The sequence below is a fragment of the Sarcophilus harrisii genome, chromosome 6 (assembly GCF_902635505.1).
Source record: "Sarcophilus harrisii chromosome 6, mSarHar1.11, whole genome shotgun sequence".
Taxonomy (NCBI): domain Eukaryota; kingdom Metazoa; phylum Chordata; class Mammalia; order Dasyuromorphia; family Dasyuridae; genus Sarcophilus; species Sarcophilus harrisii.
The window spans coordinates 171,503,417-171,575,505 of NC_045431.1; the positions used below are offsets into that span (position 1 = coordinate 171,503,417).

Sequence of the window (72,089 nt, forward strand, 5' to 3'; positions counted from 1 at the left end):
CAGTAAGTGCTTAATAGATGCTTGCCAAATAAAGGGGGGACATAGAAATATAGCCTTTCACCTTTAATACATTAAGCAATCACCCACTCACGGCAGACTATTTCATTGGGCACTAATTCTCTCAAATCATTTCAGTGTTTCCATCACAATTTATTATCCAGAAAATAGCTTAACCTTTTTAAATGACCCAAAATAATGTGATTCTTCTTTTCTCCACAGACATAATGAGAGCTGAGCAGTTGTGCTTGGAAAGCAGAAGGGCCCCTGTTTCTCATTACCCTATGCATGCAGATTTGGGATTTTACAGTAAAGCAATTTGTCTTTGATCTGGTTTTATGATATAATCAGAGTTGTCACATTGAAGTAAATACTAACACATTGTCCTTTTCCCTACCCTCTGAACACAATGTTTAAAAGCAAAGATGTGCCTTAGTCTACATTTATCCAATTGTATCCAGTGCATTTATTATATTGGCTATTATCATGGTAAGAATTTGATAACACCACTAGCAGAGCTGGTAGCTGAAAATAATGGTAGCATCTATCAAGAGAAGTCCTTAGTCAATTAAATTTCATGGGAAAAATATTTCAAATAGAAGACCAATCTAAAAAACCTTCCAACAGGTTTAAATAGATGGGGAATTCAATAAGGATTTATTAAGATCTTAACTGTGCCAGGCATACTGTTTGGTATATACAAAGAAAAATTTAAAACAATTCCTGCTCTTGAGGAACTTACATTATGCTTGGGAGAAGTCTGGAGAGACAGAGAGAAAGAGAAAGAAACAGAGAAGTATGTCAAAGTAATTTGATGTAACTCATGAAATATTTACTGTTTGCATAACTGTCAATTCACAAAATAACTTTTCAAAGTTATTGAAACAAAGTTAATGAAAAGTATATTAAAAATATAAAAGAAAATCGAGACCTGGGGATAAAAAAGACAGTCCTTGTCTTCAAGGAGAGAAGTCACTGAAACATGATTCTATCTAGTCTCTTGTCTCTAGGAAAGCTGACACTGGAAACCATCTCAGAATAATTTATGTCATCCCTATTTCTTAATAATCTATGGAGGATAGGCAATAGACAATCATTTTAATAAACATTCCTTTCCCTAAGCCAGTAATATATATATATATATATATTTGCCAGTGAAGAAAAGTAGAAATAATTTACCCCAAATATAGGGATTTATTCCTTTATTTTTTCCTCAACTTTTATGTTCAGGAAAGGATCATCACAGCTTAAGCTTTTATAGTTCACCTAAATCATTTCTCTCTGCAGGACATATTCTGGGCTTTTTGGTTAACATCAAGTTATGGGGAGATTGCTTAGATTGTGTAAACATGTTTGAAATTTAAAAAAAAAATGTGAATTTGGAATCAATACTTCAATGGTCTCAAATTTTTTTAAACACTAAACCTCTAAAAGATCTACACAAAATCACAATTTCTTTTTCCAGGTCTTGATAGATTGGCAGAAGTATGACATCTGAAATGATTGATTTTTTTTTCTTTTGGAAGCCAGAATTGTTAAATTGTTAAAGTGTTAAATAATTGACTAAATCCATTTACTCTATTTCCACTAAAATGGTAGATTTAATTTTGTTAAACTGGCAATTTTTCTTTCCTTCCCTGGATTCCAGTATAAATAGTTAGTAGTTGGTCCAGATTAACTAAATTTCATTCAGCAAATTAAGAGCCTATTGGATGTAGTCACTATGCTAAGATTGAACAATTTAAAAATCAAAGAAAAAAATTTTGCTCTTAAGAAGTGCATTCCACTTGAGGGTCTGCTTGTGTGAAAAAAAAAATAGTTAGATTAAGTAGTGAATGTGTATGTAAGCTTAAGTATAACCTTAGCTATGGGAAATTACCAAAGAATATCTTTTACCAAATTATTACCAAAATTACCAAAGAATATCTTTTGGCTAAAAAGGTTTCTGTCTTTTGTAGATAGGAAGAAAGGAAGGAAGGAAGGAAGGAAGGAAGGAAGGAAGGAAGGAAGGAAGGAAGGAAGGAAGGAAGGAAGGAAGGAAGGAAGGAAAGTATACCCTTAAGGAAGCTAAATTTATTAGCATATGAAACTGAACCAAGAATGACTCAATTATTCTTTTTTGATCCAGTAAAGTTGGGATGTGAGTATCACCCGGATCTTGTTCCCCAGAGCCAACTAAATCACAGAATTCTGGCTTTATCTCTTTTCTCTACTTCTATTCAAGTTAACCTACATGTGTTAAGCACCTATGAAATCCATGTCACCAGGGAAATAAAGATGAAAAACAAGACAGTTCCTGTTCTTAAAGAATTTTTAAAGTGTTGATAGTACCACTAAGTTGTTGACTAGTCTTTTCCAGTCCTGTCCAACTCTTTATGACCCCATTTTGGCTTTCTTTGGCAAAGATCCTAGAGTGTTTTATCATTTCCTTCTTCAACTCATTTTACAGATGAGTAAACTGAGGAAAACAGGACCAAGTGATTTTCAGGTGCATACAGCCTTTAAGTGTCAGAGGCCATATTTAAACTCAGGTCAAGTGTGACTCTAGGCCCTGTGCTCTGGCCTCAGCACCACTTAGCTGCAAAGTACTTGATAGAGGATGATCATAGATATTGATTATAGAATATCAGAGACAAAATGAGCCCTGAAAATCATCCCATTCATTTAAAAGATGAGACTCTTGAGACTTAGAGAGGTTTTGATTTGACTAACACTAATATATATAGTTAGCAAGAGGCTGACACCCAGGTGTTCTCAATCTTTATCCCATGCTCTTTCTATTAAGTCATGCTACACATGCTCCTCTTATAATTCATTGCAAAATGTGTATATGTAGTGTAAATATTTACTTAGATGCAACTACTGGGTTTAAAGATCTTACTAATTCCTTTATCTTTGAGGAGAATATAAATAGAAGACCATTCAAATTCTGGGAGGCTCTAATTTATAAGGTAGAAAAAATATTTGATTTTGAAAAGTATACACCTCAAGATTCCCTTAGAATCTGACCAATGGGTATAGTTCTAGATCTGATTTTAAAAAACCAAACCTTTCTATGTTGCTTTGTATTTGCTTCTAGCCTTGGAAATAGAAGACTTGGGTTGGCATTGCTCCAGACTAACTGGTATGATTTTCTAAACCTCAGCTTTTCTCATCCATCAAACAGAGGGATAAATCTCAGCTGCATCACTTATCTCGCATAGAAATTAAAGGGATTGAAGAAGAACAGAAGGAACTTTATAGATTATGAAATTATAAGAACATAGATTTAGAGCTGAAAGAGACTTTTAAAGATCAGCTAGGCCAACATTCTCTTCATAAATGAGGAATACAGTCTCCAGGGTCACACTCAAGGATAAAAGCTAAGAACAAACGCCAGATTTCCTCATTCTCAATCCAGTGCTCCTTTCAATATATCAAAACAGTTCTTGGTGGTCCTTATCAATTCTAGAAATTCTGTGACCCTTACAAATACTTGACAAATACAAATGTAGTGACTACATGGTTTGAGGTACACGTGTGGTCCCAGATTGGCACTAGAATAGAAAGCTGTCTGGAGGCCCCACATTGGCATTCCTCCCTTGACAAGGCATGAGGTCAGAAAAAGCATGCTGATGAGATAGTAGAGATAAATTGGGATTTTTTTGTCTCCTTTACTTTCAACATTTCATTTTCAATGTTGAAAAGCTCTATGTTAACACACATCCTAAATTATGCATAGAAGGGAATCTTACTGCCTGGCTAATGCAGAGATAGAGGTGATTAGATGATACATTGGGTAGACTGCTAAGACTTTTATACATTCAGGAAGACCTGAGTTCAAATTTCATCTCAGACACTTACTAGTTGTCTGACTCTCAGCAACTCAACCTCTGCCTCCATTTCTTCATCTCTACAATCAGAATCACTACTTTGAAGAGTTGTGACGATCCAGTAATATTCATAAAACATTTAGCTTAGTACCTAGCACATAGCAGGTAGTATATAAATGCTTAAACCCTCCCTCCGCCTCCCTCAGTTCCCCCTATCCCAGCCTCCTTATCTTATCTGTTGTTAGTCCTGTTTGGCTCAAGGTGATGCTTTTTCATTTTTAGAACAATTAACTTTTGATTGAATCCTCCTTTCTGTCTCTGGCTCCCTGTGTTTCTTTCTGTCTCCCTGTTTTTGTATTGCTGCATTTCTCCCTCTCCATTTCTGTGTCTATCTATTGATCGCTCCACTTGTCTTTTCTATTCCAGTTTATCTCCTTTTCAGTGTTTGTCTTTCTCATTCTGAACTTTGAAGTGAATGAAAAGTGTTTTAGGGTACTCACCCATTCTCCCCACTGCTGAATCAACTAAGGAGAGGATTCACTCATACTCATTCTCTCTCTCTCTCTCTCTCTCTCTCTCTCTCTCTCTCTCTCTCTCTCTCTCTCTCTCTCTCTCTCCTCTCCCTCTCCTTTAGTTGTCTTTCTCATTCATTTTTGGCTGTCTTAAATAAAGAATTTAGAGCTAAAGAAGATTTCTTCTTAAGCTCTTCCTGGATATCCTGGAAACAACATCACAGAACCAGAGGTTTGGATGATCCTGTATTGTTGTTCTAAGAGAGACAGGGGAAAAGGGAAGAGACATTGAAAGACAATCAGAAACAGAAAAAGAGATAAAAGAAAAAGAAGAAGGAGAGAGGTGGGGAAGAGGAGGAGGAAGAGAAGGAGGAGGAGGAGGAAGAAGAGGAAGAAGAAGAAGAAGAAGAAGAAGAAGAAGAAGAAGAAGAAGAAGAAGAAGAAGAAGAAGAAGAAGAAGAAGGGAAGGAAGGAAGGAAGGAAGGAAGGAAGGAAGGAAGGAAGGAAGGAAGAAAGAAAGAAAGAAAGAAAGAAAGAAAGAAAGAAAGAAAGAAAGAAAGAAAGAAAGAAAGAAAGAAAGAAAGAAAGAAAGAAAGAAAGAAAGAAAGAAGGACGAGGAGGGAGAGGGAATCAGAGAGAGAGAGAGAGTGCGCGCGCGCTCTCGGCCAGCAGGAGGGACATTGGGGGGAGGGGGAAAGGGGAGAAGGGGGAGGCGGCCCAGGCAGGGGAGAGGGAGGGAGGGCGTCTCTGAGCTTCACTAGTGAGTGACACTCGGAGCGCACACACTCTCGCTCCTCGCTGAGTCGCCCTGGGGAAGAGGAAAGGAGAGAAGAGGAAAGGGAGCACCCAGTCCCACAGCTTCGGGTGCACCAGGATATCAGACAGTCGGGGAGCCTAGCTGGCCCCAGCACTTGTATTCTGTGGGGGCCGCGGCCGTCCTTGTTTGTGAGTGTGCACAGTCCGGTCACAAGCATCGGAAGGGAGGCGCGGGAGCCCAAGCTGCCGCCGCTACCCCTGCTGCCTCTACTGTTTCTGGCGCTGCCTTTGCTGCCCTGGGCTCCACTCATCCAGCCTCTATCCGCGGGTTGCGCAGCCTCACTCTGACTGGCTCGCTCCTAGCTCTCTTGAGCCCTAGGTACCCGGGTCGGGTCAGTAGCGTCCGCCGCAAACAGCAGCCCGTTGCCGCTTGCCTCTGCAGCCTCAGTTCCAGCTCTAGCTCCATCCAGCTTAGAGGCTCAGGCTCGACGCTCTGCTCGGGCTCCGGGTGGCCCGGGGTGCCCTCGAGACATGTAAAGGGCCCCGCATCTGTCCAGGACCTTCGTCTGGGAAGCCAGTAGCAGCAGCCGCGGCTGCAGGAACCGTGCCCTTCCTCCTGGGGCCATCCAGGAGCCCCGACCCAGAAGCAGTGGAAGTTTACGTCGTCCTCAGCAAAGTTGGGACGCTGCTTCTGGGGCTGCTGCTGCTGTTAGTACCAGAGCCGCAACGGGACTCTGGGAGGGTCGATCTGGGCACTGGAGTTTGTCATCTCGAACGCACCTAAGTAACCTGCATTATTTCACAAAGAAGCACCTTACTTGGAGAAAAATTTCTTTCCTGCTGTCTCAGGGCAGGAAAACAAAACAAAACAAAACAAAACAAAACAGACCCTAGACACTGAGAGGTAAGTACGAACCAAAGGGAAGCCTGCGCATCCATACCATACGGACGTTCGTAAAAACACTACTGACGGACTGATCAGATAAGACGCACACTCTTTGCTTTCCTCGGGGCGCATCCCCTCGACAGTGTGGGGCAAAAAGCGCCTTTAGAGCCATTCGGGTCCCATGGATGCTGGGGTCCGAAAAGTGAAGTACTAGAGTGGGATTAATGCTTGAGCGGCCCACATCCCTCCCTTGAATGGGCCCCAAAAGAAGCTGAGAAAAGGAAGGGAGTGATTTGGGAATTCAAGGTGCAGTAGAGGGCAGAAGATAGCATCTTTGTAGGTGGGGGTCATGGAGATAAACTGGGTGGGCAGGGGGTCTGGGTTTGTTCGCTGGGAGGCGAAATTCCAGAGGATGAACTGGGGAAGACTGAATGGTGAACCCAGTTCGGAGAGAAGAACTCCCTTCTGGTACTTTAAGGACAGGGAGGGTGATGGTGCCTGCTGCAAAGGGCAAAGGGTGGAGTAACTCAGGAAGGCGAACTGTCACTTTCCTCCCTCTGTTTAGACTGGTTACTCTTGCCATTCACTAAAAGAAACAACTCACATTGATTAAAGGTATACTGCATGGAAGAAGCAGTTCTCAGCTTCGAGGCTGTAAAGACACCATCATACCGTCCCTTTACTCTAGGAACTTGCCCCCTTCTTTCCTCACCAAGTGATGGACAAGTTGGTGGGTCAGGTTCAGATCTGCCTTGAGTTGAGGTAGGGAAAGGTCACAGATTTAAAGCTTCAAGGAACTTTAGATTTTAACGCGTCCAACTTCTTAATTGTAAATGCAAGGAAACTGAGGCTCAGAAACTGCCTTCTTCATCCAATTAGGTCACACAATTAGGAGTATCTGCGGTAGAAGTTTGGGATTAGTCCCTGGTGATGCTTCACAAGATGAGGAATAAACTTCCCAGGGGTTCTTCTATGGTTCAAGGCACATTAAGGAGAAGCAGAGAGGGAATATCTCTGAAGTCATCTCCCCTTTCTGCTCACGATCCTTCCTCCTGCGACCTGCCTATGCAGGACAGGTACGTTAGCAGGAACTGCAGGAAGACGGGGTCAAGAGCAAGGGGGCAAAATAAGACTACCTGTCTTGTCTAGACTTCTCCTTTACACATTGCTTGAGCATACAAGGGCAGAGCAACAGGGCAAGGCAGCAAAGTCGTACCTGACGCAAGACTCCGTTACCCCATTACAGTTCACTGCTGGGAAAGATCCACCAGCTCGGTTAGTAGGGTAGTTAGCTGGAGAGATTCTTAGTCCTGCCCCTTCCTTTGCTCCATTGGCCCCCGCTCTGTCTCTCATTGCCCCTTATGTTTTCGGGTACCTAGAGATCCCGCCTCCTGTTATCCAGCACTTTTAGATCATAGTTAAACTCAGCAAAGACACGCTGGGATAAAAGCGGCAATTTTTGTCGCCCCAAATTATAAAAGTGTGTCCCGTAGTCTCCGCTTTCTCCTCTTCCTCCAAGAGAAGGAGGAGGAAGAAGAGGATGATGAGAAAAGAGGAGGAAAAGGAAGAGCAGGAGGAGGAGGAGAAGTAGGATGCTAACGAGATACCAGGGAATTAGACAGCCTCCTGCCTCCCTTACCACTCCCACCACTCCTATTGAAGGGCAGCTGCCCCGACGTTTTCCTCCAACTCCTCCTCTGCCAGTCATGGGCGCCCAGGGGGCGCCCAGTCACCATCCGGGGAGTAGACCTCCGGGGGTAGCTAGTTGCTTAGTCTGCATTTCTTTTTTCAGTACTCTCAGACAACTTCGTAGGGCTACTGGATGCCTTTACATTTATTCCGCTTGCCGGAGGTCACAGAAAAGGCTCTTTCTTCCTTCCCGCTTCTTCTGGCGTTTTCCTTCCCATACACAGCACCACTTTTGAGTCGTCTTCCTCAGCCTTTTCCTCTTTCTCTTCCTCTCTTCTCTCCTCCCAATCTCTTGACCTCCGCTTCTCCTTCTCCCAGTTCGCGTCTCAGAGAAAGTCGGATAGGTTTCTGTGAGAAAAAACTCCTCTCCCCACACTCTTCTTAGTCTGGTAGAGATGGAGAAAAGGGAAGCTGATCCCAGGTGTGCTTAATGAGAATGGAATTTAAGAGAAAGAAAGCTAGAAGTATGGGAGAGAGGAGAGACAAGGACAAAGACAGAGTCAGAAATCAGAGACTTTTGAGAAAGAGACTCTGAGAAATTCTGTATGTAAAGACACCTAACATTTATTACTGATTATTATTTATTAAAAATTATAATGGGATTGTAATCTTAAAAGGACGTCTGCATTTCATATTCACTCAATCGGTTTGTTGCAAAGTTTTCTGAGAGTGATTTCTGTGAAAATATCAGAAAGGTATTACTTTCTGACACCTATCTTTCATATGGGATTAATCAATCTCTAGGAAAAGTATTATCATTAAAGTGAAAAATCCACACAATTTTGAATGGCGGGCTATACTTGCAGTTTTATAAACTGCCTTCCTTTACCTCAGTATCTCTCCTCAAAATTAAAAAAAAAAAAAAACTGGGAAACATAATTAATTGGGGTCCCAATTCCCATTTTTAATCTAAATATATTTAGAATTATGTTAAAATGTCCCTTGACTTAACCTCCAAAAGTGTTTTCTCCTAGCTTTTAGGGGGCAAAAGGGTGTAGTCATTAACTAAAAGTGACTAGACAGCTAGAGAAAAGAGAAAAGCTTTTTCAAGAAATACTTTCTATATCCATAGAAGGGGGTGGGGGGAGAAGCTCATATAAGTTGCTGGCTTTCACCCTCTTCTGAGCCTAACTTCAATGCATGTCCTTAATCTGTACCACACTCTCTAAACATAACAACTTGCATATAGCTTGGTCTAGGATTTTGTTTTCATTTTTATGTCAGATCTTTTTATTCACTAAATCTATATGTCAAAGCATAAAGCTAATCATTGCAATATCACTCTGTTTTAATTTGTAACTATCATTTTAAAAAAAAAGAAAAAGAAAAAGAAGAAGCTAGACTGCTGTAATGGGCCCAAATTGCTTAGAATTGTGTGTGGTTTAAATTATGCCTTTTTTTTTTTTTCAACAGAAATAAGGCTATGAATATAAAACATCTTTTAATCACTTGCAGATACAGCTTTTATCTCTTAAGACAGTAACAAAATATATAATTGAAGAATCTCTTTTGGTCTTAAAACATGGGGGGGGATCCCCCAGTTTATTTGTCCTGGACCTATTTAACATTCATGTGGGAAAGTATGGTGCTTTCCCAAAGCTGGGTAGTTTATTGTTATAGGCAAATTTAACTTCTAGCTACAGTGGGTCAGTCATTCCAAGGCTAGCAATGGAACTTCATCAACTGATTGAGGAACCTGGAGATTCAGTTTTCCACTCCTTTCCTGACCAGATTCCTTTTGTGTTTTGGGGAGGGAGTGGAAGGAGTAAAGGGGAGAATAATGGAGGAGGGCAGGGGAATAGTGCTATTTTTAAAACTTTAATCAAATAATGTTGGAAGGGGGGTTATAGAGTAGATTTCTCTTCTTCCATATGTTCAGAGATTTATTTCATTAACAGTTTCATGTCTAGAGAACTCAATTGAACTTTAAACAAAATCTCTCTCTCTCTCTCTCTCTCTCTCTCTCTCTCTCTCTCTCTCTCTCCATCTCTTCCTCTCTCCCTCTTTCCCTCTCTCCCTTTCTTCATCTCTTCCTCTCTCTCTCTCCCTTTTTCCCTCTCTTACTTTTTCCCTCTCTCCCTCTTTTCCTCTCTCCCTCTTTCCCTCTCTCCCTCTCTTCTTCTCTCCTTCTTTCCCTCTCTCAATCTCTCCCTCTCTTCCTCTTTCCGTCTCTCCCTTTCTTTCTTCCTCTCTCCCTCTCTCCCTCCTCCCACTCCTCTCATGCTGGGTATAATTGATCCCCAGTGTCTATAGAAAGAGGACTCAGAATAGATGAGAAGAAAACTCTTGCTACAATGTATTTGTATGCAAATCCACAATTTTCAGAGGGGTACCAGGATTCTATCCTACTCCCCAATTCTAGAAACATAGAAGAATTTGAGGTTAACTTTTTTAGTAGTTTTCCGTGAGAACTCACTAGAAGGTATCAGAGGACAAGATGTGGGCCTTGCACCATTAGGAGTTCCAACATCTTCCCTTCCCCCTTATCAAGTTTTCTTGTAAGCAGCAGGCACCCTCCCTGGCAGCAGGTGAAAGTGTGAACTTTGCCAGAAGTGGATTGCCATCTGCTAGCTGCTAGGAAGGAGAGAAGAGTGAATGTTATTGGCCAATACTATGTCAGAATTGATATATATTATCACCCCAACCATTTATACTATACGGACTTGGGGCAGGGACTGGAATACTCATTTTAGAATGTAATGGGTTTGTTTTTTCCTTGATCTTACTTTTTTTCTTCATCTCATATTTTTTTAGAAGAAGAGGTCACCAAAAATTATAGTTAAAAGAAATATTTGTAGACTCTACCAAAAAAAATCTTTCCTTTGAAAACTAATATTCAATATTCTGTCTTCCCTCCATTAACTAACCATTGCTTTTGAGAATAGATTTTTTTTTTCAAATAGATTTTGTATTCTACCGGTTTTTCAAAGTGAGTTCTACTTTATCACTAAGCAGTATTATCAAACACAGAATAATTGCCAGGATTTCTTATATTAATTGTCAATAAAAGGAAAACACCTAATCCCTCCAACCTTTTTTCTTTTAAAAGTAATGGATCCATCTCATTCTGTGATTCCCAGGAGTGCACAACTGTTCTTATAATTTTGGAGTGGCCGCAGCAGTTTGTGGGATAAGATCCATGAATTCAGTTCCATTTCAAGTTAAGAAAGAATGCCCTGGGTACATTTAGACCTCCAAGAGTATACCTAGCATCTGCTGCAATACAATCCAGGCAGTTCAGAGCCAAGAGCAGCCAAAGCATCCATTGGGCCTTAGTTCCCAAATGTACAGCCCAAAGAAGATACGACTGCCATTTTTCTTTCCTTCGTCTTAGTGTGAACAAAATAATTTACCGGAGTTCTATTCTAGAAATCACAGAGGAATTTGTTCCAGATGACATCTGCAAAACATGATGGAGAGAGTATATGTTTTAATTTTGCCAAACAAAACCCACAGCTTGTTTTAACATCTTAAAATATTAGAAGCAAAACCCCTGAAGATGGGATAAAAGACAGCTAGCATAATGTTTTAGTAGGGGAGTGTGTGCACACACTTTGTTGATGAAAAGGCAGTTTTAAGCAAAAAACACTTGGGCAACTTTTTTAATAATTCTGTAAATAAAGATTGGATTTTAATTACAGCAAATATTCTTGTGGTCAGTCCTAGGTATAATAGTGATTCCATGATGCATTTTTTCAAATCTTTATCTTCATTTCCAGAATTAACACTTCCTTAAAGCAAGAAAATGGCTAGCAGAATACTTATAGATAAGCAACTGAAGTCCTTGGAAATCTTCTTTTGAAAAACAAATAATTTTCTGCCTTTAGACTGTATTTATACTTTGTGTGTTTGCAAACAGGAGGACAATCAGAAAGACTTTTTTTACTGAGAAGGTATCATGGCATTTGAGAGAAACCTTAGCAAAAGACAACTTACAAGCTGACATGTCATAACTTAATTTTTCAGGAGACTTTCCTTTTAAATTAGAAGAGAATATCATTACAAAATGGGGATAAAGTTCACACCCACAAACTGTATTGTTATAGGATTCAAATATTTTTTTCCTAGTGTTTATATCAGCAAAAGTGAGATCTGAGGACAAGAGAGCTGAAAGAATAGTGCAAGTTTTTCTCCTTGGTTTTGTTCTTTTTGCTTAAGAGGAAATAGAGTCTAGTGTTCATTCATTCACCTCTGCCAGCTGTTGCCAAAGAACACATCTGCCATAATCTTTTGCTCTCTGAAGAGGTCATAAAAGAAAGGGAGTCAATACAAATGTGGTTTTCATAATTACTTCAAATAAATGTCTTCTTAAGCAATTTTTATGCTTCTGAGAAAAAAAAAAGTATAAAAAGACACACTCTGAGGAGTCAAATTGGCCCCTGGCATTAGAAAGCCAGGGAGGAAATACTCTGGTCTTTGAAAATTGCCACCACATGAATCAGTGGGAGATTTGGAGACTTTTTTTGCCCATGTTGATGAATGACCTGGGATTAAAAATTAACAGACCCAATGAACAGAAATAATGCATCTTTGGTAGAAGATAATGTGGGTGGAGGAATCTAGTCTTGACTCAGAAGTATCTCTACAAGAGCAAGGAAGTGAATGGAAAGTACAAGAGATCTGCTGGGTTTAGGACCTCTCCACTATAGACAGATAATGCTAGTGTTATCTTCAAGCTCATAAAGAACAAGTTGAAAACATGAGATTACAGTGATGGCATGGTTGGAGTTGGCCCTGTTAGGTGCTACTACCACATTATGGTGGTATTCTGCTATCAAAATTATTTTACAATTAAACAGAGAGCATTATAGAATTCTATACCCCCCTCACTTATACAAAATTGGGAATATAATTTATTTAACTCGATTTTAATAATTTTATTGGATACTCTCTTAAAGACAAAAATCACACTGCTATTTTGAGACATGGATATGCATGTGTTCATAGCTTGAACTACTTGAAAGAGTGATTGAATGGAATCTGAGGACTTCAGTTGAAGTCCCAGCTCTGACATTTTCTATCTGTGTGGCCTTGGGTATGTCTGTTCTATGCCTCCATTTCTTCAGCTATAAAATGGGGGGTTAGACCAGATGACTTTTTAGGTCCCTTTCAATTTTAGATCTATGATCTATATCATATGTTACATATGTCCTAAGTCATTCTTATGGTCCACAATATATATAATATATATATATATATATATATATATATATATATATACACACACACACATATATATATATATATGATTGCATTATAAAACAAAATATGTATGTATATATATAATGCATGCATATACATGTACATGTATGTTACATCTCTATGTTGTACATATGTCAGTAAGGCTTTTTAATCTTCTACATTAATGCTCTTTAGTATTTATAGCAGTGGACATTATATAGTGCTTCAAGATTTGCATAACTTTTCATATACTGTCATTTTGTGCTCGGATTTTTTTTTCAGATTGAATTATTTGAAATATAAATAGATCTGATAGTTGGGGAGATAACTGTTTTCAGATGTACTGACTGACCAAGGTCAGACTGAGGCAGCAGGGAAAAAATACCCTTGGTAATGGGAGAAAGGGGAAGTAATGATTTAGTTCATTTAGCATAGTGTTTGGCACATAGTAGGAATTTAATTAATACTCATTTTCCTTTTTCTCAGATCTTTCCTCCTACCTGAATCTTGTCCCAAAAGAGAATATTAGTTGTATAGGTGACCTTCAAAATCTGTTCAAGAGACATGCCATTGAAATATAACATGCTAATCATAAATAATAATTTTAGCTAGAGTAAAAACTTTTATTATATAATTATCATTTTTAAGACAAGATTTTATTGAGGATACATTGACTTTGGGAGGAAAGAATGATCTAGGAGCTTAGATAGAAAAAAATTAGATTTTTTATCAAAATAATTGATTTCCTTTGCAATTGTATGTATTTTATTTTATTTTGCATTTAAAATTACTCTGAGAAGTGCATAGATTTCACCAAATTGTCAGAGGCCCATCTCTCTGTCTCTGAGTCTGTCTTATCTTTGTCTTTGTTTCTCTGTGTCTCTGTCTCTCTCTCTCACACACACAGCTGATCCAGGAGGCTCCCTCAAATTCTCTTCTCCCACTTCTCCCATTGATGCTTGAAATGCATTCCATTTCCCACCCCTTTAGAATTTCATTCTATTGGGTTGATAAAGTTTTTCAGATCTTAGAAGTTTACTTTGGAAAATGTAAATGGCAGGGAAGACTAGTTGGTAGTTAACTGAGAGTATGGCCCTGCTTATAAAAAAATCCAGGATGAAGAATAGAATGGGATAAAATAATAAAGGAGATACTTCTCTTTGGTACCTCTAGACTCCCCTCTGAGGAGGCTTTCTCCACCTTCCACTGAGGTATCAAATTCCCACCCACCCCCTTCATAGGCTATATGCTCCCTCTTCTTTTATCAAAACCAGCTCTCTGCCCTTTATAACCTCATGTCAGCTATTTCTTAATGTGCATCTGAGTCCTTGTGTTAGTTCTCCCAGGGGTATCTCCATTTTATGCCTTATCTCTAATTGTGGAGCAAAAGGCTTATCCCTTGTAAAGGAATGTCTGGCCTCCTTAATTAACACTGCATAAGCAAGCCCTCCTTGGGACTTGCATTGAAGTGGCCTGGGGCACCCAGCAGGGCCAGAAGGGCAATGAAAAGGGATCTCCAGGACAAATTTTACCTATTGTGTAACTTATACAAGGGTCTTGTCTAGTTATTGGTATAAAACAACACAAAGAGTGACAGCTTGATGTGTTTAAAAAAAAAAAGCTCTTGACTTAATGTCAATACACCTAGTTTTAATCTCCTCTCAGCATGATACTCCGTCTGTAAAAGAGACCCAGCGTTATCTGTAATCTCTATCTCAATTCTTCAACCATCATTTTTTTCTATGTCATCACTGTGCCAGGCAAGCATTTCAAAAAGGTGATAGTTCTCACCCTCAAGGAGCTTTCATTCTGTGGTCAACTCCAAACAGTGTGAAGAATATTTTTAAACATTCTTAGGATCTGTGGAAAGCCTCATGGGAGGTTTTTACAAATGTAGATGAAGGTTTTTTCAGAAATTCAATTTTTAAAACTACAGCTGATTTACATTTCCTTGCATCTGTATTCTGAAAAATTCAATCCAAAAGTGTTATTTTTTCAATGACTATAGCATGTCCATAGAGTCTCTGATTTTTGCATAAGCTCCCATGATGGAATATCACAATATTTTTAAAAAATAAATAAAAAATAAAACAACAATCACATGAGCAAGAATCTAGGATTGTAGTTTTAGGGCTAAAAAGGTAGCTGTATGATCAATATGGAAATATATTTAGAAGAATTGCATGTTTAGCCCTCTATCAGATTGCTTGCTCTCTTGGATGTATTTTGGAAAAAATAAAATATTATTTTGAAAAATAGTTCTAAACAATTCATTTGGATTTCCATATTTCAGATTGTTCTGGATGTGTAAGGCTCTGTGAATCTGATAAATTCACAGACAACTTAAGTCGACTTTATTTTGTAACTGATTCTGAAATAGGAAAGTAAGGCCCCTGAGCTATTTACAGATGGGGATATTGATTTACAAAAGTGTTCATGATTTTGTCATTGAGGCTAGATTCCCAACTGATAAAAGCTGAGTTCTGGGATTATGAGGAGCAGGGGAAGAACAGGAAAAAAAAAAAAAGTCAGACCAATTATAAATGTTTCTAAGGGAAAATAAGCTTGTCCTGAGATTTATTGCACAATGAGTTTCCTTATGCTGAGATAGTCCACTCAGAAGAGCTTCTTTTGGAACTGACTTTTTTCACAGAGATGAAATATAGGTCACATCTATGATTACATTAAATCTCTGTGTGAAGAAAAAAAGCCATCCAGATGTTTCCAAATATCTAAATGCTAGGCATTTTTTGGACAAAATGTGGGTGATTAGTTTGAATTCTTGTTTTTTATCTTGGCATTTGATACTGTGTTAAAAGCAATCTTACTTTGGAGGAAAGAATACATTGGGAATTTAGGTTATTTCTCAGAACAGGAAGAAAATCTGCTCTGAAGAATGAGATGTTTATCTTTTGTGACAGAAAAAAAAAAAAATTTAAACCCAAACTTCTCATAGTTGAGTTGTCAATAAGTGCTTTGCAAATGGAGGTTCCTTTTCAGTCACCATACGTTTGGATAGGCTCTGTTATGTCCAGTTTCTTCTCACTTCCAAATCATTGAATCCCAAGCTTCTTTTGAGACTTATTTCATATGCCACTTCCTAGGAAATGCCTTTTCTAAACCTCTTGTTAGTACTAGAGTATTAGTGAGAAATTATTAGCGAGAGATTGACCAAATAAATTTATTTTTACTTTTCTGGTTATAGTAGAATATGGTTTTCTGTAGTAGAATATAAACTTTGAGAGGTCTGAGACTTTTTGTCACTACATTTCTATTTTTCATTTTGATGTCCCAGCATCAAACATAGTTACCAACAATTCAATAACAGGTCTCTTCTTGATTTCTTTTGTAGATCGGCTGTATTTGAAATAGACACTTTATCATTTCTTTTTTTCTTCAGTATTGTAACTATGAGAAGCAGCTGTGGAGAGACACTGTATAGAGTATTGGGTCTGGAATCTGGAAGATCCAAATTCAAATCTGACATCAGACACTTACCAATTTTGTGACCTTAGAAAAGTCACTTGGCCTCTGCTCAGTTTTCTCAACTGTAAAATGGGATAATAATAACCTATCTCTTAGGTTTGTTGTGAGAACAGATGAGATAGTATTTCTTAAAAGAGTTAGCATAGTGCTCAGTCCCTAGGAGCTGCTATATAAATGTTCAGTCCTTTCCTTTCCCTGTTCTAATATTGCTTTTTGAATCATTTAATTATATCTCTTGCATTCTATTTTCTGTTCTTCATAGAATGTACTACTTGGATAAATTTTTCCTGTCTCCTCTCTCTCTCTCTCTCTCTCTCTCTCTCTCTCTCTCTCTCTCTTTCTCTCTCTCTTTCCTTTCTCTCTCCCTTAAGTATTCTAATATCATTTTCTCTTGCTTCCTTTCTTCCATGCACTCTTGGAATCCATATGGCCATGATATTCTCTTTTTCTAAAGATCTACTTGTACTTATTGTAAAGTTAATTTTTTTTTCTTGGTTGACCTCTTAGTGTTCTTATAACCCATGAGATTTCTTCATTGTACTTGAGCTTCCATATTTTTAATCTCAGTTCCTGCTGTGGGAAATTGTTTCGGTATCAGGCTCCTCTCTGTCTTGTACTCTTGGATGCAGTGGGTAGGTTCTATTCTCTCTGCAACCAGATGCTGAAATGCTGCAGTTGTGAATAGAGTGATGGAACCAGACTCTAGCTTCTTAAAAGTCCTCCCACTTTCCTGGCAAGTATTAACTGTCTCTATATTCCTTTCCAGTGATGTTTTGAGGCCTGGCTCCAAACCTTCCTAAAACTCCACCAGCCTTGAATTCTGATCCATCTGACTTCAGACACCATTTACCCAAGATTGGGTTGACTTTACCCCCACCAGTATATTCTCTATTCACAGTGCCCATCAACTTTAAGGTTATTTATCAGAGACTAAGATGACTTTACACCTTTTATCCTCCTTACCTTAAAGTATACATGCATAGTCTCACTTAAAGTACCCACAAGTTTCTGACCATCTTCTTCTATAGTTCTGGACTAGATGGAATAATTTACTATTGTTTCTTATTGTTTTATTAATTTTTCCATCTGGAATTCTTTTAAATAATTGTGGGAGTGAATGTCAGGGAAAGTATGGCCCTCTGAGCCCTTTACCATCTCCATCTTAGACAATAGTCTCCCAACATCCCTTCTAAATAGAATTTTCTTTTTGTCAATGCCCTTTACAACTTTGCTGCAAACATACTGTAATTTATCTTATCACTTTGTGTGTCTCGCTTTCCTACCTACAGCCCTCAGCTTTTAGGAAAGAATCATTTATAAATACTAGAAAAATGGCATTGCTGTAAATTCTTCTTGCAGCTTGTGAAAAATAGTGCCATGTTCTTAAAGTCCCAAAATACTACCAGTTTTCAAATGTTTTTAGAAATCTCTTCTGAGTACAATCTGTGTCAGCCTCCTTAATCTCTTAATCGTTGAACCAATTCATTCTTATTGTTCTAGTGCATTAGAAACAGCAGCAGAGCAATCCCAACTCTGAAAATGCACACTCCATTCTGTTTGTTTCTAATGTTCATCTCTATGGAGTTCACTGCAACTTTCACATTTCTACATCTGAGAAAAATTGGCATTTCAGTGATTAGACTTTTAGCCATTAAACACAGCAATGTTTTCTCAAATTCTAAGATATTATTTAGGACCTTAAATTTTTAAAACTCATCCAGTATTTCCTTCACTTAGTTCTTTGATTTCTGAATAAAGAAGTAGAATCAATAGGACCATTAAATAGTTTTTTTTTTTACAATGCTCTTTTCCCTCTTTTAATGGTTAGGTTATTGGTATTTTTTGTAATTTGCAATTAAAAACAAAACAAAATGAAAATACCTCTTCCCAGTAATAGAGTCATTTAATTGTGCCTGAATTCAAACCTTTACCTGTAAGATAATAAGAGAGAAAATTTAGAATAAAGTTGTAAAAAAAATTGACTAGAATATTTTGGTTCTTGCCAAGAGTGACAGTGAATAACTTCCTGGATGTTATATTATATGAAAAATGACCGTTTCCATTATCCTTCTTTTTTAAGGTCATATGTAAAAAGGCAGCTAGATGTCAGTTTTAGGGTTTAAAAAAATCTATGTTATATGATGACATCCCTTATGCACTTGGGATGGACAACGAATCTAAATAACAGAATTGAGATTCCTTCCTTCAAAAAAAAAGTTACATGTAGTTATGCAAAGAACATTTAAAAATAGTATTCTCTGATAGTTTTTAAAATGTATTATTATTTTCAATAACAAGATTTTATATCTAAAACTGCAAGATTACCTAGAGACCATATTGTCCAACTCTTTCTGAATCAATCAGTCAATAAACATTAAGTGCCTACTATGTGTCTGTTTACTGTGCTAAGTGCTAGGAATGCAAGGAAAGGTATAAGTCTTGGTCTTAAGGAGTTCACAATGAAGTGGTAGAAAGACAATATAGAAAAAAGAAATTGGGGTATGATGAAGTCCTGCAGCCAGCTTGGGAAAGGTTCAAAGTTTTATTTCATCTTGCAGAATGTTGAGTTTCTGGAAATGATGAAGTCCAGGAAAACAGGATAGGTGGGAAATGATGAGAATTCCCTGGCTGCTCTTTTTAACTGATGGAAGATCTGGGAGGGATTCCCAGATGTCTACCATCCTCTTCAACCAAAGGGAAAGAGGGGCCCCAGTGGCAAGAGCTTCTGAGGAGTTGTGAGTTTCAGGGTTGATTTCAAAGATTGCTGAATTTCTTGAGATGATCAAGTTCAAGAAAGCAGTCAGGTGGGAAATTTTCAGATGAGGAAACTGAAGCTGAGGTAGATTATGACTTATTTAAAGTTATACAGATAATAAGCAAAATCTGAACCCTCTAGTTCCAGCTATTCAAGTCTAGTCAATAGACATTTATTTAAAAAAAATAATTTAATGAAGTTTATTTTCAATTGAAAGTAAACTGGCTTTTTAAAAAATCTGATAGCATTATTTTCATTTGTTGAAATAAGCATACTTCAGGCAATCTTCCAAAATAAACAAACACTATCATTATTGGTTTTAAAACACTTTTCAAACTCTAAATGAACTTGGCATGAAAACTATATAGTTTAATTTAAATATGTCTTCTGAATAAATCTAAAACCATGAAAGCAAGTGGCCATAACAGACTGCTTGATCTCTAGATTTCTTGAATATTTTTATTTATGTTTTGTTTTTGCTGGTGTCCAGAGAAAATAAAAAGAAGATAGAGTGATTTGTATTTAGAACACTTGATATTTATTGAAATGAAAATGTCCAGAGCTGAATTTTCTTGTGATTACTGCTTTCTAAAAGAGTAGGATAAAATCTACTTAGTCAGTCTTCTGAGATAAGAATACATAAAGCTTATCATTATTGAACATTGTTTTTATTTTTCATGATGCATTTTAAATAATTGTGTGATAGTGATATGACTGCTTTTATATACATTCAGTAAAATCAAGTTTCCTTGAAAACATCTGATCTGGTCAGGTTACCAAGGACATTGTCTAATACGTTGATATGAGGAGTTTTAGGTTCTCTGATTCTTCTTATTCTATTTAGATTGGCCAGTTCATAAGAGACTGACCAAATCCTTTGACCACAATCATAGGTATTATGTACATCCATAGCATGTTATAATATTCTCCCCAAAATGTGATTTGGCAGCTTTAATCATATCCAAGTTGCTTACCATATATCAATAATTATTTGTACCATACTTTCCCTTTGAGTGACAGAATCTGAGTGTTGAATTCCTGTTAATGTCCAGGAATTGTATCTTCTGTCATGAAAGCATTGATAAGGCACTTACAAATAAACTTCATATTATTTCTTTAAAATAGTATTCAAGTATTTAATTAAAATTGCACTGCAAATATTTACTTTTTATAAGAAAAACACCAGTGAATAAATAAGAAATTTGGAGCTAGTTAAGAGAAAATTTCAGTTGGACTAGAGAATGTTGACATTTTAAAATCATTGGAATGCATTTGGAAATAGATGTAAAATGAAATTATTCAGCTTTTATTTAGTAAAGTAACAGAGGCGTCTGTAGAGGGGCTTATGCATATATTTTAGGCACAAGTTGGAAAGCATAATTCAGACAGCTCTCCAGGTTTCAGGAATGCTCTGCCTTCCCAAGTAATAGCAAACAGGCAATTTGCACATAATCGTTTTCTCCTTGGAAGGCTATGCGTTGTATAATGACCAGAGCAACTTTCTTTTGACCTGAACATTTGACCAGCTGCAGTCTGTCCTCCCCTCCTCCTCCTTCTGTTTAGTGGTTGGTTTAAAACTCAATTTGTCCTTTCTTTGGTTTGGAAGGAAGACTCAGAAGGCCCAGAATTGAATCTTTCCCTCCATGGATTAATAGGAATTTGTGACTTTGTGACTTCCTCATTTGCTGCTTCTGCGCCTGCATAATTTTATCCTGTTTATCCTTGAGCTATTTACTGAAAAGAACAATACTTCCAACTTTAAGAAATGAAAGTGCCTTGCTGCAAACTTCAATCATCTTTTTCTTGATAAAAATTATTAAAAATTAATATTGAATGAGAATTGTAACTACTTAAACTTGCTAAATAATGTTCATATTTAAATCGATTCCGGTACATAAAAACTATAGTATTTCCTCCTATAAGCCCCTCAATAAATTCTCATTAGAATTCTTTGATCATTCATTCCTATTCAGATTTCCTCTGATGGTTGCAAATAATGAATGATCTTTTCTTCTAGTTTTCCTATAACCTTGCATTATTTCATAAAGATTTTTTTTTAGATTCCTTTGTATACCTCATGCCTCTCAATTTTAAATATGCTATAATATATACCTGGGCTTGACCTTTACTTATCTCAGTTGTGTGACCTTGGGTAAATTATTTAGCCTTCCTGGGCCTCAGATTCCTCAGCCAAAAAATAAGGTGGTTGGACTCAATAATCTCTAAGGACTTTTTCAGCCCTACATCTGTGATGCTGTAAGCCTTTAATCACTGACTAGAGTCCCTAAATATGGAAATCCTAAAACCTCAGCCAAGTCAAAACCAGCTTTGTCTGGGAGGAGATGATTGTCTTCAGTTGGAACACATCAAGGTTATCACAGACCGCAGGAAGAGTGCCCAGTCCTTCCACCACCAACAAACTGGTGTCTCCCGGGACATATTCCTGCTATTTTTATTCGATCTCTAATCTAATGGGACCTAACCTTTCACCTACTCTGCTGGACAAATAAACCCTGAATCGCCAGCCAGATCAAACTGAAATCTATCCCTCAGACAATCTGACTCAGGCTTGATTTCCATCTCACATCTTCCCATTTTTAACCAGGCTCACTTTGAAAAGCCTGACCAGTGTTTCAAACAGAGATTATTCTTCTGTGTTTTCACAACTTTATCTTCAAGGATATACATAATTTAAACTGTTTAGGAAAAAAAAGAGGGACTTTGGTTAGCCCCCAAGTTGAAGTCTTAGATGAAACTTGTGGATTTGATCCCATCCCGTTTTTATGCATCTTCATCTCATACTAAGAGAACTTTTCAGAAGGCCTCTTTCCCCAGAGATCTTGTTCTTCAAAGGTTCAAATAGCAGATGACCAGATGGCACTTTGAACTTGTAACCTTCTGTCCTTTAGTGTTGGGAAAAGCAGAAAAATTCTCCTTTTGTAGAATTTAGCAACACACTGCTTTAAGCTCAGGGGGAAAAATCACTTTGATTTTGAGATAATGGGAAATAGCATACTGATGGATTCCCTTTATTAATTTTTTTTCAAACTTAAAGCACGTACACAAAGTCTAATTCCACGTCTGAATTTTGCATTATACATATCTAAATTCTGGCTAAGCCAATTCAATAATCATTTAAGATTCTACTAGGTACAAACATTGTATTAGATGCTAAGAAAACAGACAAAATAGTCCTTATCCTCAAGGAGCAGACATTCTACTTGGGCAAAGGGAGGAATACAACTTGTAAATAGATAAAAGTAAATATATTTTTATATGAGGAAGGAGCAAAGACCAATAAATCCAGGGAGCAGAGACATATCTCTGGAGAAGATAGCACATAAAGTATGTCTTGAATAAAGCTACAAAATTAAAAAGACAGAAGAGAGGTGAGCCTCCTTTTCAGGCCTAGTAAGGCAGGGGAAAAGCAGAATGCATTTATATTCAGGGATAGGAGATGGCATATTGAATTCAGAGAATTTCAAAGTGGGCAGTTAAATGGATATAAAGAATGTTTATAAGGATGTCATATGAAGAAAGCCTGGAAGCCTATTTATTAATTTCATTTTCTAAAGAAATGAAGGAGGAAATAGTTAGTTTAGTTAGGTTGTAATTTGCCTGTGGCCACATAGTAAATGCTGAACATGCAATTCAAATCATAGGTCCAGTGACCTTTCCACTAACACAATCCTTATCATACAGTGAAAAGAAAATTGGGTTTAGATTGAGAAGATGGGGGTTAAACTCTCAACTCCTCTACTTATCATCCTGGTCCTATGACATTGAAGTAGAATACTTCCCTGAATTTGTTTCCTCATCTGTAAAATGGGAATAATAAAAGTTTGTTCTGTGGCTGAATTCTTTTAAACTTGTTCCATATTATTCTTGATCCTTATTTCTCTTCCAGACCAAACAGCTAATCAGCTGCAAAATCTTGTCTTTCTTATTCACATCTCTAAAATCAATCAACTTTTAACTCTGACGGCTAAAATTTAGTTCAAGCTTATAAAAGTCAATTGTTAAAATTTTCCATGTGAGCACTTACACTTTGAAAATCAGCAAATGTTACAAACCTGAACTTGATTTATTATTTTGTTGACAGTCTAGACTTAAGAAAGTGATACAGAAAATGTTAATAATACAGATTAAACCTAATAAGTACACCTTCATAGTCAGTTATGTACTTACCAGCATAATTCTATTTGTTTTCTAGCTGTGCTTACAGCATTTTGTATCAGTTCATGTAATTTTCTGCATGTTTCTATGCATTATTAATTCAATTTACCATTTTTAACAGTTCAGTAATATCCCATTACATTCATGTAGCAAACTTGCTTTTTTTCCATTCATCCAATTTCAAGGGCATCTGCTTTGTTTCCTTTCTTTCTTTCTTTCTTTTTTTTTTTTTTTTTTTTTTTTTTTTGCCAAAAAGTGCTGCTATGACAGGTTTGGTGAATATTTCTTTTTCTCTTTAACCTCAATAGGGTATATGCCCAACAGTGGGACCTTTGAGCAAAAGGTTGGATCTTTCATCATTTTTATAAAAGCATAATTCATCTTTCCAAATGCAGTCATATTTTCTCAACAGTGTGCCTGTTTTATTACAGCTCCTTCAGTAATGATGACTTCTATCTTTTGTTCTAGTTATCAATTTCCTTAGTGTGAGTGAACACTCAGAGTTGTTTTAATTTGCATTTTTCTAGTTACTGGCAATTTTGAGCATTCTTTTATATAGTTGTGAATAATTTTTACTTCTGTAGAGGATTATCTGTTCATAACCATTGGGAAATGATTTGCGGGCTTATATTTTACTGTCAATTTCCTATACATCTTTGAAATCAATCCTGTATTAGAGATGTTTGATGCAACTCTTTCACTTAATTTAACAATTTTTCTTGTCTGACAATGTAGGTATCATTTCATGCTTCTAATCTACCACATCTCTGGTGATAGGTAGAAAGCTTGATTCACATCCCTGTCAAACCATGATAGGTCATTGCATTATAACATTTTTTTTAAGTCTTTTACTTTCCTTTTGAAATCTACTTAGATTCCTAGGTTAGTGATCATTAGTGGTATGATGAATGATCATAGCATCCAGAAAAAGCTCCTGGTTTTAAGTTAAGATCTTAAGTTAAGTTGTATCTCAGCTTTAACATGGGAATTATAATACATATTTGTGAGGTAACATGAAGTGGTAGAGAGCTGGCTTCAAAATAAAGAAAATCTAGAGCCAAATCTCAGTGCACTGCACTGGACATTCAAGGATAGCAATATGGGGGAGATTTCCATTTCGTTTCTTGAAATTAGAAAATCTCAGAGTTGATAGGGAGCTCCAGCCCAAGTTTGAACAAGAATTTTCTCTCTAATCTAACTTAAAAGTGATTATTCAATCCAGTTTTTGTTTGGAGGCCCCGAAGGAGCTTTTCTAATGACTGGGCTCAGTACCCTACTTAGATTCATAGAGTATTCACTTTGGCCATTTCTATCATGTCTCATTTACATTCAAAATGGATGTCAAGGGAAGGAAAATTCTTGGACTTGAAACCAACAAGAAATGAGTTCAGATCTTGATTTAGATGTTTATTTAGCTATGTTCTGTATAAATTATTTGATTTCTCTCAGTCTTGGTTTCTTGGTCTATACATTGAGATGTAATTTATAAAATTCTGTTTCTAATTCTGTAAAAGGAATGATAACACTTACCTCTCAGGATTGTTGTTAGGATCACATGAAATAATATAAGTAATGTGCTTTGTAAATATCACAATGCTATATAAATATTATGTAAAATAAGATCAATAGCAATAATGATCACCATCACCACCGCCCTCATCAACAAACCACAACAAACAAAATAAACAAAACTTCTAGCCAGTAGAAAAACTTCTTTATGGATTTAAATTATTCTTATCTCATAGATTTGACCTTGCTCACAAGGATTGTTCAGAACATCTTTGGAAACAAGAATGTCCTAGACTTCTCTTTTGAGAAGAGACCTTTTAGCAGAATAGAAAGAGCATGGAACTTGGAGTCAAAGGAACTGTGTTCAAATCTCATCTTTTCTATTACTAACTCTGTGATTGTGGCCAAGTCATTCATTTTCTAGGATTTGATTTTCTCCTTTGTACAATGAAATTCACAGGAGATGCTTTAAGGTTCTGCTCAATCACTTTATTCTGGAGGGGCAAGAGGAAGAATGGAACCTATTCAAGTTTTAATTTGAGATTTTTTTTCACTCTAATTCATTTCCTTTAAGAATGAAAGTGGGTAGTAATTTGGGGGAAATGGTATAAATGAAAAGGGGGAACTGGAAGAGGGAAATGGGACATTGCAATTGAATCATATGAAAAGGTCCTACAATCTACAGATCATTGTGATAGGGAATCTTAAAAACCTCAAAATGGGCAAGAGTGGACAATGTCAGAAGTATTTAAAGAGTCTGGACATGATGATACACACTGATAATCCCTGTTGTTGAGGGAGAATGAGGGTAGGAGACCACTTTATTTTGGTGGTTCTGAGTTGCAATAGGGCTACAACCAATGGGATGTCTATATTAAACCCAGTCAGAAAAAACTGAAGCAATCAAAACTTTTATGCAAATCATCATTGGTATCATGCTGATCAGTTTTCAGATCAGCCTAAGAATGGCTATGGAACTTTTGATTTAAGAACATGATAGATAGATAGATAGATAGATAAACAGAGGAATGAATGGTTGAATTAATAAATATATATATATATATATATATATATATATATATATATATATACACACACATACACATGTATTTGGAAAGTGACTTGTGTTGTATTGTTATCTCAATATTTCAGAAGTAATCTGAATTCCAATTTGTCTTGGCAATGGAAACTAATTAATTATTTATACAGATACTAAACCAACTAGTCCTTATCTTCCCAAGAGCCTAGTGGAAGAGGGAATATCCCATATGCATGCAAGACATGTTGTTTGGTTATACTCTCTTTTCTTTTCCACTACAGAAAGGTATAGGGGAATTCAATTAAAAAATTTCAATTAAAATTTAAAGGGAAGTTATTTGGGAAGTTAGAGCATGACTAAAAAACAAGATATTTTTTAATACACTCCCCCCCAAGCATTCAAAATAAATTCCTTGGAATTGATATTTTGAAATGAACATTTTTGACTCTAATTATGTATTATTAAATCACGAAATAATAACAGAACACTTTACTTGCATGAATCAATTTGATTCTTTTAATAATCACATGTTTTATTATCACTCTCATTTTACTGATTAGAAAGATTAGATTTACTGAGTCTTGGGAGGTTATGTGGATTACTTAGACAACTGAGTCTCAGGGAATTTTAGGGTATCATAAGTCCTAAACATCAGAGGCAAGTTTCAAATCCAGAGTCTTTTCTCTTACTCTACTGCTCTGCCCAACATATCTAACTGTCTCTCATTAGGGTGGGAAGGATTAGGATAGTGAAATTCTTAGACCTTTTCACTTGTCAGAGTAGACAGGTGAATGAATACATGTCCTTTCATAAGGCAATCATTTCGTTAATCAATTATTATAAAGAAATTTTTGCAGATTTCTTATCAAATGTGGAATGGGAAATTTAAAGAAAAAGAATTGACAGAGCTTTAAAATAGGCATTGAAAAGAGTTAAGTAATTTTAAGGATGTGCCAGGAAAGGAAGAGGACTATATTGACCAGCAAGCTCTGTGACAGGCAGTCCTTGGAATCAGCCTCCGGGAATTATAGGCAGCCACTCACTGTTCCCTGTAATTAAACATTCAATTTTATTTATTCCAGATGGATTTTCTTCAAGTAAACCCCAATTTCTCTGTGCTACTTTCCCCCTCTTTTACTCTTCATACAAGGGGCAGGAATGGGTCATGTAAATTTAAATCAAGTCAATCACCCTCTATTAAATACCTACTATGTGCCAGGCACTGTGCATGTTAGCTCAATTTCTAGTCCTTACAAATTGCAAATTGTTACACAAGAAACCTGAATGTTTTCCAAAGAACAAATCATTGAGTGCTTATGCAATTCATCTTAATTGCATTTTAAAATTTGCCCGTCAAACTTGACCAAGAAGACCATAGGCACAAAGATTTAGAGTTGGAAGATTAGAGGTCATTTAACCCGAATCCCTCATTTTGTAGAGGAGGAAAGCAAAATCCATGGGGATTAATTGATTTTCTAAGGCATACAAGTAGTAAATAGCAGAAATGAAACTTCCTTTTTGCAGAATAAAACTTCTATGTGGAATATGTTATTATTTTTACAGATGTTATTTATATATGACATTTATATATATAATGGTTATTTTTGCTCTTGCAAGGAATTAGCATGGCATTATTTGGAAGAGGAAAAAAGAAGGGTTTTTTTTTTGTTTGTTTGTTTGTTTGTTATTACAAACTTGCATTAATCACATTATTTGCAGGAAGAAATAGTCATAATTATTGGAGAGAGAAAATTTTCCAAGGAGAATCAAAATGTTTTACTGAGACTTTGCTCTGATATGTTGGCATTTTGGGGAGATGGCCCTTAGTTCCCCAAGATGAAGCCAGTGGAAGAAAATTCTGTTCTTACAGAGGATATGAAGCAAAAAGAAGCATTCAGTTCCTGTTCTCAAGTAGCTTATATTCTACTAATTATCCACAGTTAAATAAATATAAAGTAGCACAAATAATTTGAAGAAGGAATGAGTGGGAAAAGGAGAGAGAGAGGAAGAAAAAGGGAAGGTCTCTAGAAGAAGGAAATATCTGAACCATGTTTTGATAGATGCTACAAATGCTAAGAAGCAGCAGTGAGAAAGTCCAAGATCTGGTAATAGACTGGATGTTGTTGTGTCATTCAAGGACTATCTTAGCTAAGTTCAGAGATGTTCATTCCCAAATCAGATGTAGGTTGATAGATTTTTTTTTTTTTTTTTTTTTTTTTTGCCATTCCAAACTTGTTTGTACCAGCAACAGGAAAATTTGAATAAATCATAAGTATTATCAGTTTCTAACTTGATGCCATTGAGTTCAATCTTTTCATCTTATAGATGAGTAAACTGAGGTCTAGGGATATTAAATAAGTTTCTTAAAATTATAAGTAGCAAGTGGCTTGGGCAGAACCTGAAATCAGGTTTTTCTGACCTCATATCCAACGCTTTATTACATTTGTCTTTCAGATTTTTTAGGCAGAAGAGGCTATTTCACATAGTGGATACAGTTCTATACTTTCAGTCAGAGAGACCCGAGTTCAAATTCTGCCTCAAATTTTTACTAGCTTTTGATTCATATTACAGCCTTTCTGAGCCTCATTTTCCTGTTCTGTCAAATAAAGAATTGAAGTCAGTGGCCTCTAAATTCTCTTTCATCTATAAATCTATGATCTTAGACTCCTGTGGTTATGCAGTAATATAATCCATTTTTATACTGTAAATGAAACATCATTTTTCTTTTATCTTTTATGTAAATTTCTATTTTTATCATACACTTAATCACGAACACAGCATCTATCATCTCTCATTTGTAGCCTTGCTTTGGCTGTATCCCTTTGCTGGGATGCCCTCTTTAACCTCTAGCTCTTTTATCCTAGCTTTTGCCAAAGTTTAATGTAAGCAACAGCTCTGATTTGAGGCGTTCTCCCCATTGCTCTTTCCTCATCTCTCCCCACCTCTTTGTCGTGGGAAAGTGATTTTCCTAAGATCACAAATAGTAGGAAAACTGATTTAAACCTTTAACTCCACATTCAGTCCTCTTCTGCACCAGTTTCCTTAATCTTGTATATTTTGAAACAATAATAATTCATCTTTGAAAAACTGGACTAGATTTTTAAATAAGAAAGTACAGAAGTCAGCCTCAGAGTTAGGAAGACATGACTTTCAATTACAGGTACACACTGTATGGCCTTAAGCAAGGCATTTACCCTGGACTCAATGCAATCTGATTGATTCATCTTCCTTCCTCCTCACATATCTCCTTGGCAATATCCTTTCTGCTCCTTCTTCCATGTAATCCTTTGTTAATAATGTGTGGCAGCCTCTTCTTGTCCACTATAGCCCTATTTTAAAACCTTTGTATTTTGAAGTGCCAAAATTGGCTGTTGAGCTGTTAAGAAATTGTAGGTATAAAGAGGCAGTGAATGTTTGGACATTGTATTTTAAAGATAAACTGTTTCTGACTCCTCCTTTAGAGTAGAGATACCATACCTCAAGCTTCCCTTACTTTGTAGCCACTTGAATAATATGTAGAATTTCTGGATCTGTGGAGTCAATACAGCTTTGGCCAAAACCAATGGTGACCAAGATGACTTCTGATACAAACTTACCTTGTTTCAAGACATTATAGAGTAAATCATGTCCTGATTACTTTACTTCCCCGTGACACTGACAGATTTAGTTCCTCTTTGCCTCTTCCTCCAACGTCACTGAAATATTAGTCACTGAATTTGCCCAAATGTCATTATTCCATCACTCTTCTGTTTTGTTTATCATTGGTTGGATCAGCATAATTCAATGCATCCCCAGTCTGAACATCTAATTCAATGGCAATTTGGTGGACCAGTGGATAGAGTGTTGGGTCTAAAGTCAGGAAAACTTGAGTTTAAAACTGACTTAAGATATTTACTAGCTGTATGACTGAGCAAATGCTTTAATTTCTATGCCTCAGTTTCTTTAATTGTAAAATAGGAATGATAATACCACCTTATCTCCCAGGGCTGTTATGATGTTGTAAACCACTTAACACAGCACCTTGCACATTGTAGGTGGATAAATAAATGAATTTTTTCCTTTCTTTATTCAGGGAGCATCTGTGTGCCTGACTGTTCTAGATGCTAAAAATATAAAGATGAGAATAAAATAGCCCTAACCCCAAGGAATTTACCTATTATCAGAGCTGGAGAGGTCATAAGGGTAGGGAAATGGGCAGTACGTGAATAAATAAGGCAAATTAAAATAATTTTAAAATTTCATAATGAGGAGGGAAAGAACACTTCCATCTGGGCTATGGAGGCAAGGTTGTCTTGGTAGTAGTCTTACTACGTGGGTACATCTACGTGACTCAGTTTATCCTCTGGCTACTATAACCTGATCTTTCTATATTTTTTTATTCTTCTGGTATTCTTATTCCAGTAGTACCCTAGTAATATTATATGTACTATGTACCATTCTTATACATATCATGCCTATGGCAACTTATTCTTAGTTTTCATTTTCCTATCTCAAGTGAATCCCATATGCTAGCCTCAAAGAACAAAGACCTTTATTCCTTCTCCTATATTTTGAACTGGCATGTTTACAACAGCATATTCCTGAAAGAAAGATAACAAGGTTACTGTAAATGCCAGTATGCAAAAGGCCCTTCCCATATCACTACCATGGACTTGCACCAGATTCTGCCCAGGGGGCTTTTCATCCCAAATTAAGCCCATTTGTCTCCTTAACTGACAAAAATGGACCATGTAGAATAGGTTGGTAAGGAGTAAAATAATTTAAGATAAAGTGATACTTATGGTGTAAGATAGTTTCACTCTGTGTGTCAGTAGTAGATTTTTCTGATACATAATTACCACTGTCATCTTCCTTTTAGAGGTATAGTGTTATGGGCTGAGGTTTGAGTTGATGCACTGAGGTCCCAAGTACGTGAGGCTAAATAGTAATTGGGCTATACTCTATTAATATACATGATTGGATAAAGAATGGTCCCTGCCCACTCTCCTTGCAAGTCCTGATGTGTTGTATAGGAAATGACGATTTTGGTGGGTGGAGGCAGAGAGAGACAGGAAGAGAAACTGGGGGAGATTGGGCCTGGGTTCGAGACTCCGAGCTGCTGGTTGTGTGGCTGCTGGTCAAGCTAGCTTCTTGACTCAGCTGCACACATTGCTATCGCCGATTCTCTTCCACCTCCGATCTTTCTTCACTGAGAATAAAGACTGATGATTTTCCTCTAACCTGAATTCCTGACTCCTGTTGATTTAAAAATACACGATCTTCACAGTATAGTTTTGATAGAATCTGAATATAATTTCCAAAAATGGGACAAGACTAAACATCACAGGTGAAAATAGATTTTTAATCTAGTTAGGGTCTTTTTTCATAATTTCTTTCTAAGCAGTTTGCAAAGGAATATGCTGCCAATTACCATTAGATTATATTAAGAAACACTTTTAATTATTTGACCTCCTTGGAAACTGAGCAGGGCTAGTCAGTGCAATCAGAAATTATATTTGCTATAGTTCTACAACTTCTACCAAGGATGGGGAGGGAAATTCCTGGATCCATTGCTACTGGATTTCCCACATTACCCTCTGTACTCACATCTTTTTAATGTAGGGGGGAGGGAAAATTAAAAAGATTAAAAGTGAAATAAACTAGCTTCATTTTCCTCTTGACTAACCAAGAGGAAACTAAAAATCAGAAAAAGGATATACCATTAGAGGGCACTTTTGCAATCCTAGAGAAGAAATCTTTACACTTTACTTTGGAATTGTTCTATGAAGGAATGCTAGATGGTTATTTGAATTTTCTGGCACTTACATTTAGTAATTGAAATACCTGGTGTTTACATATAGTGACATATAACCAGAAAACGTTTTCATTTTTCAGGGGAAAAATATTTAATCAAAAATATATGGATCTTGTTTTGAATAAAAGATATGTAGGCAATAATTAGAATTTAAGGAGTGTTTACAGTTTTACAGATATGTTTTATAAAAGTAACAAACCAGCCTTTGACCTAATTAATTAACTAATTATTCAGTATTGTATAAAGGAAAACAATAAATTTTCTCAAAAATATGTGAATTTCAAAAGATCATGCTTTTGTATTTTTAAAATTGTAATTTGCTATCATAAAATGCCTATGAGAATGGACACTAAAAGGAAGAAAATAATTGCATTTTAGAAACTACCAATGTAGAAGATACTTCAAAATTAGCATTAAGTGTATAAAATGTTAAATTATTAAGGTAAAGATGAAAATCAATCATTATATTACTTAGAAAGAGAAAAGCATCAAAATACAAAGTTCAATTCCAATCATTCTAAATGTATCTTTTCAAATAAGCTATTTATGCAAAAAAAAAAAAAAAAAGGAAGCACATAATGCCAAAAACAGAAATGTAGATTATTACCACTTTTCATGAAAAATTAACTTATATAAAGAAATTGTAAGATTATAATTCTGTTGATGTCAAAAACAAATAATTTAGTTCCCTAATTTTACACATAAGCAAAGAGGCTCAGTAAGGTTTAAATGGCTTGCCCATGTCCACAGCCAGTGTAAGGCAGCAGGAGGATCTGAATTCATTTCTCCCTTACTGTATGTAGTTCTTACATTCTCCTTACCAGGATCTTCATTGCTTTCAAGTCTTTTAAGGTTTTGGTGATGACAAGAGCTGGATATCCCTAGGGATAAGACATCAGTTTTATACCTGAGTAACCTTTGGCAAGTGATCTCTGTTATCACATTTGTACAGTAATGAAATTACTAGCTGAGAGTAGTGAAATAAGTGGATAGATTTCAGGGGCTGGATAATTTTTTTAATGTGATTATTTCAGTGTAATTGATTTCCTTTGCAATCTTTGGCATTTTATTTTATGCATTTTGTGACATTCTGAAAAAGGATCCTTATGTTTCATCCGACTTCCTACAGGATCCAGGACACCAAAAGATTAAGAATATCTGAACTTGGAGATTCTAATGCTCCCTCTGAATATTTTCTTCCTTTCTGAAATATTTAAAAAACAAAAACTTATCCTTTAAGGGAAAAGTAAAGTTCTGTAAGTGTAATTCTTGGTAATATATAAAATGAGAAGCATCTGATGTAAAATATTCAAAGGGAATTTGCTTCCTGGTTTTCCTCCCTTTCCCTCCTTCTGTTATGAGATCCAAATAACTCAAGTTGTTATATCTATCCATTCATATGAAAGAATAGCACAACTTTTCAACTCTGTGATCCAGTGAGGGTTTTTTTTTGGCCAACATAATGGAGGTTTGCCATTTCCTTCTCCAGTTCATTTTACAGTTCAGGAAACTAAGATAGAATTAAGTGACTTGTCCAGATTCACACAGCTAGTAACCATCTGAGGGCACATTTGAACATGACTCCAGGCTGGCAGTCTATTTATTGCACCAACTATCTACCCTAGCAGTTAGAGAAGTCATCTAGTCCAATCCCATAATTTTAGAAATTGAGGAACTAAATTCTGGAAAGCTGAAAAGACACTTTTTGAAATGGTTCTACAATATCATGGTGGCGTAGAATTATGGAGTGAGTCCTAGAATAAAAGACAGGAAAGACTTCAGACTCTGGCATTGATGAGCTACGTGATCATAGACAAATCATGTCTTGGAACCTCAGTTTCCTCAATTACAAAACAGGTAATTATTAATGCTTGTACTGACTTCACAGAGCTTTTGGGAGGCTCATCTATTCATTATTTCTATTGATGATGATTACAGAGTCAATACAATAACTGACCATGAGTCTAGAGAATTTGCTACTCATTTTTGGCCAAGAGGATGAATTCTGAATGAGTGCAGATGGAGACTTTTTTGGGAGGGGAAGAACAAATAGCTAATTTTAGAATTTGATTTATTCAACTATATATATGGATATAGATATAGATGTTTTTTTCTTTTTCAATGGGGGTGGCAGAGGAAATGGAAAAGGAGAAAGGATTTGCACTGGAAAAGTAAAATTTAATTAAAGAATAATGAATACAGGGCTCAGATCTTTAAGTTTTTATTTTAAAAATAAAAATTTATTTTAAAAGTCAAACTCATCCAGTTAATCAATTAAACATACCCTGGGGCAATATCCTTGGTACAAAAGTCCCTACAATTAAAACATTAGCTTCTTTCATCTGGAAGAAGAATGTACAACAGTTTCTCTAAGAAAATATTCTTCTGTTGCATTAATGAAGAATTGTTCATTAGACTAGAGTTGGACCTGGAGTCAGGAAGAAATGAGTTAAAATTCTGCCTTAGAACTTTATTAGTAATATAACCTTGAGCACATAACTTAATTCTATCTGAATCAATTTACTGATCTGTAAAACTGGAGAGGGTGGACACATGATCTCTAAATTCATGTTCCATGAGATTTTAATCCATTGTGATTAAAACCAGACTTTATCAATAACTTGTATAAAGTCAAAGAAGACAAATTAAATCAACTTCAGACACGAAGCTAAGAAATATGCACAATGCATTGTATGGCCAAGATATAGACTCAGAAATAAATTCAAAACACTTAAATGTTGGGTGGTAGACTAATGTTTCCTCCCTTGTAATGTGAAAGTGAATCTGAATCCAACAGGTTACTGTGTTGACAAAGGTATGATTTTAGTTACCTTGGGGGTTCTGTGTGTTTTCATCCAAGTGGAAGGGAAAGTGAAGAGCTCTATCCATATTTTGAGATTCAAAAGGTTTTTCATCTCAGTACTTTGGGGTCATCTTACTCTGCTTAGGAATTTATTTTCTTCTGTCTTTCATACCTGTCCTTCTTTCTTTCTATAACAGCTAGATAGCATACTGATTACAGTGCTGGAACCGGAATCAGGAAAATTCATCTTCCTAACTTCAAATTTGACTTCAGACACTTACTGGCTGGGTGACCTAGGCAAATCTTTTAACTCTTTCTGCTTCAGTTTCTCATTTGTCAAAAGAGCTAAAGAAGGAAATGGCCAACCACTCCAGTGTGTTTGCCAAGAAAATCCCAAATAACATCACGAGATGTTGAACACAACAGAAATGATTGACCAACAACAATTTCTCTGTCTTTGTAGGATGGTGTTCCTTCACTGGAGTGTGCTCTGGATGCTCTTACCCCTGTCTTCTTGGACCCAGAAGTTACCAACTCGTGATGAAGAGCTATTCCAGATGCAGATCCAGGATAAAGCACAGTTTCATGATTCATCAATGTTGCCAGATGGAGCTGAAATCAGCAGTTATCTCTTTAGAGACACATCAAAAAGGTATTGTTGCCTATGGTTCTCTCTCTCCTTTTATCTTCAGAGAGAATCCACAGAATATTGCATTTCAAATTTGATTTAACAATAGTAATAATAAACTACAGTTTGTACTTCAAACGTTTGAAAAGACTCTTTCCATGCTACTTCCTTTGATCCTCATAACAACCCTGCCAGGAAGATACTATAAGAATCCTCATTTTGCAGATGGGAAAAATGAATCAAAGGTAAAATGATTCCTAGAGTGATATAGCTAATAAGTATCTGAGAAAGGTTTTGAACTCAGGTCTTATTGACTCTAGACCTATCTAAATGCTGTATCAACTGTGCTGCCTAGTTTCTTTAGATTTGATGGACACAGATTGCTTTTCTTTTCTCTATATTATCAGAGTTAAGCATAATCTGGCACAATAGAAAGCTTTTAATAAAAATTCTTGCTGTGTCACCTATTTCTCATTCTATCTTTTCTATTTATGTCTATGTCATATCATCTATCTATGTTTTTATCACCTATCTATCCATACGAATACCCATCTGTTCATCCACCTGATTCTAATTTGTAGATATAACTCATACCTATAATTTGCAAATATCTACATCTATAATTTATCAGCTATTTTACATGTTCACTGACTGATTGAGGTAGCATGGTTACATGTTGGACAGAAAACTGGACTTGGAATTAGGAAAACCAGAGTTCAAATTCATCCTCAGATACTTGAAGCCATATGACCATAGGCAAATTATTTGTCCCTTAGCCTCAGTTTCTTTATTTGTAAAATGGAAATGTTAATAAGACCTACTTCCTAAGGTTGTCATGAGAATAAAATGAGATATTTGTAATAGTGCATTGCAAATATTAAACTTGTATACTATTAGCTATTGTTATCATTGATATATGATACCTTAGTAGCATTAGTCTCTTTATTGAAAAAAGGGGGGAAAAATTTCTTTCTTAGGATCTCTATAATGAAGTATGATGATGTGTAAATCGATGTAGTGGTATGACTTAAGCACTAAGTTGTGAAAAGCCCATGAGTTCTTTATCTCACAGAGAGAATAAATGAAGTGCTGTCACAAAGTCCCACTGGGAAAAATCTCATCATGAACTCAGTCAAGTATGAAATAGGTGGTCTAAGGAAATGAGAGTTATAGCAGTTTTTTTTTAACTAAATATGTATCTTTGTTTTAAAAAGGTCTCTCTTCTGAAATCCTTGAAGCTACTTTGTCAGTACCTAAACATGCCATAAACTTGACCTTGAAGCCTCAAAGGTCATTTTAATATTGTTCAACTTCTGACAGGTTCCACTAAGCTAAAAAGGTTCTGAGTGAAAGTTGGAACGTCTGTGTAGACTCAATTGCAACAGTCTCTTTGTTAAATTTTTTTCTAGGCTGCAAGAAAAGAATCAATCCAGTCCCACTTTATTTTCTAAAGATTGTGTTTCCATAAATCTGATGGGTTTTAAGGCTGAAGATAGAGATAATGTATTCTGCTTTCATATCTATGGAATAGCCATAAAATGAGTCTGGAATTGAAAACTCTCCTTTAATTTTGCCATTTGTAAACTAAATGTAAGAAACAGAGACTTAGCATAACTTTTAAACTTTGATTGTTTTCAATTAATATGCATGTTTTCTCCTCTTTCAAATCTTTCCCAATCATATTGGGAAAAAACAAACCCATGAAACAAATTTGCATAGTCATAGACTAATTTGAAGAATTCAAATTTTTTTTTTTTTTTTTTGCTATAGGGAGAATAGTTTTATATTTTAAAAACTACCATTATTATCCTTTTTGATATATCACTCTGATACCTCACAAGAGCATGCAACATAGGAGCATGATATGGAGCTGGAAAGAACTTAGAGATTTTTGAATCCAGTATTTTGCAAGTGTGAAAACTGAGGTACAGAGAAGTTAAACAATTTACTCAATATCACACAGCTTGTATATGAGGTGAAATTTGAACCTATGCCTTCTTACTTACAAGTTCAGTGCTCCATTCATTATACCATTCATTATACCATGATGCTTTACACTAACAACCTGTGTGACATTGAACAAAAGTCACACTTTACCCCTGTTAGATAATGCTCTAAAATGAAATGATTGCATCCCTTCCAGCTCTAAACATGTATGATTTATGTTAAAGAAGGGCTACTATCTGCCCCCCTGCAGGAAGTTTCCATACTGAGAAAATCACTCATTTAAAAATATGTTAAAAACAAACAAACAAAAAAAAAAACATTGTTAACACAATTTAAATTATATGTTTTTGTTTTTGGTTGTTTTTGCCTTTTATCTTTTGTTAAAAGCAAAGAGTAACAACATTGTTAGAATAACACTATTTTCCATAGTGTGGATAACCACAAAAAATTTTGGCAGCATTTTCTTAAATTACTTTCTAGCTTCACCACCTTCATGGGGAAGCAGCAGCTTAATATAATAATAAGGTGACATATGTATAGTACTTTAAGGCTCACAAAATTCTTTCCATACATTTCAATTGCATCCTTTAAATAAGTACAATGGTAGTAGACATTATCATATCCATCTTACTTTTAAGCCAATCCCACCCCCAAATAGAGTAGAGATTGAATTTGAACCCAAATTCAGTGGTCTCTCCACTGAACCATGCTGTCTCTGCTAAGTAATGCCTTTGATAATGAGTCTTGGCCCTGACTGAGCTCTTACCACAGGACTGACTTAAGAATCCAAGACCTATTTTGTCCAAGATTATTTATTTATTTAGAATTATTTAGAAATACACAAACTTCACACTATGTGCGTTAATTCTCAGAACTGAAAGTTCACCTACTTTATATTCATGCTTAACTATAGCCTGCTTAGGGGAAGTGGGGGAGGAAAGGGGAAAAAAAGAATAAAGTAGAACGTGCACAACAAAGAACAAAAGAAAACCTAAAAGGAAGCAAAGAAAAATTTACAGTCATGAATAACGTCTTCTATTATTTTACATGGTTTTTGAAATAGAAATTTATTGTTATGTATTTTGAATCTTCCCTTATGTTGCACTGGGCACAGTATAATTTTTTTTCTTTTTCTATTTTGTATTTTAATTTTAAATAAATATGAGAGAGAGAGAGAGAAAGAGAGACAGAGAGAGAGAGAGAGACAGAGAGAGAGAGAGAGAGAGAGAGAGAGAGAAGCCAAGCTGATTACTCCTAAATTGAAGGTGTCAATGCCATACTTGAGGGATCTGTAATTCCATTCAAATGGTTATAACTTCCAAAGAAGCAGATTGCAGTCCATACATGCCTATACATCCCAGTGAGACTCTCATTGGTGGCCCATTATAAATTTGCCAAAGCCATTCCACTCAGTGAGATAGAAGCCTTCTTTACTCTTTTGATATTGAAGGGATGCCATTGGCGAATGTGGGCTGACCACCCCATTATCTTTCACTTTCATTCCATTGCAAAGTCTTATAGTATAGGTTCCTTTCAAAAAGGGATGGTTTCATTCATTGTATTGATATACAGTGCCTATCAAATAGCAAGTGCCTAATAAATGGATATTTATTTTTCTTCCCCAGGTATTTCTTTGTGGTTGAAGAAGACAACACCCCTCTTTCTATTATAGTAACACCATGTGATGCACCTTTGGAATGGAAGCTGAGCCTGCAAGAGCTGCCTGAGGAAGCCAGTGGAGAAAGTTCAGGTGAAGAAGAAGAGACATACTGCTCCTCTTCCTCCTCTGGAAGGAAGGATCTTGATTCACCAGTTATCCCATTAAGAAGAATTCAGTGTACTTGAGTCCCTGATAAAACCTCTGGGACCACTGGATTTGGAAAATTTTGGTCAGCACTCAAAGGATAAAGAGGGACATTATACTCTGTCCTTTAAAATAAAAAGAAATATACACACAAGAATATATGAACACACATGTTCAATAATATTTATTTATGTGAGCATGCAATGATACATGTGTGTACATTATTTTGCATACATGTCTAGGTGTGTGTATGTAAATGTGTGCATATATATTATGAACATATATACATATTACTTTAATTTATATATATATGTGTGTGTGTGTATATATATATATATATATATATATATTTATACACACATATGTATCTACATAGCTACCTACTTTTATAACAAAGAAGAGAAAAGAGGGACAAAAATTCATTCATCAAAATTGACCAATATATTAACTAAGTTTGATTACTTAATCAGTGTTCCACACCAACAATCTCAGTGACTGTGTGAAGAATATAGAGATATGAATATTGTCATATCTTCTTTGGAAATAAGCTTAGTAATTTAAGTTACCTGGAATTCAGTTACCTCTGTTTTTGTTTTCTTTCATTTACATTGGTTCTGCTTACTTCAATCTTAGCCATTTCATAGAAGTTTTTCCATGACTCTCTGAATCTGCAAGTTAACAGGACTGTCTGTTCTCTACCAATAGCCTCTTTCTTTTTTGTTCATCACTTCATTTTTAAAAGTAGATTTCATTTTATTTTTTCAATGAATAAAATTTGATTCCTTTCCTCTTCTCTCCTCCACAACTTTTTTTAAAGATAAAAAAGGAAATAAACCCCTTAAACTGAGCAAAATGTCCACTTAGGTCATGGCCCAAATTTCATTGAGCTTCTCTCTTAGTAGATCTTTAAGATCTTGAAATTGAAAAAGATTGAAATAGAATGGCTAATGAAATGGATCCACTCAAAGACAAAGTGTGACATAACTTTCATTTGTCTGGAGGTAGCTGTACTCTCTGTTCCTTAAGATCAGACACAGTCACATTATCTGAGTGCTAACCAAGTACACATATCGCCACATTTTGTCCTCTTCTACAGGTTTTTTAGATTCCTGGAATGTAGATAAAATGTTGATTTCCTTCTGCTTTTTTTTCCCCCCCCCTGAGGAAATTAGGGTTAAGTGACTTGTCCAGGGTCACACAGCTAGGGAGTGTTAAGTGCCTGAGGCTACATTTGGACTCAGGTCCTCCTGACTTGAGAGCTGGTGCTCCACCTAGCTGCTCTGATTTTCTTCTGATTTGATGCTTATGCATGTGCTGACTGAGTCAATGTTTAGTATAAATCATTAAAATTTAGAACTGGAAAGGGGTGGTAAACTTAATTTTGTTCAACTCTCTTCATTTTGAAGAGAAGAGAATTAAATTGAATAAAAATCTCTAAGTGCCAGAGTTAGGATCTAAATTCAAGTTGATTGTACTAGCTCTGGATACTTTTTTTGTATATTTGCTTATTAGCTGCCAAAAATAGACAATTTACCTTGTCCTGTAAGAGGCAATAGACAACTTACCTTTTAAAATATGTCTTTGCTTATTTTTTCTAGGTGAACCAGAGCCACTTGAGCAGCAGAGGCAGCAAATAATTAATGAGGATGGCACTGAGTTATTCTCCTACAAAGGAAATGATGTGGAATCATTTATGTCTTCAAGTTCACCATCTGGTTTATACCAATTAGAACTTCTCTCCACTGAGAAGGATACCCACTTTAAAGTCTATGCCACCACTACACCAGAGTCTGACCAGCCCTATCCTGAATTGCCCTATGATCCACGAGTGGATGTTACTTCTCTAGGACACACCACAGTAACTTTGGTATGGAAACCCAGCCCCACAGCCTCACTGCTCAAACAGCCCATTCAATATTGTGTGGTCATCAACAAAGAGCACAACTTCAAGAGTCTCTGTGCTGTTGAAGCCAAGATGACTGCTGATGATGCCTTTATGATGGCACCCAAACCCGGACTAGATTTCAGCCCATTTGACTTTGCTCATTTTGGATTTCCTTCAGAAAATAGTCCTGGCAGAGAACGGAGCTTCTCAGGCAAGCCAGTTCCCAAGCTGGGGCGGCATATTTATTCCAAGGCTAAGGTGGACATTCAGAAGATCTGCATTGGCAATAAGAATATTTACACAGTGTCTGATCTAAAGCCTGACACGCAATATTATTTTGATGTCTTTGTGGTCAAAATGCCCAGCAATACAAGCACTGCTTATATTGGTACCTTTGCCAGAACAAAAGAGGAAGCCAAGCAGAAGACAGTTGACCTCAAAGATGGAAAAGTCACTGATGTTTTTATCAAGAGAAAGGGCACCAAGTTTCTCCGGTTTGCTCCTGTCTCATCCCATCAAAAAGTCACATTCGTTGTTCACTCCTGCCTGGATATTATTCAGATCCAAGTCAGGAGAGATGGGAAACTTCTTTTGTCTCAAAATGTCGAAGGTGTCCATCAATTTCAGCTTAGGGGGAAACCAAAAGCCAAGTATCTCATTAGGCTGAAAGGAAACAAGAAGGGGGCCTCTATGCTGAAGATCCTGGCGACCACACGAATCAATAAGCAGTCATTTCCCTCTCTTCCCGAAGACACAAGAATCAAAGCCTTTGACAAGCTCCGTACATGTTCTTCAGCAACAGTAGCCTGGTTGGGAACTCAGGAAAGAAACAAGTTTTGCATCTATAGAAAGGAAGTAGATGATAATTACAATGAAGACCAAAAGAAAAGAGAACAGAACCAATGCCTAGGGCCAGAAACAAGAAAGAAATCGGAGAAGGTTCTCTGTAAATATTTCCACAGCCAAAACTTACAGAAAGCAGTGACTACTGAAACAATTAAAGGCCTCCAACCTGGCCGATCTTACCTTATTGATGTTTATGTTATTGGGCATGGAGGGCACTCAGTGAAATATCTGAGTAAAGTTGTGAAAACAAGAAAATTCTGCTAGTGACTTTGCATCAAGAAATAGACTTTGGGAAAGTTCAAGGTGAACATTATAGTACTTAAAGTGTAAACAATTGACTATCACACAGCTGAGGGAAGTTGTGATCCATATTTGTACTGTGTAAGAAAAGATATCAACTTGTATATTTATGTTTACCTATGCCACTCTCATATGGGACTGGACCAGGTGCTCCTGGATGGCATCTGGAAGATGTATTATTGGGTGGTCCAGCTCCCCACTGGACTCTTGGTTTATGTCAATAGCTGCAGAAAACATGGAGGGGGGGGGGAATCTCTTGCCATCTTTGCTCTCACATTGCATGAACTGCTTCTAAATTATCTTATTACTTCAACCCTGAAAGATGTCATTCATTAGGTCATACACATACACACACACACACACACACACACACACACACACAGATACTCTCTGTAGATTCTAGGTTGTCTGTAAATTATTTTATAAAGTCTTGTTTTAAATGTTGGTGTTTTATGATTGTAAACTATTAAATTCTTGCCATGACTAATTACCACCTTAATATCAGCCTGTACTCTGGTAGCTTTCATCACAATTCCAAATTCCTGTCTGGTTGATGTTTAAATGCTGTACCATGTACAAAGCTGATGTATCTTATATTCTTGTATATAAAATTAAAAATATTAGATTATATATTCCTTCTTCTTGCATTGTAATGTAGACAGGAGAAACAGCCTCCTGATGGAATAAAATTTCTACTTTAGCCCTTTCTGTAATGTGGCACCTAAAATGGCTTTTCCTTTTATTTAAGAAGGTATGTTAAGTCCTCCTTGAGGTATGGATGCATTAACGAAAGCTGTTGAGATGTGTAATTTGACATTAAACAGAAGCCAGCTGCTGTGGAAGTTGAGAACTCTTCTAAATAATTGTTAAAAAGAATGGACCTGTCAGCCAGACACTGTAGCTTAACAAACATTAAATATTTCTCAGGACTTAAAATGGATTTCATCATAAACATCTGTCTTTAAGGAGACTGCATGGTTGGTTGAAGGGGTTTCCATTTGCTTAATTAAATATTAGCAAAAATAATTACTTTCATTTCTGGATAAAACAGTTCAGTCACTTCCAATTATTCCTATGCTAAATAATAGAAAAGTTGCAGTAATCGTTATTACTTTTATTTTTAAATAGCATTTTATTCTGGAGTGAAGTTTTAGAAGATTAGGACAATATTTAGGTCCTACATTGTGATGACCGCATATTTTAAAATCAGCTGGAGTCAGGGATTCAGGTTAAGGGGAAAATCTTCAATCTTTATTCTCAGTAGAAGTGGAGAAGGATCGGAGGTAAAAAGGAATTGGAGGTAAAGGGAGAAGCCAGCCAGACCAGAAGCCACCAGAGCAGAACCCAGTCAGCAGTCTCTCTCTGTTTCTCTCCCTGCCCCTCTGCCTCCACCCACCCAAATCGTCATTTCCTACACAACACATCAGGACTTGCACAGAGAGTGGGCCAGGGCCATTCTTTCTCCAAGCATATATATTAATAGAGTATAGTCCAATTACTATTTAGCCTCACATGCTTGGGACCTCAGTACATCAACTCAAGCCTCAGCCCATTACACTATATATAAACAACCCTAAATAGCATGGTGGGGAGGGGGAAGGGAGTGTGGAATCACTAGCCTTGGGAGTTAACAATGGCTTACATTAATATGGGATTTTAATTTAGGACAACTGGATGGCATAGGGGATAAAGCTCTGGGCCAGAATTAAAAAGATTCATTTATATAAATTCAAATCTGGTCTCAGACACTAGCTTTGTAGTCCTGAGGAAGTCACTTAATCTTGTTTGCCTCAATTTCCTTAGATGTAAAATAAGCTGGAAAAAGAAATAGCAAACCACTTCAGTGGTTCCCCTGTCATGAGAACTCCAAATGGCATCATGAAGAGTCAGACATGACTGAAAAATGACAGAACAACATAGCATTAATTTAGTACTTTAAAGTTTGAAAAGTAGCTTGCAAATATTACTTCATTTGATCTTCACAAAAACCCTGAAGAAACTGAAACAGAAAGGAAGTACCTTACTGACAGTCACACATAGCTAGGAAGTTTCTAAAGCTGGATTTGAACTCAATTATTTCTAACATCAGGACTAGTGCTCTATCTGCTGTGACCATCAACTGCCTGGTTTCTAATCTCAGTCCTGTCATTAGCTAGCTGTGTGACTTTAAACTAGTCTTTCAATCTCTAGAACTCAGTTTTCGTCTCTCTAAAATGAAGTACTTAGACAAGATAATTTTAAAGATGTCTACCAGCTCTTATATTACTTAATTCTAAATGCTGAATCATTATCTCTTTGAATGAATATCTGTAACCATATCCTTATGTTTTCTTTATAGTAGACATAGGGGTCCTCAAACTACAGCCCTCGGGCCAGAGCAGCAGCTGAGGCATTTATCCCCCTCATCCAGGGCTATGAAGTTTCTTTATTTAAAGGCCCACACAACAAAGTTTTGTTTAGACTATAGTCTGGCCCTCCAACAATCTGAGGGACAGTGAACTGTCACCCTATTTAAAAAGTCTGAGGACCTCTGTGGAGTATCTTATAGTACAGGTCATGGATGATAGGGTGAATATCTTGTAGTATCTTCATACAGTACTAGTTTAGTACCGGTAATAGTACCATATTATATGGTAGAGTGAGAATCTCACAGTGTCTTCAATACAGCTTATGTTTGGTTCCCTACCTTCATATGTTATGATGGGAGACATGGCAAATTCAATATAGTTGACATTTAGTGATTGCCCAAGGTCAGAAGAAAAAAACAAACAAACAACCCCCCCAAAAAAACCACCAACAACAACAACAAAAACAATATCATCACTTTCATTCAAAAGAAGCAAAATAGTGTGGAAAAGTGAAAAAAGATTTTGCCTTCACAAAAAATCAGTTTTGAATATGGGCTCTGTAATGTATTAGCTATGAAACTCAGTCATCCAATTGAGAGCAATCATCTGTTAAAACCCTACTACAATCAAAGCATTTTTCCTAGGGGTGAAGAGGAAAAAAATGATCCTTTTTCAAGGGGCTTTACTAAGGTTTGGGAGCTGGAGAGTTGGAAAAGATAGAACATCTATATAGATAAATTCAAAGTAATTCCTTGTAATTCCAACAGAAAATGGCCACAAAAAACTGGGGAGATGAAGAAATAACTTGTTTTGGAGATGATGCTTGTACTGTGTTTTGAAGGAAGCTAGAGATGAGAAATGCAGGTACTCCAAGTATAGGGCATGCTCTGTTAAGAAATATGGAGATAGGAAAATGGAATGCCATGTCTAACAACAATAAGTAAGTTAGTCTGATTGCAATGGAGAAGGTACAAAGAGTAGGAGTATAATATAAAACTGCAGAGGTAATTGGGAACCATATCAGCTTGAGGATTTTTAATTTAATTTAATTTTTATTCTTATAGGAGAACTTGAAAACTTTTGAGTAATGAAATGAAGTTAAATGTACCTTTTAGTAATTTTTTTTAAATTTCAGATTCTTCTACTATAATATAAAGGGAATAGTAATGGAACTCCCTACAGCTTCACAAGGTTATTTTGAACTAAATAATTTTTTTTAATGGGACATTAAGTTCTTGAATATTGTTCAAAAAACAGTAATGATTTTAGGAAGACATTGCAAACAAATCTGGATATATTTCCCAAAATGAAATAAAACAACTCTAAAATAATAGTTTTTCCTAAACATAAGTTGTGTAAAAGAACAATTACAATAAATTAGGTGTCTTTGGTGGATTTAATAAGTAAATAGGATTTGAGTTCTCTGGATTTGACTATTTGTGTGATGTTGGGTAAGTCCCTTAACCTCTCTGAGCCTCAATTTTTTCATCTATTAAAAGGAAATTGGTGTCTGAAGGCTAGGATTACTTAAAATGGCACCAACCCTCTCACCATTTGAGTGAATATTCCTCTAGAGAAAAGAACACCAGATTTCAAGCCAAATGACCTATGTTAATAATTCCTGTTGCTCTCTTACTTTGCCTTATCATAATGAAAATTTCACTTCACCTCTCTGTGCCTCTTTTTCTTTGCCTATTAAATAAAAGATTTGTTTCATATTTAAAGCAACTTTCAGCTCCCCCAAATCCTGTCTTCTTTATCCTATGACATCAGATGGAACTTAACAATGAAATTATCAAAGGTGGATGACCAAATATCTTTTAAAATTTTAAGTATTTTATTCTTTCAAATATATGCAAAGACAGTTTTCAACATTCACCTTTGCTAAACCTTGTGTTCCAAATTTTTTCTCCCTCTCCTTGTCTGTTCCCTTTCCCCAAAACAGCAAGCAATCCAATATAGGTTAAACATATGTCCATATTTGTCATGCCGATATGTACTTCCTTTTTAGAGGTGCTTAGATGATGCAGTAAGCTTGGAGTTAAGAAGACTCATTTTCCCAAATTCAGATCTGAACTCAGATAGTAACTAGTGACCCTGAGTAAAGTCCCCTAATCCTATTTGTTCAGTTTCCTCATCTGTAAAATATGCTGGAGAAGGAAATGGCAAGCTATTCCAAAAGCTTTGCCAAGCTAATTCCACATAGGATCATGAAGAGTTGGACATGACTATAATAATTGACCAGCAATCTACATAAAAAGTTCATGATTCTTCTAACAGTCAACCTCATAATGAGAATAAGGGAACAATGATTACTTTCTCTTTGAATAAGTTTTATTCTTATCAAGAGTTTGAAGCACTTAATGCCCTTGGAAATGAGTATATTGAATTGGCTATTAGAGTAGAGCTACCAAAATAGATAAACAAAGGAGAAATTATTTGGGAAAAATTAATCTTAATGTCTCAATCTTTTCATTGTATCCCTACTTTACATGGAAATGAAATAAAAATAGAACTGGCTTTGGATTCAGAGAACCTGAACTTAAATCTTACTTCTGAATCTATCTCTCTATCTATCTATCACTAGGCAAGTCACTTAATTTTTCTGAGCACAATTTCTTTACTTGTAAAATGTGAAAGTAAGACTAAATGACCCCAAAGAACTCTTCCAATTCTAAATCTATGACCCTATACTCTCCTATCTTGCCCCAGGAGCTTTTTCTAGGTATAATAAACTTTTTGAGAATCAAACCTCTTTCCCCCCCAATCTGCTATTGGCTCTATCATTTTTGGATAATGAAAAAAAATTATTTATTTATTTAGATAGATAATTTAGTTCTCAGAATTTTCTCAGAAACAAGCTATTTGTCCATCAAATTGAGATTCTGAGTTTTACATTGGCTATTGAAATGCTGCATAGAGACACTTTAATAATAATAGTAATGATGATGAATGTTCACATGAACAAAATCACTTACGGTTACAAAACATTTTATTTACTTTATATATCATTTGCTCTTCATATCAACTCTGAGAGATAGATATTACTTCTGAATGGTGGGTGGATGGACAAATGAATGAATGAATGGAAAAAAGAATGATCAAATAAAACATTTACTAAGCACTGACCATTTTCTGAACACCACTTTACGTGCTTTAATTATAAAGATCAAAAAACCGCCTTTAAGTAGCTTGCATTTCAATGACAGAAATAACATATAAAGGAAAGTAGTGTTCAGGAATAACATTTTAGTATGGGAAGGGATGATGAATGGGACCAAAGGGAAAATATTATAGTTGTTTGATTATGATTCGTGGCTCCAGAACTGGGTGCTGTTCTTCCTTAATTTTGAAGGGGACAAATAATATCATGGAATGATATCTTCATTTGTTCATGAATGAATTTAATTGAGGCAGAGTTGCACAAATCTTTCAGCCTAACTCTCTTCCAGAGTTAGTGAAATCTAGGACAACTTAAGATGCCTCAGGATATGGTAGATGACCCTGGCATCTTTGATTCCTAACCAAGCTCTAAGCTCTCCCTAGTACCTGTTTAAGCTTCCTTTATGGCCATTGAAACAATTTATTTTCATCTGTCTATTCCACTTGAGAAGTCTTCACATTTGAGAACAGATATAACCCTAACTTACTGACAGGTTTGAGACCTGTGAGTTACCTTCAATTTGGTTTAGGCCATATGCTGAGATAGTTTTACTAGGGTGTGGTCATCGTCCATGCTCATGCTTCTGGAGCCATAAGTGAGAGTGGGTGGCAAGTGGACACTAAAGGTGGATGAATATCTCTGAAAAGGGTTTGGCAGCTTACACATCTGCTATTCCCTGCTAATCCCTGATTATCCCATATTTCATTTCCTTCAAATTGTGTATTTGGGTTTCAGACATTCTTTTTTTAGACTATCTAGGTCATTGTCATATCTTGTATAAAAACATCTCTTACTTGAAAGTGCTAGCTTTTGGTAATTATTCAATGGAAATGAATTGTGTTGAAAAAGTTTATCAATATTTTAATTAACATTTATTTTCCTATTTATTCATTTCACTATTTATAAATGAGTTCTTTATTTTTACTTCACTAATGAAATCTTCATTGCCTTGCTCCATTCTTCCTAGTTTTCTTATCTGAAACCAAATCCATACTAAACCTTAAATTGATTTAATTCTAACTAACAATTTGACTAAGTAGGGAAAACTTTATTACAGAGTAACAGAATTCCACAAGTTAGAAGAGATCTATACCCAACATAGAATCTCCTTTACTATATTTCCACCAAATGGTATCCAATCATTGCTTGAAGAGTATTACTGAAGGAAGAACTGGATATGGAAATACCAGGATACTAACAAACATCAAGAAAGGAGGAGGAAACAAACAGGCAGTCTAAAGTAAAGTAGCTTTGGCTCATTGATATCCCCATTTTACAAATGAAGAAACTGAGGCTAAGGAAGTTTAAATAACTTGTTCAGGATCATGAAGTTAATGAGTATCTGAGGGGAAGATTCAAACCAAGGTCTTCTAGTACTTTGCCAGTACTTAATTTGGCCAACCCGGAAGATGAGTATTTCCAAATGTAATCCACGTCTCCTTAGATAACATTTTGACTGAACCTGGGTCAGAATTTTAAAACTTTTCCTTTGGGTCAAACTAGGCAGAATTTTTCAGAGCCTTTAAAAGCACAAGGGCATTTGCTAATTATGGTTAAACAACAGAAAAGGATTTAATTTGTAGATTAATAAATGCTAGAGGAATAAACTCAAGTTATCTTTCATGAGTCCAGTGATTTTCTTTTTCTTAAAATTCTTTGAAAATTAATAATGTGGTGATGATGAAAAAAAAAAAAGACTATCAAGTCTATCTCTCACTTACTACTGTGCAGGGAGATTTAAGAAACACTTTTGTTCAGCTGTAGTAAGGTTGGAAAAGAAAGTGGCATTCTAATTTCTCCTTAGTTTAGAATTGAAAAGCAAGATGGACCAGTAGAAAAGTGGTAGTTAAGGCATATACGATCTTCAGATGATTGCTGTTAGAATATTTAAATTAACTCTTAGCAGAGATAGTAATATAATTATTGGGGGGGAGGGGTTCTTTTTTTCTTCCTCTTTTATTTAATTAATTTAAACTTAAATAAAAATAGGAAAATAAAACTTTGCCATGTTTGTAGCAGAACATAAGAGGATTCAAAATATAAAACACATTTCTATTTCAAGAAAGTCTGTAGAGGACTGGAACTCTGAAAGGGTGTACTTGAATCTAAAGACAACATAGTGCTTAAGGCTAAGTACTTACTCAATATGAGATAATGATTCTATAAACATATACTTAGATGATATGGTTATGTGATGGCTCTCTTCAGGATTAGCACTTGCTGAATGTGTGATGGCATGGTAATTGTAGACAAGGATTGGAAGGCTGAGGGAAAGGGTCAGAGTCTTTCTGCGGCAGCATGCTGAGGAGAGAAGACTTCAGCCTCTGAACTCCAGAATCCAGGATTCATCTTTGAAGAGCCGTGTGGCAGTTTGCCTGCCTCCTTCACCTCTCCTTCTAAAGGCCAAGGACTTTGACTGATCCTGACTCTGACTGATCCTGAGACCCTCTAGAGAGCTAGCCTGGACATTATGAAAGTCTAAAAAATAAATACCCATAATTGTGTTCAGAGCTGTCCATCTTTGCTTTATTGTAGGTTTTCTTTTGTTCTCTGATGTCCACTTTTTACTTTATTCTTCTCTCCCTTTTCTTCTCTCCTCCTCCCCCAAATAGATTGAAATTAAGAGGAGATATATTTGTGTGTAAACATATATGTACACACATAATGCATGTGTATACATATACAAAAACAGATGTACAATAATATAAATGCATATATGTATATCTAATATCTATACACATATATAATCATATGCATTTATATAAAACTAAAGTATGCTTATTTGTCCTCTGTTTCCCTGAAAGTGGATAACTTCATCCTTCTTAATTCCAAGTTATTCCATATTTTTCTAAATCTAGCAACTCTTCATTTTCTACACTATAGCAATATTCCAGCCTTACACTGCCTAGTTATTTTATATAGTCTAAAAAAATATTGATTAATATGACTGACAGTGTAGTTTCCCTATTTTTCTCTTTTGATTGTCTTATTTTGATTTTGTTTAAGATCATGATTACTATACTTGCTTTTTTTCATAATAAATTCTACTACTGATCTTTATTTTATGTTTGTGTGTATCTTTTATTTCCTATCCTTTTTAACTCCTCCTATCCTTTCTAACTTCTACCCCACTACCTTGGTTCCCCAATACTTAACTCCTCCTCCTAGGATCTCTCCCTTATCCTCTTGAACCTATCCACCCTAACAAGGATTCTTCCCTTATTCTTTCTTCCTCCACCTATTCTTCTCATCCCATTTCCATTAACCTGCACACTCTTTTATCCCCCCATTTATTCTCTCAATCTCTTATTTCTTTATAAATTTAGGAGATTTTTATTCATATATATATATATATATATATATATATATATATATATATATATGTTGTTCTCTCTTTCATTCTGATATGATGTAAATAGGGTTCCCTCTAAAAATCCCTCCTTTATCTTTTCCTTTCTTCCTATCTCCTTGTTCTCTTATTCTTTCATTTAGAAGAATTTAATATATACACACACAGACACAGACAAATGCACACATACATAGACATATGGATATGTGTGTGAACATACATGTATGTACACATCTATATACAGATACATATAAACATGTGTGTATGTATATATCTATTTTCCATCTTTAACCTATTCATGATGAACATAAGGTTCCAGAACTATCAGCCTTTCTCCCCCACCTAATTCTTCTGTGTTCATTCTTCCTCTCATACCTCATTTGTATAAGATAATTACTCTTTTTGTCTTTTCCTACACAATTTTGCTTTTTAGAATCACATCACATTCAATTCTATCCCAATCCTTCTTCTGAACTACCCAATCACTAAAGCCAATCTTAAAGATATGATTTACATTGCCATGTATTCCAGTTTTTCCTCAAGTCTTTTTGCAATTGTTTTTGGTGTTTGCTTTATATTTTTTGTATCTTTTTGTCAATTTTTCTATTAAATTCAGGTCTTTTTGCAATGAAATCCAGAAAGTCTGCTAATTCATTTAACATTCTTTTTGGTAGTTATTATTTTTCCAGGATTATGCTTAATTTTGCTGGGTATGATATTTTCAGCCATTACCCAAATTCCTTTGCTCTTTGATAGATAGTATTCCTAGACCTGCAGTCATTTAATGTAGTTGCTTCCAAGTCTTGTGATATTATAATTATGATTCCATCATATTTAATATTTTTTCTTGTTGATTGTAATATTTTCTCCATGACCTGGATTTTTTAAAAAACATTTGGCTATAATACTCCTATAGATTTTCCTCATAGGATCTCTTAAGGTGGTGAGACATGGATATTTTCTATTTCTACCTTCCCCTTTTGTCCTAACATTTCAGGATAATTTTCTTTATTTTTTTATATTATTCTATCAAGAGCCTTTTTTTAACCATAGTTTTCAGGTAGTCTGATTATATATATATCTTCTTGATCTGTTCTCCATATTAGATGCTTTTCTTATGAGAGATCTCTCATTCTCTTCTATTTTTTTCATTCTTGTATTTTGTCTTATTATTTCTTGGTCTCTTCTAACTTCATTGGCTTCCCTTGGACCAATTTCGGTTTTCAAGGAATCATTTTCTTCCTTAAGATTCTGAATCTTTTCTTCTAGTTGACAGACTTTCTTTTCATAATCTTCTTACTTTTCCTGGATTATTTTAATTTTTTTTAACTTCCTCAATGTCTTTTATTTTATTTTTAAAGTCTTGTTTGAGATATCCAATGAATTGGTTTTGCACAGATGACCACAACCCTTACTTTTTGGGATAGGAAAGGCTTTTTATTTTTCCTTCACTGTCCTCCTTTGAAGACAAATCCTGGTCTCCTCTGTTCACTAATAATTTTTACAGTTGGGTTCTTTCTGTTTTGCCTATTCTTTTTTAAAATAGAAGCTTGTTAAAGTATTCATCTCTAGTCCAAAGATATGGGGGATGATGTCTGGGACACCAAAATTCCTGTGGCTGAAGCTGAGGCCACTCCCCAGCCCAGCTAATCTCAGGGATTTCTCTTTGCAGTTTCAAGAGAGCTAGTCTGGAACTGTTTTATACTTCTTAAGGGCCAAAGCTCCAGTCTGATATCTTTCTTCAGATCTTCTCTAGTTGACCCAGAAAGATTATGGTTCTGTCCCAATCTTGTTTGTTTTCAACCCTCTACGTTTGTCTTGAAGTGCTATTTTATTTTGTTTGTGGAGATCTGGAAAGCTTGAAAATTTTTGACCATTTCTACCATCTTCTCAGAATTCTCTCTCCTAAGCATTTCTTAAAGATTATTTTTTTTTTATGATTTAGGACTTTAAGCAAACATTTAAATTTTCTTTCAGATTTCCTTACTGGAAATATTCATTACACTAATAAACTACTAAAGTTCTTCATGTCTATGTTGGTTTTTAACTGAAAAAAAAAAACCAATCACTTTAGTAAAGTGGTAGGATACCACCGAAAGTCATTAATGTTTCTGTGCATTATTAACAACAACAAAAAAGATGGATCATCTTGTTACAATAATTATTTTGTTTTAAGTAAGAGGCAATATAATGGCCCCTGTGTTTCACATGCTTTCCTCCTTTGAGGCTTCAACTTTATTTTAAATTAAAGGCTATGCATTCACTCATCAAAGATAGTGAGATGATGCAGTGAATAGAATGCTGAGACTAGAATTAGGACAAACTAATTCAAATTCTGCCTCACTTACTAGTTATATGACTTTGAGTAAGTCATTTAATTTCTATTTGCTTCAGTTTCTTCAACTGTAAAGTGAAGATAATAATGCACTTACTGTTGCTTCCTAAGATTATAGCAGTAAGATAGAGGATAATACTTCCTCAATGTTATTTTAATTAATAAATGTCTATTAATAGCAGATGTTAAAACCTGTTCTCCCTGGTATGATCACTGTGAAGACTGAACTGAAAACAGGACCAGTGGTCTAAATTGTGGGGCTTCTGCCACTCTCAAGACACTTGCTTGTTTGTTTCTTCTTTTCTGGTAGCAATTGATCAGCAATTGGTATTGATGATGGTGAGAAAAACAGCTTCCTTCTCCATAGTGATTTCACCCATAAATGATAACTGTGAGACCTGAGGTAAAAAAAACATGGCTAATGGTTTGGAGAAGAGTGTTATTATTTCCAAGGCTCTTGGGTTTAGGGTCCTGGACTATCTTCATTAAGGCACTTTTTTACCTTACCTGTAGAAACAAAAATAACCATTGAACTTGCATAGAACATAATACCTCCTGAATAAGCTTGTGGGTTCCTTGATGAGGTAATTCGCATTTCTCTTATTACTAGTGATTTAGGGCATTCCTCCATCTACGATTTGTTAATAGCTTAGATTTCTTCCCTTGAAAATTGTTTTATTGGGGTGGAGCTAAGATGGCAGAGAATAGATAGTACTCTGCCTGAACTTTTCCCTCAGAATTAATATTAGATTAAGCCTCTGAACAGATTTTGGAGTGACAGAACCTGCAAATAGTTGGAATGTAAAAAAATTTCCAAGAGAAGATATCTTGGAAAGACTTCAAGAAAGATCTGTCTCAATTGAGCAGGAGTGGGATAAGATCCAGTGCAGGCACAGTACAAGTAGGCCCAAGGTAGAGAAGCTCACATGGGCATTCTAGTGAGAGGATCTTATTAAAAATACAGCAGCCTTAGCTTCTCTGTCCTGGTTCTGAAGGCCAATGAATCAGCAGACTAGCTGTAAGACTTCCAACACAACAACAGGAGGCAAATAGTGAGTCCCTGAACCCCATTACATCAGCCAGGACTTGGCCAGGTCCACCCAGCATGGGAAGGAAGCCTGCAGCACCATTGACCCCAGGGCAGTGTAGAACCCCTGTCTAGAGGAAAGCAAGTAAAGGAAGCTTGGAACAATCTCCTAGGTCTGTGCTCTAGGAACAGACTTCAGCCTTTAAAAATGGGCAAAAAAGGGGAACCAAAATGGTGGAGAAGGCACATGCAACTTTCTAAGCTCCTCTCATTCCCCTCATAACCAACTATTTTATCCAGCCTCAGAAATAGCTCTTCACTGCTTAAATTCATGAAGATCAGAAGCATACAACATACCAGCTGAAGTCAATCTGGAAGATTGCCAGGAAAGGTGTGTCCTGAGGGGCCAGGAACAGACTAGCACAGGCAGTAAGAGACTAGCATCCTGAGCAGACCAGGGGTGGGGGTGATCTCTGTGGCTAGAGAAGTTATAGAGACCACTCTGCTATAGGCTAACTGCTCTGCCTTGATTACAAAGCAGTAAACTGGCAGAGAAATTAAAGCCTAAAACAGAGGGCACTCTAAAAAACGCCAGAACCTAACAAGATCTGGCTGTAATTACTCAAACCCAGAGGTGACTCAGGCAGACTGAAATGCAGCCCTGCAGCCACATCCGGCAGTTTGGGGCTTTTGCGGGGGCAGTTACAAACCCCCACGGCAGGGGGGGCAGCCTGGGCAGTCTCTAATCAGCACAGTTGGGGGCTCGGCCTGGGGCAATAGAACTTCCCCAGAAGGACTATGCTTCCCTGGGCAGAGACACTTCCAGTTCCTGCAAATCCATTCACTGCTCAACTGCTAATATCCACAGCCCCAGGGCAGGATTTGGCTTGGGATAGTGAAACTCTCACTGCTCAACGTCTAGCCCCAGGGCAGTCATTATCTCACACAGTGGGGGTTCTTTGCAGGGCACTTTCCCAGCTCTGCCCTGCAGACCTGAGTTACTTCTGTGTGGGGAACTCTTTCCCAGAGCACCCCAGTACCTCACTGCTTTTTGCAGCCAGCTGGCAGGACAGCTACCAGTCCATACACCTTTCACTGTTCTGCAGAGGAAGCTGGTAACCTCCTGGCCTTGAAGGCAGACCCTACAGGCTTTAACAAAATGAGTAAGAAAATCAAAAGGACAATTGATAATTTCTATTCAGAAAGAGAACAGCTTTTCAACCCTGAAGAAACTAATAGCAGACAGTCTCCAGACAATTCTTGGTCCCCAATACAAAAGGCTCTCCTAGAAGAGACTATTAAAAACCTTAAAAGAGAACTAGAAGAAAAATGGGGAAAGGAAAGAGAAGCTATGCAAGAGACTACAGAAAAGACACATAACTCACTAAAAGAAAAATTTGATAAAGTGGAAAAAGAAAACAACTTCCTGAAATGTGAATTGGAAAACGTAAAAAACTCCCAAGAAGTGCAGGGAAACAGAATTTGTGAATTGGAGAAAGAAAATAACTCACTAAAAAAAATAGTGAAATGGAAAAAAATTCCATAGAGCAAAACGACTCATTTAAAAACTCAAATGGACATATGCAAAAAGAAGTAAAAAAAGCTAATGAAGAAAATAACTCATTAAAAATCAGAACTGAACAAATGGAAATGACTGATTCATTGAGACAGGAAGAATCAGTCAAGTAAAACCAAAAAAATGAAACACTGGGAAAATTTGTCAAATATTTACTTGGAAAAACAATAGACCTGGAAAATAGATCTAGGAGAGATAACCTGAGGATCATCGGACTACCTGAAAATTATGATGAAAAAAGAGCCTATGTACTATTTTACAGGAAATCATTAAAGAGAACTGCTCAGAAGTAATGGAACCAGAAGGTAAAATAGGCATTGAAAGAATCCATTGAAAACCTTCTGAAAAAGGCCCTAAAATAAAGACTCCAAGGAATATTGTGGCCAAACTTCAGAATTTTCAGACTAAAGAAAAAATTCTACAAGCAGTCAGGAAAAAACAGTTCAAATACCAAGGTGCCACAATAAGGGTCACACAAGATCTGGCTGCCTCAACATTAAAGGATCAAAGGGCCTAGAATTTGATATTCCGAGGAAAAAGAACTTGAAATGTAGCCAAGAATAAACTACCCAGCTAAGCTGAGCATTTTTTTTCCATGGAAGAAGATGGACATTTAATGAAACAAAGGAATTCCATCTGTTTCTAAAGAAAAAGCCAGACTTAAACAAAAAATTGATCTCCAAAAACAGGACTCAAGACAAGTAGAAAAATGTAAAAGGAACTCTTGAGAACTGCATTTCTGTTGTGGATATACATAAAAACCATATAATTTGTATAATTTGTATAAAAACCATATAACATGTATAATTTGAAAAGAGAAGTAGAAATGGAAAGGGGATAGTGTCTGTCAGAAAAGGGAAAAGGGGAGGGAAACTACATGCGACAATGAGGCAAAGGAAACCTATCATTGTGCAAATCTTACTCTCATCAGAGTTGGCTCAAAGAGGAAATGATTGACACATTTGTTTTAAAGAGAATCTTCTCTCACCTCATTAAAAAGTGGGAGAGGAAAAGGGAAAAGGAAAAAGAGTAATAAGGGAAGGGTACAAGAAAGGGGAAGGGATTCAAAGGGAGGAGGGAGGGATACTAAAAAGGGAGAGCTGGGTGACGCAAGTGGGACCAATAAGTTTAATACTAAGGAAGGGGGGGGGAGGAGGGCAAGAAAAAGAAAAGCATAATCTGGGGATATTAGGATGGCAGGAAATACAGAATTAGTAATTTTAACCGTAAATGTGAATGGGATGAACTCCCCCAAAAAGAGGAGACCGATAGCACACTAGATCAAAAGTCAGAACCCTACAATAGTTGTTTACAGGAAACACATTTAAAACAGGGAGATAAATACAGAGTAAAAATAAAAGGCGGGCAGAATCTATTATGCTTCAGATGAAGTAAAAAAAGCAGGGGTAGCCATCCTTATCTCAGATCAAGCAAAAGAAAAAATTGATCTAATTAAAAGAGATAAGGAAAGAAACTATATCTTGCTAAAAGGTACTATAGACAATGAAGCAATATCAGTATTAAACATATATGCACCAAGTGGTATAACATCTAACTTCTAAAAGAAAAGTTAAGAGAGTTACGAGAAGAAATAGACAGCAAAACTTTAATAGCTGGAGATCTCAATCTTGCACTCTCAGATTTAGATAAATCAAATCACAAAACAAATAAGAAAGAAATTAAAGAGGTAAATAGAATATTTAAAAAATTATTTATAATAAATCTCTGGAGACAACTGAATGGTGACAGAAAGGAGTATACTTTCTTCTCAGCAGTTCATGGAACCTACACAAAAATTGACCATATATTAGGACATAAAGACCTCAAAATTAAATGCAGGAAGGCAGAAATAGTAAATGCTTTCTTTTCAAATCACAATGCAATAAAAACTACATTCAACAAAAAGTTAGGTGTAAATAAATCAAAAAGTAATTGGAAACTAAATAATCTCATCTTAAAGAATGATTGGGTGAAACAGCAAATTATAGACACAATTAATAACTTCACTCAAGATAATGACAATGGTGAGACATCATACCAAAATTCATGGGATGCAGCCAAAGCGGTAATAAGGGGAAACTTTATATCCCTAGAGGCTTACTTGAACAAAATAGAGAAAGAGAAGGTCAATGAATTGGGCTTGCAACTTAAAAAGCTAGAAAAAGACCAAATTAAAAACCCCCAATCAATTACTAAACTTGAAATTCTAAAATTAAAAGGAGAAATCAATAATATTGAAAGTAAAAAAAACTATTGAACTAATAAATAAAACTAAGAGTTGGTTTTAGGAAAAATCCAATAAAATTGATAAACCTTTGGTAAATCTGATTAGAAAAAGGAAAGAGGAAAATCAAATTAGTAGTCTTAAAAATGAAAAGGGAAAACTTTCCACCAATAAAGAGGAAATTAAAGAAATAACAAGAGGTTACTTTGCCCAACTTTATGCCAATAAATTTGATAACCTAAGCAAAATGGATGACTACCTCCAAAAATATAGGCTTCCCAGATTATCAGAGGAGGAAGTAAATTGCTTAAATACTCCCATTTCAGAAAAAGAAATAGAACAAGCTATTAATCAACTCCCTAAAAAAAAATCCCCAGGACCAGATGGATTTACCTGTGAATTCTACCAAACATTCAAAGAACAATTAGTCCCAATGCTTTATAAACTATTTGAAATAATAGGGAATGAAGGAGTCCCACCAAATTCCTTTTATGACACAGACATGATACTGATACCTAAACCAGGTAGGTTGAAAACAGAGAAAGAAAATTATAGACCAATCTCCCTAATGAATATTGATGCTAAAATCTTAAATAAAATATTAGCAAAAAGACTACAGAAAATCATCCCCAGGATAATACACCATGATCAATTAGGGTTTATACCAGGAATGCAGGGCTGGTTCAATATTAGGAAAATCATCAGTATAACTGGCCATATTAATAACCAAATTAACAAAAACCATATGATCATCTCAATAGATGCAGAAAAAGCATTTGATAAAATCCAACATCCATTCCTATTAAAAACACTTGAGAGTAGAGGGATAAATGGACTTTTTCTTAAAATAATCAGTAGCATCTATTTAAAACCATCAGTAAGCATCATATGTAATGGGGACAAACTGCAACCATTCCCAATAAGATCAGGAGTGAAACAAGGTTGCCCACTGTCACCGTTACTATTTAATATTGTATTAGAAATGCTAGCTTTGGCAATAAGAGCTGAGAAAGAGATTAAAGGAATAAGAATAGGCAATGAGGAAAACAAATTATCACTCTTTGCTGATGATATGATGGTATACTTAGAGAACCCAAGAGATTCTGCTGAAAAGTTATTAGAAATAATCTACAACTTTACCAAAGTTGCTGGTTATAAAATAAGCCCACATAAGTCATCAGCATTCTTATATATCGCTAACAAAATCCAACAGTCAGAGTTACAAAGATAAATTCCATTTAAAGTACCTACTGATAGTATAAAATATTTAGGAATCTATCTGCCAAGGGAAAATCAGAAACTTCATGAGCAAAACTACAAAACACTTTCCACACAAATTAAGTCTGATCTAACCAAGTGGAAAAATATTAAATGCTCTTGGAGTGGGTGAGCAAATATAATAAAGATGACAATACTACCTAAACTAATCTATTTATTTAGTGCTATACCAATCAGACTTCCCCAAAACAATTTTGATGACCTAGAAAGAATAACAACAAAGTTCATATGGAAAAACAAAAGGTCAAGAATTTCAAGGGAATTAATGGGAAAAAAAATCAAATGAAGGTGGCCTAGCTGTACCAGATCTAAAATTATATTATAAAATAGCAGTTACTAAAACCATCTAGTATTGGCTAAGAAATAGACTAGTTGATCAATGGAATAGGTTAGGTTCAAAGGACAAAAAAGCCAATAACTTTAATTATCTAGTGTTTGCCAAACCCATAGACCCCAGTTTTTGGGATAAGAATGCATTATTTGACAAAAATTGCTGGGAAAATTGGAAATTAGTATGGCAGAAACTAGGCATTGACCCACACTTAACACAGTACACCAAGATAAGGTCAAAATGGGTTCATGATCTAGGCATAAAGACTGAGATTATAAATGAATTGGAAGAGCATAGGATAGTTTACCTCTCAGACCTGTGGAAGAGGAAGGAATTTATGACCAAAGAAGAACTAGAGATCACTATTGACTACAAAATAGAAATGTTGATTATATCAAATTGAAAAGTTTTTGTACAAACAAAACTAATGCAGGCAAAATTAGAAGGGAAACAACAAACTGGGAAAACATTTTTATAGTCAAAGGTTCTGATAAAGGACTCATTTCCAAAATATATAGAAAATTGACTCTAATTTATAAGAAATCAAGCCATTCTCCAATTGATAAATGGTCAAAGGATATGAATAGACAATTTTCAGATGATGAAATTGAAACCATTACCACTCATATGAAAGAGTGTTCCAAATCACAATTGATCAGAGAAATGCAAATTAAGACAACTCTGAGATACTACTACACACCTGTCAGATTGGCTAGAATGACAATGAAAGATAACATGGAATGTTGGAGAGGATGTGGGAAAACAGGGACACTGATACATTGTTGGTGGAATTGTGAACACATCCAGCCATTCTGGAGAGCAATTTGGAACTATGCTCAAAAAGTTATCAAACTGTGCATATCCTTTGATCCAGCAGCATTTCTACTGGGCTTATACCCCAAAGAGATACTGCAGAAGGGAAAGGGACCTGGATGTGCCAAAATGTTTGTGGCAGCCCTGTTTGTAGTGGCCAGAAACTGGAAAATTAATGGATGCCCATCAATTGGAGAATCATTGAGTAAATTGTGGTATATGAATGTTATAGAATATTATTGTTCTGTAAGAAACGACCAGTAGGATGAATACAGAGGATTGGTGAGACTTACATGAATTGATGCTGAGTGAAATGAGCAGAACCAGGAGATCATTATATACCTCAAAAACGATATTGTATGAGGATATATTCTAATGGAAATGGATTTCTTTGACAAAGATCTAACTTAGTTTCAATTGATCAAGGATGGACAGAAGCAGTTACACCCAAAGAAAGAACACTAGGAAATGAATATAAACTGCTTGCATTTTTATTCTTCTTCCTGGGTTATTTATACCTTCTAAATCCAATTCTCCCTGAGCAACAAGAGAACTGTTCAGTTGTGCGCAAATATATTGTATCCAAGTTCTACTGTAACTTATTTAACATGTATAGGACTGCTTGCCATCTCGGGGAGGGGGTGGAGAGAGGGAGGGGAAAAATCGGAACAGAAGTGAGTGCAAGGGATAATGTTGTAAAAAATTACCCTGGCACGGGTTCTGTCAATAAAAAGTTATTAAAAGAAAAAAAAAAGAGCAAAAAGCTCTGACCATAGATAGCTATTATGGAGATTGAGAAGAATAGACCTCAAATCTTGAGAACACTAGAGGACAAACAACTTTAGATGAAGCCTCAAAGGGGGATATGAACTGGTTGCCAAATCAAAAGGCTCCCTTGGAAGAATTCAAAAAAGGTGTTAAAAGAGAATTAGAAGAAAAATGGGAAAAGGAAATGAGTTTTGCAGGAGAGTTTGAAAAAGAAAACACAGAACTTGCCTGAAGAAAACAATTCCTTAAAAATTGATTTGATGAAGTGAAGAAAGGAAACAATTCCTTAAAAAACAGAATTGATGAAATGGGAAAAAATCCAATGAACAAAACAACCAAATGCAAAAAGAAGTTAAAAAAGCTAACTAAGAAATGAGAATTGAACAAATGGAAGTTAATGACTCAATAAGATATCAAGAATAAGTCAAACAAGACCAAAAGAAAAAGAAAAAATGGAAGAAAATGTAGATTACTTCATTGGAAAAACAACTGACCTGGAAAATAGATCCAAAAGAAATGATCTAAGAATTATTGGACTACTTGAAAATCATGATGGAAAAAGAGCCTGGGTAATATTTTTCAAGAAATTATTAAAGAAAACTGCCCTGATATCTTATTATCAGATGGTAGATATCAGATGATATTATTAATGGTAACCATTGAAATAATCCACCAATCACCCCCTGAAATAGAAACCACAATGGATACTTTAAGGAATATTGTAGCTAAATTTCAGAATTATCAAGCAACTAGAAAGAATCAATTAAAATATCAAGGAGCCACAATAAGGATTATTTAGGACTTAGCAACTTCTTTAAAAAATTGAAGGTCCTCGAATATGATATTCTGCAGGAGCTTGGGCTCCAGCCAAGAATCAACTACCCAGCAAAACTAAGCGTTATATTTCAGGGGGAAAAAGTGGACATTCAATGAAATTAGGGATTTTCAATTATTTTTGAAGAAAACCAGAGTTGAACAGAAAATTTGATCTTCAAATACAGAAGAAGAATATGTTTTTAAAGGTTAAAATGTTTACATGTCTATACAGTAACATGATATGAGTAACTCTTCAGAACTGTATTTTTGTTAGGGTTATATTTAGAGAGAGTAGGTATGAGTTGACCTTAATGTAATGATATTAAAACAAAAAGTAAGAGTGGAAAAGGGATTATACTGGAAAAAGAGGGAAGGAGAGGTAAAATGGGGTAAATTACATCCCATGAAGAGGCAAAAAAAAAAAAAAAAAGACTTATTACAACTGCAGGAAAGAAAAGAAGGGGTGAGCACTGTTTGAATTTTAATCTCATTGGATTTAGTTCAAAGAAAGAATATCACACATATTTGGTTTGATATAGAAATTTGTCTCATTTCTGACCAAGATGGCAGAGTGGACGCACACATCTACTTAAGCTCTGCCTTTTCTCTCAGAATTTATTTCATGACAAGCCTCGGAATTAGGGCTTAACTAAAAAAAAAAAACCCACAAATAATTACCAAGAGAAGACATCCTTGAAATTTGCCAGAAAAGGTCTGTTTGGGTGAGGAGGGTTTTAGATCAGGCACAGGCTGAGGGCAGTCAGCCGCAGCAAGAGCACAGCAGACAGCTCACAGCTAAGCAGACCAGAGTGGGGTGGGGCATGATCTCAGCTATCTCTGTGGGGAGAGATTTACTATGATATTGGATAGTTTGTCCTGACAGCAAGCTAGTAGACAAGCAGAGAAGCTAAAAGCACAGGGGGTGAAGATTATAACCCCAAAAAGCTAGGGTCTCTCAGGACCTGGCTACACCCACCCAGAGTGTCTCAGCATGCTCTCAGAATCTCAGTTTCAGAGCTCAGACACAGCGCAGCCATTGCTGTCCTGCTAGTGCCTTGCTGCTGCCCCCTGCAGTCTGTAAAGGTAGCTTGGTAATACCATCCAGCCCCCCCCCCAAAAAAAAAAAAAAACAGATTGAATTTGTTTTTTTGTAAGTTTGTTTTTGTTGATTCTTCTTAGACAAAATGAGCAAAAAAATTAAACAGACCCTAGCCATTGATAGCTTTTATATGGATAGAGAGCAGACTTTAAACCCTGAGGAGACTAAAACCAGATTGTCTACAGATGAATCCCCAAAGGAGGATATCATCTGATCCTCAACACAGAAGACTCTCATAGAAGAAATTAAAAAGGCTCTCACAAAAAAAAGCTAGAAGAAAGGTGGGAAAAAGAAAGGGAAGCTTGGCAAGAGAATCTATATAAGTCATCCCACTTACTTAAAGATAGAGTGGATAAAGAAATCAAATCCTTGAAAAACAGAATTAGTGAACTGGAAAAAGAAAATAGCTCTGTAAAAGATAAAATTGGTGAAATGGAAAAAAAAATTCCATAGAAAAAAACAACTCACTTAAAAACTCAATTGGACAATTAGAAAAAGATATAAAAAAGTGAGTGAAGAAAATACTTCACTGAAAATTAGAATCAATGGAACTGAATGACTTTAAGAGACACCAAGAATCAGTCAAAAAAAAAAAACAAAACAAAACAAAAAAATGAACAATGGAAAAAATGGCAAATACCTTCTTGGGAAAACAACAAACCTGGAAAATAGATTTAGGTGAGACAATCGGAGAATTATTGAACGTAATGAAAAAATGGCGAAAAAAAGAGCCTGGACACTATTTTCCATGAAATTATCAAAGAGAATTGCCCAGAAATTATAGAAACAGAGAGTAAAAGAGAAATTGAAATAATTCATCAATCACCTACTGAAAGGGACCCTAAAATCAAAACACCAAAAAATATAGTGCCAAAGTCCAGAACTATTAGACGAAGTAAAAAATACTGCAAGCTGCTAGAAAAAATCAACAAATATAAAGGAGCCACAATAAGGATTACTCGAGACCTAGCATTGTCCACATTACAGGATCGAAGGGCCTGGAATATGATATTCTGAAAGCCTAAGGAACTTGGTATGCAGCCAAAAATAACTTACCTAACCGAAATGAGCATCTTTTTCCACGGGAGAAGAAGGACATTCAATGAAATAGGTGAATTTCATATATTTTTGATGAAAAAACTGGAACTAAACAAAAAGTTTGATCTACAAATATAGAACTCAAGAGAAACCTGAAAACATAAAAAGAAATCTTGGGATTTCTGCTATAAAAATATATAAAGAATACATGTATACCTTATTCTAGAAACTAGAGGTGGAAAGGCAATTGTACCCGGAGAAGGGTAAAGTAGGGGTACTACATCTCACGAAGAGGCAAAGGAAACCTATTATATCTGAGAGAAAGAATGGAGGGGGATGAACATAGTGTGTATCTTACTGCCATCAGAATTGGCTTAAAGAGAAAAAAATTAGACATATTTGATTTATGGTGAAACTTCTCCTACCTCATTGGAAACTGAGAGGGGAAAAATGAAAAGGGAAGGAATAAGCTAAGTGGAAGGGAATACAGAAATTGTGAGGAAAAGGAGTAAGATATGGGGAGGGACTCTAAGGGAAGAGATACTAAAAAGGGAAGGCTGTGAGAAGCAAGTGGTACTCACAAGTTTAATACTGGGGAGGAGGGTAAAGGGGAAGGAAGGGAGAAAAACATAAACAAGGGTTAACAAGATGGCAAATAATAAAAAATTGGTAATTTTAACCATATATGTGATTGGGGTAAACTCCCCCATAAAGAGGAAGCGGTTACCAGAATGCATTGAAAGACAGAATCCTACAATAGTTTTGTTTTGTTTTTTTTTTACAGGAAACATACCTGAAGCAGAGAGATACATACAGAATAAAGGTAAAAGGTTGGAGCAGATTCTATTATGCTTCAGGTGAAGTCAAAAAAACAGGGGTAGCCATCCTGATCTCAGATTAGGCAAAAGCAAAAAGTGATCTAATTAAAAGACATAAGGAAGGGCACTATATCTTGCTAAAGGGTAGCATAAAATGGAGCAATATCAATATTAAACATATATGTACCAAGTAGTGTAGTATCTAAATTCTTAAAAGAGAAATTAAGAGAGCTGCAAGAAGAAATAGACAACAAAACTATAATAGTGGGAGATCTCAACCTTGCACGCTCGGAATTAGATAAATCAAACCACAAAATAAATAAGAAAAAAGTCAAAGAGGTAAATAGAATACTGGAAAAGTTATATATGATGGATCAATGGAGAAAACTAAATGGAGACAGAAAGGAGGAGGAAGGAATTTGTGACCAAAGATGAACTAGAGATCATTATTGATCACAAAATAGAAAATTTTGATTATATCAAATTAAAAAGCCTTTGTACAAATAAAACTAATGCAAACAAGATTAGAAGGGAAGCAACAAACTGGGAAAACATTTTCACAGTTAAAGGTTTTGATAAAGGCCTCATTTCCAAAATATATAGAGAAGTGACTCTAATTTTTAAGAAATCCAGCCCTTCTCCAATTGATAAATGGTCAAAGGATATGAACAGACAATTTTCAGATGAGGAAATTAAAACTATTTCCATTCATTTGAAAGTGTTCCAAATCACTACTGATCAGAGAAATACAAATTAAGACAACTGAGATACCACTACACCTGTCAGATTGGCTAAGATGATAGGAAAAAATAATGATGAATGTTGGAGGGGATGTGGGAAAACTGGGACACTGATTCATTGTTGGTGGAGTTGTGAACGAATCCAACCATTCTGGAGAGCAATCTGGAATTATGCCCAAAATGTTATCAAACTGTGCATACTCTTTGATCCAGCAGTGCCACTACTGGGCTTATATCCCAAAGAGATACTAAAGGAGGGAAAGGGACCTGTATGTGCCAAAATGTTTGTGGCAGGCCTGTTTGTAGTGGCTAGAAACTTGAAAATGAATGGATGCACATCAATTGGAGAATGCTTGGGTAAATTGTGGCATATGAATGTTATGGAATATTATTGTTCTGTAAGGAATGACCAGCAGGACGAATACAGAGAGGCTCAGAAAGACTTACATGAATTGATGCTAAGTAAAATGAGCAGAACCAGAAGATCATTATATACTTCAACAACGATACTATATGAAGATATATTCTGATGGAAGTGGATTCCTTTGACAAAGAGAAGATCTAACTCAGTTCCAATTGATCAATGATGGACAGAAGCAGCTACACCCAAAGAAAGAACACTGGGAAATGAATGTAAACTGTTTGAATTTTTGTTTTTCTTCCTGGTTTATTTTTACCTTCTGAATCCAATTCTCCCTTTGCAACAAGAAAACTGTTCAGTTCTGCACACATATATTGTATCTAGGATACACTGTCACATATTTAACATGTATAGGACTGCTTGCCATCTGTGGGAGGGAATGGAGGGAGGGAGGGGAAAAGTCGGAACAGAAGTGAGTGCAAGGGATGTTGTAAAAATTACCCAGGAATGGGTTCTGTCAATAAAAAGTTATAATCATATTTTTAAAAAGACTAAAAAAATACACAAAAAGAAATTTGTCTCACCCTATTTGAAAATAGAAGGGGAAAGGGAAAGGAAAACTGGAAACTAATAGAAGGTTGGGCAAGAGTAAAAGGGGAAAGGGGTAAGAAAGGGGAGAAGGGCTGAAAAAAAGAGAAGGAAGACTGAAAGAAGCTAATGGCCATTAACCAAACAATGAGAAGGAGGGAAAGAGGAAAGTTGATAGAAAAGCATAACTTGGGGAAAATAGGATGGAGAGAACAGCATTTGTAATCTAAATTGTTAATGTCAGTATGATGAACTCTTCCACAAAATGGAAGTGGATGGATGACACACTGGATTACAAGACACAACCCTACACTATGTTGTTTACAAGAAACACATTTGAAGCAGAGGGATACATACAAAGTACAGGTAAATGGCTGGAGCAGAACCTTATTATGCTTCAGCTGAAGTAATAAAAAAAAAAAAACACAGGGATAAAAATCCTGATCTCAGTAAAGAAAAAACAAAAATAAATCTAATTGAAAGATATAAGAAAGGAAACTACATCTTGTTAAAGTGTACCATAGATAATTAAGTAATATCAATACTAAATATATATATACCAAATGGTATAGCATCAAAAGTCCTAGAGAAGTAGAGAGAATTATAAGAAGAAATAGATAGCAAAACTATACTAGTGGGGAATCTCAATCTTCCTCTATCAGAACTAGATAAATTAAAGTACAAAATAAACAAGAAAGAAGTCAAGGAGGTAAATATAATTTTAGAAAAAATAGGTATGATAGACCTTTGGAGAAAATTGAATGGGGACAGAATTTTTTTTTTTTGGTGGCACATGGATCTCCTTTTCAGATCATGATGTAATAAAAATTACATGTAACAAAGGACCAGGGAAAAATTGAACAAAAATTATTTGAAAACTAAATAATCTAATTCTAAAGAATGAATGGGAAAAATAACAAACAATAGAAACAATCTATAATTTCACCTGAGGATGACAATAATGAGAAAACATACAAAAATTTATGGAATGCAGCCAAAGCAATTCTTAGGGGAAATTTTATATCTAGATGCTTTCATGAATAAAATTGATTAAGAGAAGATCATAGAATTTAGCACGCATCTAAAATAACTAGAAAAAGGTGGGACAGAGCCAAGATGGTGGAGAAGACAATGCTTCATTCTAAGCTCCTCTTATACCCTCACTATTAATTACTAAATTCAGCTTCACAAATAGTGCTTGACTGGTAAAATCCACAAATATCAGGAGTACAACATATTACCAGCCAAAGATAATCTGGAAGATCACCAGAAAAGGTTTGTCCTGATTGTGGGAGCAGGCCAGTGCAGGCAGGGAAGCAGAACCAGAGCCTACTAGCACACTGAGCAACCAGGGTAAGGGTGGTCTCAAGTGGAGATTTTGGAGGGAGGACTCTACCAAGCTGAGCTACTCTGTTTTGGTTGCAAAGCAGTAGATCAGCAGAGAAGTTACAAAAAGGCCAAAGGTAGAGTGTATGCCAAAAAAACCCAGAATCTAACAGGATCTGACTACACCCACCCAAGACCAGAAGTGACTCAGAATGGACAACAGCCCAGCTGTGCTGCCACATTCTGCAGCATGGGGCTTTTGCCAAGGCAGTCACAGTTCTGCACACCAGGAGGGCTCTGCCTAGGACAGACTCAAGTATGCAGAGCAGGAGGGCTCTGTGGAGGGCAATAGAACTTCTGCAGCATGGCAGTGCTTCCCAGGGCAGAGACACTTCCAGTGTGGGACTCTTCCCAGGGCAGTTGCTGATCCGCACAGTGGGGCTTTTCCCAGGGCAATTCTGCAGCTATGCCAAGGTTCCCAGGGCAGAGACTTCCAGTGTGGGGTTCTTCCCAGGGCATTTCCACAGCTCGGCCACTCGTAGCAGCCCATTTGCAGGACAGTTACTTTCTATATATCTATCCCTGTTCTGCAGATGAAGCTGGTAACCCTCTTGCCCTGAAGGCAGACTTTAAGGGCTTAAAAAAATGAGTAAAAAAAACCAAGCTTAAGCTAACCATCAATAGCTTCTAGACAGAAAGAGAGCAGGTTTTCAACCCCAATGAGAATAACAGCAGACAGTATCCAGATAAAACCCCAAAGGGGGATGTAACTGAATCCCCATAACACAAGGCTCTCCTAGAAGATATTATAAAAAATCTTAAAATATTAAAAGAGAGTTAGAAGAAAAATGGGGAAAGGAAGAAGCTAAGCAAGAAGTACCAAAAAGGCATATAACTCACTTAAAGAAAAATTTGATAAAGTAGAAAAAGAAAACAACTTCCTGAAATGTGAATTGGAAAAGGTAAAGAACTCCCAGGGAAACAGAATTTGTGAATTGGAAAAGATAACGAACTCCCAGGAAAGTAGGATCTGTGAATTGGAAAAAGAAAATAATTCAGTAAAAAAATAATAATAATATTGAAATGGAAAAAAAATTCCATAGAGCAAAACAACTCACTTAAAAACTCAATTGCACATATACAAAAATAAATTTATAAAGCTAATGAAGAAAATATCTCATTAAAAATCAGAACTAAACAAATAGAAATGAATTATTCATTGAGATATCAAGAATCAGTCAAGCAAAATTGAAAAAAATTAAAAAAAGAAAAAATGTTAAATATCTACTTGGAAAAACAATAGACCTGGAAAATAGATCTAGGAGAGATAATCTGAGCATTATTGGACTTCCTGAAAATTATGATGAAAAAAAGAGCCTAGACACTATTTTAAAAAAAAATTATCAAAAAGAACTGCCCAGAGGTAATATAATCAGAAGATAAAATAGGTATTGAAAGAATTCATTGAACAACTTCTGAAAAAGACCCTAAAATAAAAACTCTAAGGAATATTGTGGCTAAATTTCAGAACTACCAGACTGAGGAAAAAAATATTACAAGCAACCAGAAAAAAAACAATTTAAATACTGAGGAGCCACAATAAGGATCACTCAGAACCTAGCTGCTTCCACATTAAAGAATTGAAGGGTCTGAAATCTGCTATTCCAAAATGCAAAATAATTTGCAATGCAGCCAAGAATAAACTACCCAACTAAACTGAGCAAAACCAATGCAAACAAGATTAGAAGGGAAGCAACAAACTGGGAAAATATTTTTACAGTTAAAGGTTTTGATAAAGGCCTCATTTCCAAAATATATATAGAATTGACTCTAATTTATAAGAAATAAAGCCATTCTCCAATTAATAAATGGTCAAAGGATATGAACAGACAATTTTCAGATGATGAAATTGAAACTATTTGTAGTCATATGAAAAGTTGCTCTGAATCACTATTGATCAGAGAAATGAAAATTAAGACAATTCTGAGATACCACTACATACCTGTCAAACTGCCTAGAATGACAGGAAAAAATAATGCTAAATGTTGGAGGGGATGTGAGAAAACTGGGACACTGATACATTGTTGTTGGAATTGTGAATACATCCAGCCATTCTGGAGAGCCATTTGCTCAAAAATTATCAAATTGTGCATACCCTTTGATCTAGCAATGTTACTACTGGGCTTATATCCCAAAGAGATTTTAAAGAAGAGAAAGGGACCTGTTATGTGCAAGAATGTTTGTGGCAACCCTCTTTGTAGTGGCCAGAAACTGGAAACTGAGTGGATGCCCATCAATTGGAGAATGGCTAAAAAAATTGTAGTATATAAATGTTATGGAATATTATTGTTCTGTAAAAAATGACCATCAGGATGATTTCAGAAAGGCCTGGGGAGGCTTACATGAACAGATGCTGAGCGAAATGAGTAGGACCAAGAGATCATTATACACTTCAACAACAATACCATATGATGATCAATTCTGACTGACATGGCCATCTTCAACAATGAGATGAACCAAATCAGTTTTGTTTGTTCAGTAATGAATAGAACCAGCTATTCCCAGTTAAAGAACTCTGGGAAATGAGTGTGAAATACTACATAGCATTCCCAATCCCTCTATTTTTGTCTGCATTCATTTTTTATTTCCTTAACAGGTTATTTGTACATTATTTCAAAGCCTGATTCTTCTTGTGTAACAAAATAACTGTATGGATATGTATACATACATTTTATTTAATATATACTGTAACATATTTAACATGTATTGGTCTACCTGCCATCTGGGGGAGGGGATGGGGGAGAGTAGGGGGAAAATTGGAACAAAAGGTTTTGTACTTGTCTATGCTGAGAAATTACCCATGCATATATCTTGTAAATCAAAAGCTATAAAAAAAGCTAGAAAAAGAATAAATTTTAAACCCTCAATTAAATACTAAGTTTCAAATACTGAAAATGAAAGGAGAAATTAATAAAATTGAAAATAAGAAAACTATCAAATTAATAAACAAAATTAAGAATTGGTTTTATGAAAAAAATAATTAGCAGCTATTTTGCCCAACTGTATGCAAATAAATCTGATAATATAAGTGAAATGGACAAATACTTTAAAAAACCCAGATTTCTCAGATTAACAGAAGAAACAAATTATTTAAATGGTCCCATTTTATTTTGTTTTATTATAATTTTATTTTATTTAAAGAAAACAAGAAAAAAGAAAAATACAAAAGCAATTTAGAACAAAATGAAACAAAATATTGTCATGTGCCTAACAACATCAGGGAGGATTCAAAATATATAACAACATACAACAGTTCACGAAACTATATATAATAGTAGAATAAATTATATTTATGAGGGTCCATCTTTTCTTCCTTGCAAATAGTTCTTTTGTTCTCTGCTGTGCCTATTTTTATTTTATTATTTTTTCTTCTTTTCATCCCCCTCCACCCCAAGTAGACTATAGCTAAGGAAGGATATATTTATATATACAAAAGCAGATACCTACAATCAGATACCTACATATATAATACCTCCACACATAAACACACACACACACACACACACACACACACACACATACCCCTCTTTCCTATGCCTGCTATCCTTTTGCTTTAATTCATCTCTTAACTTGCCATGCTATTACTTAATCTTCCCTCACTCATGAATCCCTCCCTTGTCTTCTTCCTACACTCTTTGATTCCTGGTTCTGCCCATCCCTCCCTCTTTATTTCTTTATAGATTTTGGAGGGTGCTATACCCTTCATAGTTTTTATGTCCTAATACATGTTTAATTCTTGTATAGATTCCATATGCTGTCAAGAAAAAAGTGTATTCCTTTCTGTCTCCATTCAATTTTCTCCAAAGGACTATCATACCTAACTTTTATAGAATTCTATTTACCTCCTTAACTTCTTTCTTATGTATTTTGTGGTTTGATTTATCTAGCTTTGAGAGATGTCAGTAGGTTTTCAGAACTATGAGCCCTCTTCTCCCCTCTAATGCCTCTTTGTTTATTCTTCCTCTGCATCTTATTTATATGACATAATTACTATTTTTACCTTAACTCTGTCCCAGTCTTTCTTTTGAGCTGCCCTATTGTTGATGTCAATCTTAAACATATGGTACATATTTCCCACATTAACAACAACAACAAAAAAAAATTTGTCCATGTTGACATGTGAACTTTTGTTGTGACTGCTGATAAATCTTACACAATTCTAATTGCAGTTCCAGCATATTTAAATTTGTTTTCCTTATTTCTTGCAAAATTTTCTCTTTGACCTG

The 72,089-nt window shown here is 35.8% G+C and overlaps 1 protein-coding gene across 1 annotated transcript; it reads left to right on the forward strand.

The window, feature by feature from the left end:
- The first annotated feature begins 5,064 nt into the window (after positions 1-5,064).
- On the forward strand, positions 5,065-42,532 carry NDNF (neuron derived neurotrophic factor). The gene is made up of 4 exons (XM_003772774.3): positions 5,065-5,981; positions 34,859-35,047; positions 38,596-38,720; positions 40,373-42,532. The coding sequence occupies exons 2-4, from the start codon at positions 34,860-34,862 to the stop codon at positions 41,767-41,769; spliced, it is 1,710 nt and encodes a 569-aa protein (XP_003772822.1). The 5' UTR covers positions 5,065-5,981; position 34,859; the 3' UTR covers positions 41,770-42,532.
- Positions 42,533-72,089: the final 29,557 nt, after the last annotated feature.

Coding starts and splice junctions, on each gene's coding strand:
- NDNF (XM_003772774.3), top strand. CDS start 34,860: ATGGTGTTCCTTCACTGGAGTGTGCTCTGGATGCTCTTACCCCTGTCT. Junction 35,048..38,595: donor TTTAGAGACACATCAAAAAG/GTATTGTTGCCT, acceptor TTTCTTCCCCAG/GTATTTCTTTGTGGTTGAAG. Junction 38,721..40,372: donor AGCCAGTGGAGAAAGTTCAG/GTGAAGAAGAAG, acceptor TATTTTTTCTAG/GTGAACCAGAGCCACTTGAG.